The 72,089-nt window shown below is 38.9% G+C and overlaps 1 protein-coding gene and 1 pseudogene across 1 annotated transcript; one reads left to right on the forward strand and one right to left on the reverse strand.

The window, feature by feature from the left end:
• Positions 1–34,293: 34,293 nt before the first annotated feature.
• LOC121459745 (leucine-rich repeat-containing protein 58-like) lies at positions 34,294–35,394 on the reverse strand. Its single transcript, XM_041669728.1, has one exon. The coding sequence runs from the start codon at positions 35,392–35,394 to the stop codon at positions 34,294–34,296; it is 1,101 nt and encodes a 366-aa protein (XP_041525662.1).
• Positions 35,395–44,727: 9,333 nt separating this feature from the next.
• On the forward strand, positions 44,728–45,827 carry LOC121459746 (annotated as a pseudogene).
• The last annotated feature ends 26,262 nt before the right edge of the window (positions 45,828–72,089 follow it).

The raw sequence follows: 72,089 nt of genomic DNA on the forward strand, positions 1-72,089 counted from the left end.
AGGAAAGGGAATTAAATTAATTAATTAAATTTAATTGATGACAAAATTTAGCTTTATTATTTTTTATCACATTCCAATTCATCAGCCCTAGCAGTAAATTCAAATCACCCATCACTAACTGTATATCTAATAAAAGTCTATTTTCTGTGTTTGAGATGAAATGTAAATTTCTCAAGTATTTATTCACGAGGAAGTCACAGACTAGCTGTTAAAACCAGGGCAGCATTCTGTTGTGTAATATTATTTTAACTTGGCAAAGATGTCTTACATTTGTTTATGCTGCCTTTGTTAACAATGGAAAGATATGTTGCATGAATTTAGGCTGCATTGTTTTAATTATGTAAAGATGTGTTGCATTTGTTTCACCTTGCATGCTGAAAGCACCTGATTGTTCTAATAAAAAGTTGAATGGCCTATAGCTACACAGTAGAAGAATAGGCAGGGCTGGCAGGTAGGGAGAATAAGTAGGAGGAGAAATCTGAACAGAAGAGAGAAGGAAGAGATAATGAGAGAGAAAGAGAGTCACATACCTGGGGCCAAAAGTCAGGCTGTTGCTAGCCGGACGTGGAGAAACAAAGAAATAAGATATACAGAAAAAAGAAAGGCAAAAAGCCCAGAGGCAAAATATAGATGAAGCAAAACAGATTAAAGTAAGAGCTAAGAAAAGGCTGAGCATTCATAACTAATAAGAAGTCTCTATGTCCTGATTTGGGAGCTAGTTGGTAGCCTAAAGAAAAGCCTGCTGCAACATTCCAAAGATGGAGGAGTAGAACAAACTCCATTTTGAGAAAGAATTCCAATTTAGACAGGGTCTAGCCAGTGGATGAACTTAGTCACAAGCAATTCCAAGAAAGGCTGCAAACTGGCAGGGCCGAGTCAGGGTGACCCCACCTGGGCAGGCCAGCCCTAGATGTGCAGGCCCTAGATGTCCTTGTGGCTACTGATAGCCTTTGTTTGGATATTATACCAGACCTTAACCAATGAATTTAAAAGATGCATACCCCTACCCAATCCTAAAACATCAAGACTTGTATCGCCCTGATTGTGATTTTTTTTCCCTTTAAAAAAACCCCATCCCCAGATGCTCAGGGCTGTTCTCCTCCACACATGATAGTCTGGGCTTGAGCTTATAATCAATAAACCCTGTGTGTTTACACTTGACACTGGGTCTGTGGTGATCTTGCTTGTGGGTTTAGCTACACGGGCACAATACCTCATACCAAATAAGCATAATAAAAGTCTTACAGTGCAATAGAAACTTTAAAAGAAGTCAAACTTTAAAAAAAAACTAACACGAGCCTATCTGGGCGCTGGGTCCGAGTACCCGGGGCTCCCGGGCGGGCAGCAGTTCCTTTGTTTCTGTGGCCTGCCTGCACCAAGCGGGGTAGGCGCTTTGTCTGCGAGCTGCCCAACCAGCACGGAGGCCTGATCTTTCGGCGCCAGGAGACCCAGCATTGGGGTGAGTTTCTGGCCCACGGCGCCAGCCTGGGACGGGGAGCTCGGGGGTTTCTTGGCCCCCTGTCCTGCTTGGGCTCTCTGCTGCCTCTTTCTTCCTGGCCCACCAGCTTCCGTCCAGAGCCCTCCCCACTTCGCCCCCACTGCCCTCTTTTGGCGCGTGGCATCGCCCAGCCCAGCCTATCTGGGCGCTGGGTCCGAGTACCCGGGGCTCCCGGGCGGGCAGCAGTTCTTTTGTTTCTGTGGCCTGCCTGCACCAAGCGGGGTAGGCGCTTTGTCTGCGAGCTGCCCAACCAGCACGGAGGCCTGATCTTTCGGCGCCAGGAGACCCAGCATTGGGGTGAGTTTCTGGCCCACGGCGCCAGCCTGGGACGGGGAGCTCGGGGGTTTCTTGGCCCCCTGTCCTGCTTGGGCTCTCTGCTGCCTCCTTCTTCCTGGCCCACCCAGCTTCCGTCCAGAGCCCTCCCCACTTCGCCCCCACTGCCCTCTTTTGGCGCGTGGCATCGCCCAGCGCAGCCTATCTGGGCGCTGGGTCCGAGTACCCGGGGCTCCCGGGCGGGCAGCAGTTCCTTTGTTTCTGTGGCCTGCCTGCACCAAGCGGGGTAGGCGCTTTGTCTGCGAGCTGCCCAACCAGCACGGAGGCCTGATCTTTCGGCGCCAGTAGACCCAGCATAGGGAGAGCCAACATTGGGGAGAGACAGCGTTTGGTAGGCAAGGAGACCTAATCCGGTAAAAGAAGATCCATAGGGAGCATTTGGAAGAAGAGATGGGCCGACGTCAAGGCAAGAATTCGCCCAACAAGCTGAAAAGCAACATGAAGCTACCAGAAACAAGCGACCTCACAACGGGAGGACAAGAACCCCTTAATCAAGAGGAAGGAGAAAAGATTGACTTCATGAAAGTGATTGACACCCTTAAACAGCATGTAAAAAACGCCCTTATAGAAATGGATGAGAAATATAACAGAAAGTTTGAAGAATTGAATAAATCAGTGAATGATACCCTAGAAAACCAAGGAAAAACAATCAAACAGATAATGGAAACAGTTCAAGACCTGAAAACTGAAATGGAGGCAAAGAAGAAAACACAAACAGAGGGCCGTCTGGACATGGAAAATCTAGGTAAACGAATAGAGACTACAGAAACAAGCATAACCAGCAGAATACAAGAGATAGAAGAAAGACTCTCGGATTCTGAAGATACCATAGAGAAAATAAACACACTGATCAAAGAAAACAGCAAGTCCAACAAACTCTCATCACAAAACATTCAGGAAATATGGGACACAATAAAAAGACCAAACCTAAGAATAATAGGAGTAGAAGAAGGAGAAGAAGGGCAGCTCAATGGTCCAGAAAATCTATTTAATAAAATTATAGAAGAAAACTTTCCCAACCTAAGGAAAGATTTTCCTATGAAGGTGCAAGAAGCATACAGAACACCGAATAGGCTGGATCAAAAAAAACATCCCCTCGCCATATAATTATCAAAACACAAAGCATACAGAATAAGGAAAGAATATTAAGAGCTGCAAAGGAAAAAGGCCAAATTACTTATAAAGGTAAACCTATCAGACTTACACCTGACTTCTCCATGGAAACCATGAAAGCCAGAAGGTCCTGGATAGATGTACTGCAGAAACTGAGAGACCATGGGTGCAAGCCCAGATTACTATACCCAGCCAAGCTTTCATTCACTATAAATGGAGAAAATAAAATTTTCCAGGATAAAAACAAATTTAAACAATACGCAGCCACAAATCCAGCCTTACAGAAAGTAATTGAAGGAAAATCACTAACCAAGGAGTCCAACAATGACCACAATAACTCAGACATCTAGAGACCCTTCACCAACACAAAACAAAGAAGGGAAACACACAAACTCTACGACTAAAAAAAAATGACCGGAGTTAACAACCACTGGTCATTAATATCACTTAATGTCAATGGACTCAACTCACCTATAAAAAGGCACAGGCTAAGAGATTGGATAAGAAAACAGGATCCAACATTCTGCTGTCTACAAGAAACACACCTCAACCACAAAGACAGGCACCTACTCAGAGTAAAGGGCTGGGAAAAGGCCTATCAAGCAAATGGACCTAAGAAACAGGCAGGTGTGGCCATACTAATCTCTAACAAAGTTGACTTTAAACTTAAATCAATCAGAAGAGATGGAGAGGGGCATTTTATACTCATAACAGGAACAGTTCATCAGGATGAAGTCTCAATCCTGAACATCTATGCCCCTAATATAAAAGCACCCACGTACATAAAAGAAACATTGCTAAAATTCAAGGCAGCCATCAAACCGCACACACTAATAGTAGGAGACTTCAACACTCCTCTCTCACCAATGGACAGGTCAATCAGACAGGAACCTAACAGAGAAATAAGAGAATTAGTGGAGGTAATGAATCAAATGGACTTAACAGACATCTATAGAACATTCCATCCAAATAGGAAAGAATATACCTTCTTCTCTGCAGCTCATGGAACCTTCTCGAAAATCGACCACATAGTCGGTAACAAAGCAAACATCCACAGTTACAAAAAAATATTAGTAACCACCTGTGTCTTATCAGATCACCATGGATTAAAGTTAGAATTCAACAATAATGCTACCCCCAGAAAGCATACAAAGTCATGGAAACTGAACAGTCAACTATTGAACCATAGCTGGATTAAGGAAGAAATAAAGAAAGAAATTAAAGTCTTCCTGGAATTCAATGAAAATAAAGAAACAACATACTCAAACTTATGGGACACTATGAAAGCAGTCCTAAGAGGAAAGTTCATAGCACTAAGTGCCCACTTAAAGAAAACAGAGAAAGCTCACATTGGAGACTTAACAGCCCACCTGAAAGCTCTAGAAAAAAAAGAAGCAGACTCACCTAGGAGGAGTAGAAGACTGGAAATAATCAAAATGAGGGCTGAAATCAACAAAATAGAAACACAGAAAACAATACAAAAAATCAATGAAACAAAAAGCTGGTTCCTGGAGAAAATCAACAAGATTGACAAACCACTATCCAAGCTAATCAAACGGCAGAGAGAGAATTTGCAAATTAATAAGATCAGAAATGAAAAGGGGGACATAACCACAGACACAGAGGAAATTCAGAGAATCATTAGATCTTACTACAAAAGCCTATATGCCACAAAATTGGAAAATGTAAAGGAAATGGATACTTTTTTAGATAAATATCATATACCAAAGTTAAATCAGGACCTGGTGAACAATCTAAATAGACCTGTTAGTCGCGAAGAATTAGAAGAGGTTATCAAAAACCTCCCTACCAAAAAAAGCCCAGGACCAGATGGTTTCAATGCGGAATTCTACCAGATCTTCCAAGAAGATCTAATACCTATACTCCTTAATGTATTCCACAAGATAGAAACAGAAGGGTCATTACCAAACTCCTTTTATGAAGCCACAATTACTCTGATACCAAAACCACTCAAAGACTCAACCAGGAAAGAGAACTACAGGCCAATCTCACTCATGAATATCGACGCAAAAATCCTCAACAAAATACTGGCAAATCGAATCCAAGAACACATCCGAAAAATTATCCATTATGATCAAGTAGGCTTCATTCCTGAGATGCAGGGCTGGTTCAACATACGAAAATCTATCAATGTAATCCAGCATATAAATAAACTGAAAGAAAAAACCCATATGATCATTTCATTAGATGCTGAAAAAGCATTTGACAAAATTCAACATCCATTTATGTTAAAAGTCTTGGAGAGATTAGGGATACAAGGGTCATACCTAAATATAATAAAAGCTATATACAGCAAGCCGACAGCTAACATCAAATTAAACGGAGAGAAACTCAAAGCCATCCCACTTAACTCAGGAACACGACAAGGCTGTCCACTCTCCCCATACCTCTTCAATATAGTGCTTGAAGTTCTAGCAATAGCAATAAGACAACATAATGGAATCAAGGGGATTCGAATTGGAAAGGAAGAAGTTAAACTTTCGTTATTTGCAGATGATATGATAGTGTACATAAGCGACCCCAAAAACTCCACCAAAGAACTCCTACAGCTGATAAACAGCTTTAGTAATGTGGCAGGATACAAGATCAACTCCAAAAAATCAGTCGCCCTCTTATACACAAAGGATATGGAAGCAGAGAGGGAAATCAGAGAAGCTTCACCATTCACAATAGCCAAAAACAGCATAAAATATCTTGGGGTACATCTAACCAAGGAAGTGAAAGATCTATTTGACAAGAACTTTAAGGCATTGAAGAAAGAAATTGAAGAGGATACCAAAAAATGGATGGACCTCCCTTGCTCTTGGATAGGGAGGATCAACATAGTAAAAATGGCAATTCTACCAAAGGCTATTTATAGATTCAATGCAATCCCCATCAAGATCCCATCAAAATTCTTCACAGATCTGGAGAGGACAATAATCAACTTTATATGGAAAAACAAAAAACCCAGGATAGCCAAAACAATCCTATACAATAAAGGATCTTCTGGAGGCATTACCATCCCTGACTTCAAACTCTATTACAGAGCTACAGTAATGAAAACAGTGTGGTACTGGCATAAAAACAGAGAAGTCGACCAATGGAATCGTATAGAAGACCCGGATTTTATCCCACAAACCTATGAACACCTGATTTTCGATAAAGGAGCTAAAAGTATAAAATGCAAGAAAGAAAGCATCTTCAACAAATGGTGCTGGCACAACTGGATGTCATCTTGTAGAAGAATGAAAATAGACCCTTATCTATCACCGTGCACAAAACTCAAGTCCAAATGGATTAAAGACCTCAATATCAGCCCGAACACACTGAACCTGATAGAAGAGAAAGTGGGAAGTACCCTACAGGAGCTGGGCACAGGAGATCGCTTCCTATGTATAACCCCAGAAGCACAGACATTAAGGGCAACATTGAATAAATGGGACCTACTTAAACTGAGAAGCTTCTGTAAAGCAAAGGACATAGTCAATAAGACACAAAGGCAACCTACTGATTGGGAGAAGATCTTCACCAACCCCACAACAGACAAAGGTCTGATCTCCAAAATATATAAAGAACTCAAGAAACTAGACTTTAAAATGCTAATTAACCCAATTAAAAAATGGGGCACTGAACTGAACAGAGAATTCTCAGCAGAGGAAGTTCAAATGGCCAAAAGACACTTAAAGTCGTGCTCAACTTCCTTAGCAATCAGGGAAATGCAAATCAAAACAACTTTGAGATATCATCTTACACCTGTCAGAATGGCTAAAGTCAAAAACACCAAGGATAACCTTTGCTGGAGAGGCTGTGGAGGAACGGGTACCCTCATCCATTGCTGGTGGGAATGCCATCTTGTGCAACCACTGTGGAAATCAGTGTTTCGGTTTCTCAGGAAATTCGGGATCAACTTACCCCTGGACCCAGCAATACCACTCCTGGGAATATACCCAAGAGATGCTCTATCATATGACAAAAGCATTTGTTCAACTATGTTCATAGCAGTATTATTTGTAATAGCCAGAACCTGGAAACAACCTAGATGCCCTTCAATGGAAGAATGGATGAAGAAAGTATGGAATATATACACGCTAGAGTACTACGCTGCGGTAAAAAACAATGACTTCTCGAATTTTGCAGGCAAATGGATGGAAATAGAAAACACTATCCTGAGTGAGGTGTCCCAGACCCAAAAAGATGAACATGGGATGTACTCGCTCATAATTGGTTTCTAGCCATAAATTAGGGCCACGGAGTCTACAATAGGTGAACCTAAAGAAGCTAAGTAAGAAGGTGAACCCAAGGAAAAACATATAGTTATCCTCTTGGCTAAGGGAAGTAGACCCAATTGCCGAGGAGAAAATTAGGATCTTGGGGGTGGGGTGGGATGGGGGTAAGGGGAGATGGGGAGAGAAAAGGTAGAAGGGAAGGAGGGGGGATTTGGGGAATCAGGAGAATTGGGATAAAGGAAAGGTGGATAGGGGAGCACGGAACCACAATTCTTAGTTAAGGGAACCACTTTAGGGTGAGCAAGAGATTTGACCCTAGAGGGGCTCCCAAGTGCCCAACATGAGGTTCCCAGTTAGTTCCTTGGGTAGCTGAGGATTGGGAACCTGAAATGACCCTATCCGAGAGCAATACTGACGAATATCTTGCATATCATCATAGAACCTTCATCTGGTGATGGATGGAGACAGAGACAGAGACCCACACTGGAGCACTGGACTGAGCTCCCAAGGTCCCAATGAGGAGCAGAAGGAGGGAGAACATGAGCAAAGAAGTCGGGACCACGAGGCGTGCACCCACCCACTGAGACAGTGGAGCTGATCTACTGGGAGCTCACCAAGGCCAGCTGGACTGTGACTGAAAAAGCATGGGATAAAACCGGACTCTCTGAACATGGCGAACAATGAGGGCTGATGAGACGCCAAGGACAATGGCACGGGGTTTTGATCCTACTTAATGTGCTGGCTTTGTGGAAGCCTAGCCAGTTTGGATGTTCACCTTCCTAGATATGGACGGAGGGGGGAGGACCTAGGACTTACCCAGGGCAGGGAACCTGGACTGCTCTGTGGACTGGAGAGGGAGGGGGAGAGGAGTGGGGGGAGGGGTAGAAGGGTGGGAGGAGAGGGAGAAGGGTGGGAGGAGGGGGAGGGAAATGGGAGGCTGGGAGGAGGTGGAAACTTGTTTTTTGTTTATGTTTTTTTTCTTCTTTTCTTAATAAAAAAAATTATTAAAAAAAAATAAAAAAAATAAAAAAAAAAACTAACACAAAGATGAACCCATGGGAAATAAGTAGAAGTTCACCAGTAATTGGAACCAGGTTGAAAATATTACAGATGAAATAAAATATCTGGAAGGATTTGAGAGAATGTTGGCTTAAATCCATGTAGCTGCTATCCCTTCTCCACTTCAGCAAACCCTTAGCTTAGTTGATAATACCAGTAAATGTGCATTAATACTATATTGTGTTTTTTGTCCAATAGATTCCTATCAATCGGTAACATTAATAATTCTACTATAGTCTGTCTTCAAGACTGATCCAATTGTCAAATGGTTGAACAGACATCATCTTGGCAGTCATCTACTAATTAATCATTCATTTTGCAATTGACCCAAATAATAAACATTTACACAGCTTATACATGTTCTCCATCACTTAAGGTTTTGAAATTTGGAAGGGGTTGACTTGACACAAGTTTAACATAAATTAAGGGAATGAAGCAACTGAATTTAAATTTTACAAATTAACAGCGGGATGTGCAAGGGGAAATTATAATTTTATTCAGATTGTGAGACATTCATCTTATGTAGAACTTTTAGCAGTTGATAAACTCCAAGTACATGCATTCAATTGTGTCTAAAGCCATAAGGAACTTAAAGGCCCTTGGAGGAGACAGAGGAAGTCCAGCACAGCCAGGTAAGTGTACAAGGCAGAGTAACTCTTACTTAACTATCACTTCAGGACATGAGCTGCTGACTCCCACAATAATACAAAAACCAAAAAGTTCCAGCTCATTGAAGTCAATTAATAGTTTTCCTGAATCATATTTCTGCCAAAAACATGTCAACACAACAAAATTTGGAAATATATATAGTAAGACTCATTTTATTAATACATAGACTAATGGGTTCATTGCTTCCTCTCGCTAAATGATCTCTGGGCATGTAAATTGAAATTGTCCTCAATCCCTATCTAGTGTTGTTTTGAGGGACCATGGCTTAAAACATAGCTTCATAATCTTTCTATAATGAGCATCTAGGGCCTTTGTCTCAGAATCAGGTTTTATGAATACTTTGAACATTGCGAGGGGCTTAGGAAACAATATGTGATTCCAAAGAGAATGTTATGAATCTTGTTTATTATCTGAATATCAACTATTTAGTTATGCTTTTCTGTAAAATAATCTAGCTATTCTGATAATCATTTTTTGTTTTGTTTTAGAGACGGCATTTCTCTGTGTAGCTTTGGAGTCTGTTACGGAACTCTCTGTAGCCTCTGCTGGCCTAGAACTCACAGATAGCTGCTTGCCTCTGCCTCCCCAGTGCCAGAATTAAAGGCATAAGCCACTGCCATGTGGCTGCTAATCTGATAAGTTTATTCTATGGAATAGCCCGAGGCTGTGAAGAAGTTCTAAGAAGTGAGTAAATTCTTTCACCCTGAAATATGTAGTCTCATAACAGAACATCAATGATTATTAAATTAGCAAAGGAATCTTATAAGCTATATTTTTGTTATCCTCTCTGTTAGATGGCCTTGCTGGCTGGTCCGAGGTTACAGTCTATCATGGCCTGGCAGCTTTTTCCAAAAGCTCAGTGACATGGAGACTCCCTCCCTCCCCAACAAAATATCCTGCTGACTACCTGGGGCTGGAGGACTGACTTTATCTAAAAACTGTCTCTAAGCCAGGTGCCAAATTTATCTTTAGGTTGACCCTTGGCACTGATTCCTGCTAGAAGGCACTCCTGCTGAACATATGATAACTAAGACTTATACTAGGAGACCATGCCGTTTAATGCAAATTAGGCTTTGTTCCCAGGACCCCCCCCCATTCTGTATATTTCATATACTCTAAAGTTGAGCTGATTCCCTGAAGTCTGCTTCCCACACAGCTGTTTCCATCAAGTTCACAGGCCATGCATAAATCTCTTCATTGCTTCTGCCCCTTTGTCTTCGTGGACAGATGACTAGCAAACCACAAAACCAAGTGATTCCCCACACCTCTCTGGATAGATAAAACTACATTCTGAGTTGAGATTGTGGACATAGGGTAACAAAGCACAGATGATCCTAGTCAGTGAAATGTTTGTACCCTCAGTTGTTGATGTTATCTCACTTCAGCTCAAAAGTTAGCATTATTGAATGTTTAAATAATAGGATAAAATGACTTTCCATTCGATCTATATGGAAAGAATCTTCTTCCATAGTTTTATTAGGCAAAGCTTTTTTGTAGAACAGTTTTGAAGATATAAAATTAACAATAAAGAAAGGAAACAGAAACATGGTTTGATTCCACACTCAATGAATTTAATTTTATTTGTTTCTGGTACCGATATTCATGAAAATTTTAATTTGGAAGAAACACAATAATCATTCATCTATTGCTTTTATTGAAATGGTGGTATTCTAAGTTATGAAGGGCATTGCAAAATACCTTGTGCTATGCAGTGAATAAAAAATGAATTAATTAATACATAATGCTGTAATAATTGGTGTGATACTGTGCTTTTCGAGGCACCTTAACACTATCATCGTGTTCACACACTGCTTTAGTGAAATCCATACTCTACATAACAGTGAGCACTTTCAATACTCTTATTTATTTTAGATTACTTTCTGTTTATTTTTGTGCCTTGTATATGCGTGAGTGCAGAGAATGTGTGTGGTATAGGTGCATGTGGCAGGAGGGATGTATGCACACCTGTGGAGACCAGAACAGAACATGGGATGCTCTATTCTATCACTTCTAACCTTCCTCATCTGAGACTCAGTCTCTTATGAAGCTGGAGCTAGGCTGTGTAGTTGGAAGACCATTTGTTTCCTGGCAGCCCAGTCTCCAGAAATAATCACTCAGAAACTATATTATATAAATCATTGCTTGGCCAATAGCTTAATCATATTTCTGGATAACTCTTACATCTTAAATTAACCAATTTCTAATATTTTGTATTTTACCATGAGGCTCATGGCCTACCAGCAAAGTTCCAGCTAGCATATAGCATCTTTTTCCTCTGGCGGTTACACGGCGTCTTGTGACTCTGCCTTCTTTCTCCCAGCATTCAGCTTAGTTCTCCCCCTCCCCAGCTCTGTTCTGCCCTATTATAGGCCCAAATAATTTCCTTATTCAGTAACCAATAAAAGCAATACATATACAGAAGGACCTCCCACACCAAGGCTGGCACCAAATAGCAGCATCGATTATCCCATTTTGACTCCAAGAATATGATGTTATAAACATATGTAGCCATTCCTAGTTTTTTATGTTACCTAGGGATTCAGATTTAGATTCTCCTGCTTGCATAGCAATTGCTTTTAGCTTCTAAGACATCTCTCCAGCACCTTTTAATTTTATTAGATAATCCAATGTTTCCAAACTAACTGTGAGATACTGGTCTACTGATGTATACTGATGTATACTGGTCTACTGATGTAAACTGGTCTACTGATGTATACTGGTCTACTGATGTAAACTGGTCTACTGATGTATACTGGTCTACTGATGTATACTGATGTATACTGGTCTACTGATGTATACTCTACCAATGCATTTCACTAGTATATATTACTTCTACAAAACAAGCTTTCCTTTCCATTTTTATACCTGTGTATGATGTATTTTGATGTTACTCACTCCTTTTACCATCTCCTTTTTCATCACCCTGATACCCCCATATGCTATTATCATTTTTACTGCCATTTAACTGAATTTGTTTGTATTTCTTCACAGTAGATTGCTTTTCATTATAGTCTTAAAACATAAAAAAGCACGTTAAAAATTACAGACAGAAACGATTCAGTTCTAAGTACTTTTCATCAAGAATGCCCCACTTCATTGCTTTGTCTATGTAGTATCTACTATCATTTTTCAATTGTAAGATGCCAAGACATTTGAAGATTAAATCAGGATAAAGAGGGAAATCATGTGTTATGAAAAACTATTGGGAAAAGTATTGTGTGTACATATATACACAATGAAGACAAAGGGTGGATATGATCATAAAACATTTTACACCTGAATAAAATTATCAGATAATAAACAAACTGAAAAGGAAGAAAATGTCAGAAATATTGGTGGAAATAGAAAGTAAAGGAGACACTGTCTCCTTTGCACATGGTAACAGGATTTTTCTCTGAATATTACCTGACTTCTGAGAAGTACTGAAGGCAATATTCTCACCAATAATGTTTTGTTCCAATTTAATTTTAGAAGAATTAAATGGCTTCTAGGCTTTGGCTGCTAACAAACTCTGAAATATTTCAAGATTCCCAAATCGTCATGATCCATACCTTCCTCAACTTTTCTACCAAGAAAGAATATTTATGAAGATTTAAACCTGTACCACTCTGAACAGCACACCTCTGCATCTGTGTCACAAACAAGGCAACACAGAGGTCTCACCTTATACTCCCTGTTTCAAATACATATTTTATAATTTATTCTCTGCACACATTTTTATTTATTTTTATATATGCATTTATATAACCATCTTTTTGTGATATTGTGGACTAAACACATGGTTTTGAAAATTCTAGGCATGTTCTCTACCATTAAGCTATGCCCAGAATCCCAATATATATGTTTTGATTGTAACATGTGATACATACCATCATATATTAATTGACAGAGTAGGGACAGATTGGGGCAGTCATCAAACAAGGCATTATGACCTCACATGCTCAAAATATATTATAAATAATTTTTTTTCAGGAAATCTTGTCTTTTTCTACTGAGTAATTTTGGAGCATGGGGACCTTGGGAGAGGGTTGAAGGGTAGGGGAGAGGCAGGAAGGGAAACAGAGAAAAATGTAGAGCTCAATAAAAACCAATAAAAAAGAGAGGGAAAAATAAATTTTCTCATGTATCTTATATAATTTTGATGTTTTTCATAAAATATGTATATTTATTTCTTCATTTTTATCCTCATAGTAGGTGTGGATGTATTACATATGTCTGCATGCAAGCTAACTAATGAGCCTATCACATAGAAAGAAAAATTTCTAAGGCATACCACTTCGACGGGGTCATATAAGAAATCTCTTCTATCAGCAGTGGAGTAGAAGAAGGTACGTGCTTATATTGAGATTGAATTCTTTCTTAAGTCCATAGGCCATATTTTATTTACTTTCAGTCTCGATTGTATTTTAGGTATTTCAAGTGACTCCCAAACTCTCTTGTGTCCAGGATTACATTGGAATCTAGAGTGTTAATAGTCAAACTGGGCATCTTTGAAACACCCAGTAATTTGAAAATACGATCCAGTATGAGAAACTTGGTATGTGATGTTTGCAGGTGCACCATACTGATTATTCTTAAGAACCTCTTTGCCAAAGACTTTTGGCAGATAGGAAGGTACTTAAAAGCCCGTATTTACTAAGACTCTGGGCACCAAGAAGTATGCTAGTTTTGCTCAGATTCCAGGAAACTCCTGTTTAGATCCCTGGAGCATAAATGACTTTGGTAATAAAAAAAAATAGCTTGTCCATATTGAAATCCAAGGGCCTTGCTGTACCAGCCCCGACTCTCACTGGCTCTGAGACAGTTGGCCCTGCCCCTCACTGGACATTGTAGTAGGAGAGCTGGAGACACTCTCCCATCATCCCCCATGGAAAAGCTGACCCTGGCACTTGGGTGAGATGGCCACGTCCCTTACCACAAGCATGGGAGAATTAACCTAATGGCATCGGTGTAGGAGGAGAGCTAGCTCTGCTTCTGGGTCTGAGGTAGATAGTCCTAGTGGCCCAACTGACCTGATCAGAGATTTAACACCCAGATCCATATTCTGGATCGTGGGCTGTCCACCCTAGCAGCTGCTCATCTGTGACCTGCTGGAGTGCATGAGAGGACTGGTCCTTTGGACTGAAGACCACAAGATCTCCATGACTCGGAGCAACAAGATACTTGAGAGGAGTTTCAGTGAGGGCCCAGTGATGATGATGTGCCAGAAACCAGAGGCCTTGAGCCAGACAAATAAGTCCTTGCAATGGGCATTTTGTGGGTGGGGTTGATTGGACAAGGGGGGTATATACTACCTGATACACTGCAGCTCCCTATGCTACTAGGATAAATGAAGGGGTGTTCGAAAGATGAACAAGGTCTTCTTTTTGTTGTTTATTTTATTTCTAATTAATTTGGGGGGCATTCTGCGGTGGTGAGAGGTGGATATGGATGGACTGGGAGGTGAGTGGGATTAGAGTGCATGATGTGAAATTTCCAACGAATCAATAAAGAATTAGGGTTTATAAGTTAGCATGCCATTTTCTTGCATTTGTGGAGCTCTCAGGACTGTGACTTTCACCAATGTAAATATGGCCGACACAAAGATAGTGTGAGCTCTATTCAGAAAGGTCAGGATCAACAAAATTACATATTCTGGGGTGGATTAAAACATGGGTCCCCTTAACACAATTTCAGCATTTTCCTGGTCTAGTATATATGTGTTTCATTTATTTGTTTCTGTTTATAGCATTGCTATGGTGACCTCTGGTGATAAAGAAATTTTCTTGGTTTTGCTTCACTGTCTTGCTAAAAGTAATGTTACCATTTTGTGAGTCAATACATTGTGTCCTCACAGTGGGACAGTTGAGGAACTATTTTGAGATAGTTAATAGCTATTTTGAAAAATGAGTGAGACCTTGCTAAGAACTTGATTGAGTATTTGTTGTATCTTTTATTTTTGTGAACGTTTCTTTTGTGTTAAGGTAAAATTCTATGGAGCTAAAATTGCTTGTGGGCTATCTGACAAGACTTCTCCAGACTGAATTCAGGTCCTCTGCAAGAGCAGTGAATGCTTTTAATGGCAGTGACCACTCCCAGGGCTTTTTAGTTCATGCTTTTACTCCATGTTTCTATTGCCCATATTCCCAGGGATCCATACTACTAAATGGTGAATCTTTTTACTCTATTTCCACAACAGCTTTACAAACTTGGCGGTGGCTTTCCTTGTGTTTTTGTGCACAGACCTGAAAAACCTAATATTATAAAAAAACATAGCTATTTTCATCATTTAGTAGCATATGGGAAACATGCCGGTTGGCTTTAATTTAAAGTTCTCTGTTACGGTTTATACCATCTGTGGATGCAAACTCTGAGAGCCACCTTGGTCTCATCTCTGTACACCTTCTACTGATATCAAGAGGTCAGCAACATCTTTAATGGCGAGTATACACAAGTTTTCTTAATCAGCATACCTGGAGTCCAATTGCCATTTTTATACCCTAGCTAAGGTGCCATGACTTGTTACAAGAACAAAGAAATCAGCTCCCATACTTTGTTTCTTCTCACTCCAGTGTGTTTACTTTGTACAAAATGGAAGTGATATTTCCTAGTTTACACTTTTGCACTTGCCGTTCTATTCAAACACTGTTATCTACAAAGCAAATGGCTAGAGATCACAAAAACAACATTCTCCCGGACACAATTGGAACCAATAATAATAACCTTAATCTTTATCTTTAATCAAAGACATTCAGTGCATGGGATTCTAAACACTAAAATTAAATTTAAAAATTAAAACCATACAGGACTTGGTGATCTGCCCCATGCAAATCCATGTACCTTCAAATGCTGTCTAGAGAGTCTAGCACACTCATCATATATGTGTACAAAGCAATCTAGTTGAATGAAGCATATTTTCTTTGTCGAGTAAGAAAATAGACACACGTTAAATTCCATTTCAGGTTAATTCTCTGAAAACGCCATGCCAGGCTAGTCAAGAAGGTAAACTTAGTCACCTTCCTGAGGACAAGACAGACCATGGTGGGAGCCACTCGATCTCTGCTGTCACAGCAGGGGTGCCATAAAAACATCCTCCTGAGAAGGCTAACAACAAGCTCTCACATCAGAGAGAATCATATTAATAACGGCGGAGGATGCAATAATGCAGAGTAAGAAAATATAACTGCATCTGCTTAGGAGAAACACCAGTGGAAGGATCATGGTAGAGCAGACATGCTACCATACAGATGACAGGAACATTGTAGAGTGGGCATGGCTCACAGAACAGGCATGCTACCATACAGGTGACAAGAATATTGTAGAGTGGGCATGAGCTGTGGGGCTGATGGCTCACAGAACAGGCATGCTATAGTAGCCAAGGAGATAAGTACAAAATGAGGAGAAAGCATTTGAATTATTTTACAAATTTTCTCCAGTAAACTTACAAGCCTGTAGTAGTGAAACAAACATGTGACTTTAAAATATGTAAACATATATAACACATGTACACAATGTGTGCACATACAATATGTAAATATATATAACACATGTACACAATGCGTGCACATACAATATGTAAACATATATATAACACAGGTACACAATGTGTGAACATACAATATGTAAACATATATAACACAGGTACACAATGTGTGCACATACAGTATGTAAACATATATAACACAGGTACACAATGTGTGCACATACAGTTTGTAAACATATATAACACAGGTACACAATGTGTGCACATACAGTTTGTAAACATATATAACACAGGTACACAATGTGTGCACATACAGTATGTAAACATATATAACACAGGTACACAATGTGTGCACATACAGCACACACATACTAATGTGCTTGGGTAGAAGTAGAAGGATTAGATCATGAACCTTCTAGGAAGAATAAAATAATATCAAATGTTACCATTTGAACTATTTTTGTCTTTTTTCTCTATGCAGGCTTAAATGGTTGTTTTAGATATGCCTCACAGATTCCATGGAGAGCCCCATAAAACACTGCCGAGGAAGATTTCAAAAGCAGAAAAAAAAAACGGGAAGAAAATCACATCCATAAACGTTTCAAGAGAAAAATAAAATAGCAAGGCATAGATACAGCCAAGAGGGAAGAACTCTGAAATGGGAACCGAGAGCCTGAAGGAAGAATGGAGGAGGGCACTGGAGGACGCAGAGTGCCCCACAGTCCAGGATCAGCAGAACTAACACTGTTTCAATGGCAAGGTTACTGAAACTGAAAGTGACTGATGGGTCGAGGCAACCCTGATGAAAACTTGATGCCAAAACTAGGGGAAATGCTCCCATTAACACACAAGGATGGGTGATTCCAAATAGCTCACACAATGCTGAGCAAAAGAAGAAATACTAAAGATAAACAAGACCTATTCAAACTGTTCTGCAGAACTATATATTAACGAAATCAGCACAGCACTGGCACCAAAACAGGAGAGTGGAACAATGAAAGGGAATTGAAGGCCTGAAAATAAATCCATACAGTGACAAGCAGTTTGTTTCCAATAAAGATATCAAAAAGTACACATTACAGAAGAACCAGCCTTTTCGAACCTTGTGCTGAGAAAAACAGATATTAGCATGAACAAGAACGAGGCTAGGTCCCTTCTCTAGCCCTGTACAAAGTTATCCAAATGGAACAATAAGCTTAATGTAAGACTTAATGCTTCAAACCTGTCATGGGAAAACATTTCAAGACAGATTCTTGACAACTGCATGAAATAGAAGTGTTTCTGTTCAGCAAAGAAAGCAATCAACAGGGAGATAAGATAGCTGACAGAATGAGAGAAAGTCCTGGATAGATATCTATTTAACACGGGATTAAAATCTAGAATATATAAAGAATCCAACAAATTAATCCTCAAAAATAAACAAACAGATGAATCAAACAGAAAAGAAAGAGGTACTCATGTTTCAAATATTTTTAAAGGTATATATAGAGTCCATCTCAGTCAAAACAACTATAATCCAGGACTTAAACAACCAACGCTGGTAAGAATATGAAGAAAGAACATTTATTCCTTGATGGTGGGAATTATGATATTTGCAGTCAATGTGTGAAGATAGTAATGAAAATTTCTCAAGAAGTTGAAGCCGGCATAACTCTTCTGGTATATGCCCCAAGTACTCTGTATCTAAATACCACAGAGATGCATGCATGATGTCCACATACTACAGGGATACATGAGCAACACATTCAATTATGGAACTAATCATCATAGCCAGGACATGAAACCAAATTAAATGCCAATCAACAGATGAACATTAAAAGAATACGTGGTACCTAAACACAATGAGGGTCACTGAGACACAGAAAACAGGATTATATTATCATCAGGAAAATGTGTGAAGTTGTATCTCATTGTGTTAAACAATATAAGCCAGACCCAGCAAGAAAAAATAGCAATTGTCCCCTTAAATATTGTATAGATATTGGATGGAGTATTATGTGATAGATTAGATAGATGATAGATAGATGTCTTATAGATAATAGATTGGTGTTGGCAGACAGATAGATAGGTAATGATACAGATATATAGATTAAAATTATAAATATAGAGATAAATGGGTAAAGGCGATGTGGAGAAGGATGACTACCAGGAGGAGGGAAGGGGAAAGGAAGGTTATAATATGTGATTATTTAACAATGTACAAAGACTTACATGTATGGAAACATGAAAACGAAAGACATCATTTTGTACATTATTTTTCAATGAAAACTGATGCAGCAGAATGGAAAACAGAACCTTATTTTAACTGCTCGTATTGCTATAGCTGTTTCAGACCTTCCAAGAGGACAGGATTCCAAAGTGACAGAGCAGAGTGACTTTAGGCACGTCTTCGTGGGCTACAACAAACTCTCTCTAATAGTTAACCAGTTCAATGTTCTAATTTAAGCCTTTTGTTCGAGGCTTGCCTGAAAAAAAATAAACAACAAACAAACAATGTGTGGATTGAGACTGTAGATCAATGGGAGAATGTTGCCTAGGTTGTTCACGGCCCTGTGTTCAATCTCTGCCTTCATACACAAAGCATGTTATTTTTCTTTTATAGAGGAAGAGTCGTTCGTGACTGATGAGCTTGATTTTCTTATACACACTACACCATGTTATATGATTCAGGACTAAGAACAATATTATCTGCTGGGGCCTGGGTAGAGATTATGACCTGAGCGCCCATAAAACACAATTTCTGCCACTATTAAAAAGACAAAGAACACAGATGAAACATAAACATTAGACAAGCTTTTAATGCTAATCTCTAAAACACAGTACTCCATATTACATTACCCTAGATTTATTGAAACTCATCTTAAACAATTGAATTTTTTATTTTTGGTTTTTGAAAAATAAGCAATATGAATACTGCATGTCTAAATCCTCCTTGCTCTGTTCTGTGATAAACCATGAAAGATAATAAATTTTTATTAATTTCAATGACAGGAAATAAATTTAGTCCTAGAAAAATCAATAAAAGTAACCCTTAGTAATTTCCTTAATATATCTAAGGTCATAAAAACTTAGTTCTAATAATTCATTTAAGCAATATAGTTTGAGTTGGAGACAAAAGTCACATGCTCCCAGACTGGAGGGATACTTGGCTGGAAGCCACCAGTTTTAGATGATATTTGTGTCTGTTACAGACATAATACTAGAGGAAAGAGGCCATGGCTTACTCATCAGTATTAGATTTTGTGGAGAGTGTGTTTTCGGCTATTTTAAGAAATTTGCTGATAAACATAGAACAGTACAGTTTCATGTGCTTGTATTGTTTGGGATATAAATAATTCAATATTTTGAACCTAAAATTTTCACAAGTAGAACAGGAAAAATGTATGGAAAAAAGTTACTTTGAAATTATACGTATTCTTCAGCACACAATAAGAGCAAAGGTGATAAAAAGAAGCATTGTAAATACAATTTCATGAATTTCTTACAGGACAGTATGTTAATATACCATGAGATTACATAAACTAATAGATCTTTTATGCCCACAATCACAAGTAGCAATGCTAGAGTAAGGAGAATAAAAAATAGACAGGAACTGAGCTCATCTGCAGTACAACACAGTGCTCATGCTCTATTCCTGTTGCTCAAGCCATAGACCTTACCTGTACAGCCTTGCATGTCTAAGTCAGGCTGCTGTGCATAGCATACATCCTAACTGCAAACGACAAGGGGAGATGCTCCTTTAAGAGCACAGCTTTTCTCCAAAAGCTTTCAGGCTGCCTGAGTTTATTTACATATAGACCACACCAAGCTGTTTCTGTATAGATCAAAACAAAGTGGGGAGGAAGCCACTGAACCTCTGATGGTAATCGATTGTTGGAAAGTTTGTTAAGACAACTTTCAAATCAGTTGCTCTGAAACATGGAGGCACATTAAAATTCCTTAAGATATAAATAAAAAAGAACGAATGGAAGTCAATACAAAATGATCTAACTGACAAACTATGTGGCGAATTCCTTCGAGTTAGAATTTTTCACATACTGTAAAATGATTCTCATGGACTGAAAGAGATATACTTACTTTTAATGCACGTATTCTGTGAGGATGTAGCTTAAACCTCCAAAGAAGGCTCCTAGCTGTGCTGTTTATGAGAATGTAATGTAAATACTTGTTTTAAATTAATAATGACTCTTTTTTTCTATTTTTGTTGTTGTAATGAAAACAATTAAAATTTCCTGATTATGAACCAAGCTTTTTGATAATAAACTATTGCTTTCTGACAGCCTTCCCTGTGTGGTCATGGGAACTGCAGACTGAGCTACTCTTTACTGAGAGCTGCCTAATAACCATTCAGTGAATTGGTTGTCCTACATGGGCCCAGTGTGTTGAGTATACACAATGAAGTTTTAAAACCATACACTAATAGTCATCACTGCTAACACATGGAAAAAAAAATGTACCTCGCTTTTTGTCCTTGAATCTGGAATCTTGGAAGTAATAGTCCTGGGTGGATGCAATGTCTGTGATGGATTTGATGGGAAGAGACTGAGAGGAGGAGGCTGATCACGGAAAACGGATGTCAAACAGAGTTGTACGGTCTCTTTCATTGCTTTCATCTGTGATTCCTGAGAGCAAAGGGAAATTAATATTTTTACCTATGGCTCTTGTTACCATTTCCCACATTGGTCTTATAATACACTCCCCCCATACAAATAGCGACAGGTTTTCAAATGAAATTTCTTGCTCTGCTTCAATATGATGCCTATAGTAGCTTCTCTACTTGAACACCTTGTGCCCAGCTGGTGGCAGAGTTAAGGCTGTGGAACCTAGGTTAGGGAATGGAACACTGGGTGACAGGCCTTAAGTTAAAATAGCATGAGCATCTTTCTGACCTTGTTTTTGATCTCTGATTTCTCTCTTGCTCTCTCTCCTTCTCCATCCTTTTAGCTCTTCCCACTTTCTTCATCTCCTTCTGCTACCTGATTTAGTGAGATTTGATCAAGCATCCCAAGCTACTGCCACTGCATCTGAGAGCCATTCCCACTACCATAGGATGACCCAGGAGTGTCTCAGGCATTATCATGAACTATGAATGTGGTCCAATACATTGGTATTCATGGTGTCATTTCACATTGTCAACAGTTTGGATACCCATGGAACCCTTCAAACCATGAACTAGACTATGTCCTTCCATCTTTAAGAGGCTTTCACCAGGTATTTGTTTGCATTGTTGAGAAAAATAACTAAGGCAGAAAATTGATTCCAAGATATGGGTCTCTTGCTGCTGTAGATCTGATCATGTTGTCTGTAAGTCTTTGGCTTACAAGAGGATATGGAACAGTTGGAAATGTCAGGTAAGACATTCTAAGAAACTGGAAGCAGTATTTGGTAGGTGATTCTGGTGGGGATACAGAGGATCAGTAGGCCACAGAGGGTGAGAAGGATTGTATCAGACATTGATTAAGAGGTTACATGTCCTACATCCTGGCAAATTCTCTGACAATGAAATGAGCAGAGTGATGAATTAAAAAGCAGTGGACTGACTGGTTTGATGGAGAACATTTCAAGAGAGCATAACAATCAGGCTGCAGGATGTTGTTCATTGTGCTTAGTGAGGTCTATAATAGGTCTTCAAAGCAGAAACTGGAGCAGAAGGATGTGACATGTAAGTAGTTCACAGAGAAGACACATCTGAGTGCAGTTAAAGTGGGTGGTATGGAACAGATACCAATAAACTGTAGTTGATACCAATATTGGTAGAGTTAAGGTGTGATTGCATACTCTACATGAGGACAATAGGAAGGGACATTTAGGCTAAACCCTCACTCACAGAAGATTCTAGGGAGAACAGTGTAAAATCAGTTGAAAAGAGAGTGCCCCACACAGGGGATTTCCATGGCATCTTTTTAAGGCTGGAGAGATGGCTCAGCAGTTAGGAGTATACACTGTTCCTGTCCAGGACTGGAGCTTGGTTCCCAGCATCAGCACATCCAACTCTGTCTTCTGTCACACTGTGCTTATATATAAAATAAACTGACCCACCACACCTACACTCATAATTTAAAAGAAAAATCAATCTTAAAATGAAAGATGGCCATTGGCTTTGGACTTTTGAACAGTGATGGGTATAAATGTAGAGGTGAAAATCTATAATGGAAGGTTTCAATACTGAGAACCCACAGAAAGCAACATTATTTGCATGATTCTTTTTCTTTTGTTCTGTTCACACCATACATCTAACAGATTAGGTACATAAATCTCTAAGTCAGAGCAATAACTCAACTCAGATGCTAAAACTAATGAACAGCCATGAAGTGGTGGTTTTAAATGCTCTGATATATTGTGAAAGACAATGCACATATATTGAATTTTGCTTTAAATTAGGTGTCACATGAGGCCCTGACCTCATCAGGAAATCTCCAGGTTAATTTAATCAACTCTCTTTCTTTAACCATTAAAGGGGTGTACAGAGCCATTTGTATTCTGCTTCAGGCTGTTCTTAACATCTTCCTTCCTGTGTTTCCTTCTTGGGACTGTAACCTGCACCAGGACCTCCTGTCATACGTTTCAGTATGGTTCTTGGTTGACAGTCTAGATAGATACTACCAGGGACCATGGTGTGAGAATTGTCACCAGAATCAGTGTCTTGTTTTCCTACCACCCCAAGAGCATGCTTCCAACTGAACAAGTCTGTTTCTGATGCTGCCAATGCTGTATTCACACAGGCCCAGGGTCAGAATCAGTCACCATTATACTTCTAGGGCTGTCTATACTGGAACTTCAGCCGACTATTTCCTTTGAAGCTCACTACAACCAGACATTCTTTACTGATGTATGAGACAACATGTATAGCATGCTTTCCTCTGGATCTGAAGAACTAATCTTTTCTCAGTTAACTCTTGATTTACCCTTTCCCTCCTAGCCCCAAACTATATCTCCCATTTGATTTTCCCTCCACACTTGAAGTGGTAAATTCTGTAGCTAATATGCCCCCAGTTTTCAGTATACCCCAGTTGTAGCTCAATTAATAATAGCTTTCTGGAAGCTCAGAATTGATTCATAGATCTTGAGATTCTTTTGATTATTTTGGTATAATAAACTCACACTTCATTCATTAGAAATAACATTGAGAACAAAGTTGGGGTGTGAAGACGTTCTCATAGCATTTACATGATAGTTAAGATTATTTGAACATGAGACAAAATATATCTAAAAGGAGAACATGCACGAAGCATAAAAAAGTCTCATATAGAAACAATAGAGAGAGGTGAAGGACATTTACTTTAAATGGTAGTTCTTTCCCTTATAGATTGAGATAACCTTTCCACCTGAATTTAGAGCTAGTTTGTAAATTTCATATGCATCTTGCTTGATATTTGTTAAAATCAATGTCTAATAATGTAAAAAGAGTTTTTATAGTTCTATGTACCAAAAAAGAGGTGACAGAATTATGAAGTTTAAAGACAAACTGCTCGTCATAGAAAAGCAATCTTATCTCACTTAATAATAATACTAACAGATAAACTTTCTGGCTATTTTCTACATGGCAGGCAGGATTCCTGTCAGACTAGTTATGTATATAAAAATTCAGTCATCCCTCAGCTCTCAGTGGTATGGCTATGAATTGTAGCACCAGGGAGATTTCAACATGGCCTGCCAACAAAAGTCATCAACTAAATACAGGAGGAGAGTTCCTAGAGACTCTCTGGCCACAGCTCTCAGACTAGAGCGTGCTGTGGCAGGCTATGGGCTCACTGCACAGTGGTGCACATGAAAGAGACGGATAGTGAAAGAAGCACATGGCACTGCAGGAGAAGAAACAACTCTGTGTTAGCCCGAGTTCTGTCCCTGGGCCATTTCCAACCAGTAGAGTGCGCTGTGGCTCTGGAATTTGGTGTTATCCACAAATACTTGCAATGCAAGATTAATTCTCTATTATTCTATTGTCTTGGGGCCAGAAAGTATTATTTTCTGATTGGTCCATTATATTTGATATCAGAACAAAGACCATGTCTCATACTTTTTTTTTATTCCTGTAATGTCCAACATAATAACATCTCACAATAGCTATTTTAAAATCCAATAACCATTATCAGTTAAGTAATTATATCATGTCAGATCAGGAAGACTATTTTAGAAAGAACAATTCAATGGCCAGAAATGATAGTCTTAGAAGTTGGGAGATTGCCTCAGGACCTTGAAGACTCAATGTCTTCTTAGGATTTAATACATTTTTCAAAGACAGTGGCAGCAAAGACAGAATAATTTTTTTTTAATGTGAGCTAGGAAAACTTAAGATTATATGTTCCTCTTGGTTTTCTAATTCCATTAAATCTACAAAAATCCCATGTCCTTTGTAAAAAGTGACAGAGCAGTAGTTGGAAGAGATGAGTTGAATATCCCTGGAAAAACCTTGAAGTTAATTTTTTTTATAAAACTAATTTTTGGTAAAATAAATTATGCCTGCTCTACCCCAAAGAATAGAAGTCAGGCTGCCCTTAACTATTAAATGTTAATAACTTGGATAAATTAATAAATGGTAATTCCAAAGGACTAAGATTAGTGAGATATCTACTTACTTCTCTGAATATTTAATTTGTCTCAGGCCTCCAAATCTTACAAAGGAACATCATTAACATTCAGGATACGTTCTTCCTAATTTCTCTGTTATGACACAGTCTACATACTCTGTCCGTCAGCTGTGAAGATGTTTGGATCATAACAGACCAAAGATATATGCCTATGAGAGACATAGTCACACTCCTAAGCAGCAAAATTTTAGCCTGGTCTTAAACTTACCATACAGTGCAAAGTGTACGGCACAGTATCAAAGCATCCACACAGTGTAGGGTTTCCTAAAATGTGAAACCTGAAGATCTTCAAAGGGAATCAATCCCACATGGGCTCTCTCCTACCTGATCCACAGTGAAATGCCCACAGTTCAATTCTGGTAATTAAGGGGCAGCCTTCTTTTTCTTTTTTCTTTTTTTTTTTTACAGATTCTCTGAGTGCATATTAGAAATCATTGAATAAAAAGTTCACAAATGCACTGGTGTCCCTGTTCAATATTATCCATAAAATTATTACTAATTGTAGAAAGTTCTTTTCAGAAGGCACAACACTTTAGGTTTAGCCAAGATGACTTTGAGAATTACAAGGATATATAGAAAAAATATTATGAACAAGGTTAGCAGCAGTCTGAATTGAATATGGAAAGATGTCTTCATAACTACTTAACACATCTTTATGGTGCATAAATTACAGAGAGATAGACAAATATTTGTAATACAAATAAATACGGAGGCAGCATGTACCCAATGTCTACATATATATTGCATGCTTAACATACATGCGATATTTATGTACTAGCACAGACTATTACATTGCATCCATTCAATGAGTGGAGGGTGAAACACATACATGCAAGTGTTCTTCACGATCATCTACACTATATTTCTCAGAAAAACAATTAAATTCTTAATTTTAATATTTGTTCTTTCACTTATTCTACCTCCATAAATACTTTAAATAGTTTTTTATTTGTTTGAACAATTATTATTTATAGACAAAATGTATTTTATTTGTGATTTTAATGTTTGGAATGGTATTCCAAAGTATGACTATACAATATATATGAAGTCCTATATTTTCGATTATTGACACATGTAATATCCTTGTGCCAATTTCCAAGCTCTCGAACATGAGGACGAGTGCCAAGGCACAGGTATTTAAGACACACTTTTAACAACTCATGGTTACTTCCATTTTCTTTGTTTCTTCCAGAGTTATCAGAGAACAGCATGGTTTCTACATTAAGTATGTCTATCCACGGTGTTATGGAATAAATGTGCCAGTAAGATAAACAAATAACGGAATAACAAACCCACAGAGTTCACTCAATTGATTCTAGCAGAAAAAAATGAGAACAAGGAAGCCATCACACTAGGATTGCTCTGGACGACCGCAGGCAGCAGCAAGCACACACTGTGTGGCTGAAAGCCGAGTCGTAATGGCTCCTGGATGGCAACTTACCCTGTCAAGAGATGCTTTCTCAAGCTCATTTTTGGCGACAGCTAACTTCTTTTCCAGTTGGGTGAGCTGTTGGGCCTGTAACAGAGAGGGAAGGCAGCACATTTGAGAAAACACTATACTCGACATATTTGTTCTTCCCGGATAAAGAATGTATGCCTGTTAGTTGATTTAAATTTCAGATGAAAGGCACGAAGTTACAGAGCCATTTGATATGTGTGCAGAGAACGGTATGAGTCTCATGGGTCGAAACACCTTGTAAAGCCTAACTCAATCTTTGTTATATTTGTTAGTTCTCTTATCAGAGATGCTTCTAGTCCTCGGGGACTGAATTCTATCTGCACAACTTCCTGTCTTGATGTCAGACTGTCCATTTGAGTTTTAACTTTATTTGGTGATAGAACAATTGAGACTATAATAAGGCTTGAAGTGCTCTTTTTTCCCCTCTCTCTCTTTATAATTATAAATACCAGTGTGAAGGCACCATCACAAAATAACCAGGACAGGAAATATATTCCCCAAACACTGAATCAAGGAGAACCTGAAAACGGTAGTCTAGCCTTGAGGGCTATGTGGACATGGTTTACATGAGCTGCCTAGTCTGCAAAATTTTGTTGTGCCATTCCAATGAGATTAAAGTAGCAACACTTGATCTTTTACCTCATGTCTCTGTAACCTAGCAAGCCTCTTCATTTCTTCAAATGTCACAACAGGGCTCTTCAGGGAAAGTAACAGTGACTTCATATTTGAAAGATGTATTTTCACAAAAACACCAAGCTAACAGTCATAACATATATGCAGAGGACTGGGGAGTGGGAGTGGAAGTGTGTGTGTTTCTGACTCTTTTGCCTGATCTGGGAGCTGTTTCCTTCTTTTTGGGTTGCCTTGTCCAGCCTGGATATGAGGGCTTTTGCCTTTGCTTATTGTATCTTGTTTTGTTGTGTTTGGTTGTTTTCTCTTGGAAGCCTGATCTTTTCTGAGGGCAAAATGAAGAGAAGGGAGAATGGATCTGGAAGAGAGAAGAGGTAGTGATGTGGAGCAGAGAAGACAGGAGGGGGGAGAAACTGTGGTCATTATGTATTGTAGGAGTGAAGAGTCTATTTTCAATAAAAAGAAAAAATGCACATTCTAATCTTGCCTTAGCTATGTGATCTTGAACAAAATAGTTGACGCTTCAAGCAAAAGGCAACAACAGGTTTCTGTCATAAACCATCACTTAATGAGGAACATGATGCTTGGAGAAGTTCATTACTAATAAACACATAATAGTTACACGACTTCAGTTTATAATTCTCTGAGTGTATTCCTTCAGTTTATGTTGATTTATATTAATAGCAAGAAAAATTAAATGTATTTATTTCAGTTGGTGTTAGTAATGCTGCCCTCTTATTCCTTATCAGGAATAATTCAATCATGTCTTAATATAAACAACAGTGACCTTGCAACGTATTTGAAAATGGATTGTGTGTACTGATTACATATTGAAGAAAAAATAAAGTCAAAGACAAAATGCTTCCCTATCTGTACATGTATATTAAGATTTAGTGACAGATGTTACTAAGAAAATAAGGTTAAAAGAGAAATATGGAATACAGAAATATGCATTAATCTCTTCTTTTCATGGCTTAAGTATCTGGACTGGAGAAACAGCTTGGTGGTGAAGACTTAGTATTCTTTCATAGGACTGAAGTTATGTTGTGAGGTTGTTCACAACATCCCGTATTTCTAGGTCCAGGGGAACACAATACTTGCTTCTTGCCTACATGGGAACCCACATTTGCTTGCATATACTCATGTACTGATACATACACATTCAGAGAATTTAAGAAAACAATTAAAATCTTTAAAAAAAATTGAGAAAGCCATTCATACTTTTGTCTCTGTGTCTTATGTTTCTTCCTATCAAGAGAGTGTTTATATTTTTTTTTATTTTTGGAGTTGTGTATTCAAATAAATTCAATAAACAGATAAGCAGTTATATACCAAATACAGGCCTTATAAATTTTCTTTTTAAAATAAATGTTTGTTTAGAATAAAATGCTGTTACAAAGACCAGAATTGGAATCTAATAAAACAATTTAATAAAACAAGGCACAATGTTTAAGGCAAAATTCATGAAGAAAGTATATAAAGTTAATATAAGATCATATTTTTTCATGTCCTTTGGGGGAAGGAGGCACAAGAATTTAAATAGTTTAAGCATTCTTTTTAGAATATTAGCCATTATAAGGCAACATAAATTTGACACAACAGGACTACATCTTTTCCAGAAAACAAACTCCATTATTAATTCACATTTCTGAGTTACATTTTAGTTATATATATACTTATACAGATATTTCTAATACATAAGACTTTAGGTACTGAAAACTAAAGAAGTCAGAGCATACATAATAATTTGACCAAAGTAGAAGTAACACTTTTCAGCATCTTGTTGGCATTTGAATCCCCCGACTTTACAGAGAGCGAAGGTTGGTTATGCAGACAGTCTTTCCCATTGTGTTCTGTTCTAACAACACCAAATGGACTCAGAATACAACAAACCTCAGCACAAGTCTGCACATGACTGTTAGAAAGTGACCACTGGGGTCAGCACTGTTTCTCAGGAACACCGGTGCTGATCACGTTAACTGTGAGAACAGGGATTCTCAACCATCCCTGTACACAAAACCAATCAACTTACTTATGGTTGTAGTAACAGCATTACCAAACTCATCCTTTCTTCCTCCAGCTAGAGTTTTGAATAAACAATTTTATTCAATTTAGTTATGGCCAAAAGAATAGAGTATATTCTAGTAAATGCAGACAGTTTTCTGCATGTAAATAACCTTCACTAAGCTACTAGATTTAATACACACATAACACACACACACGAGACTGAATATTCTATCAATTATTGAGGCTGACTAATGCTAAGAGAAAGCCTAGCAGCACTCATCAAGACCACCTTCTAAGTGTTCAGCTGTGAGTTAGTGGAATGCTTAATTTAATCCTTAGTAAATAGAGATCAAGAAAAATGTAAAAAGAACAGTGGCACTTAAACATATTAAACTATCCCCTTCAGCCTATAGGAAAACGGTGATACAACATGCTATATACCTCAGTGACAATATTTTCCTAAGATGCTATAACTTCTCTTGTCCTTTGTGGTAGCATATACATTTAAATAAAACACCATATAAAAGATACACTTCTTTTCTGGGGGCAGGGTAGCGGTGGTGCTTGATCCTTGGTTCCAGAGGGCTCTTATCTCCTGGTACAGTATGATTAAGATTCCCTCCCCAGAACCGCCCCCCCCCCCGAGAAACCAGCAGGCCTGTGGTGGCAAAGGAATCTCTCAGGATCAGACTTTCTCCTTCAAGTCAATGCAGAAGACCACATGGCCATTACTGACAATTTACCATATAATATACTTTATGTACTGTATTTTGAGTTAAATGGAAGAGTTAAGGCACTTACTCTCAGACCACAAAGGATACTGCTACCAACTATACTATCAAAAAGATTACACGATGATGAAAATATAAAACTACATGCTACTGAATCAATGTTACATAATATTAAATGCTTAGCATGCAGAAGATGAAGCTAACTAAACACTTCTTTTCTAAGCAAAGAAACAGAGTTACATGCTATAAGTCCCACACCTGAAGCCTACACAGCACCCTTCACCAGGGTCACACAGTACCCTTCACCAGGGTCACACTGCCTAGCCTAACTTAAAAAAGCAGTACGTTGATTTAAATGGAGAGCAATACTTAAAATGTACTTTTAGATGAAAGGCAAATCAATTAGGTAAAAATTAGGCACTTGGAACTAAATGCAGCTAAATAATTTTACATATACACTTTTGCTGATAGTCATATCTATAAGCACTCACATGGGAACTTAGAGAATAAACATGTTTTTTATGCAAAGAGCTACTTACTAAATGCTTAATTTGCAGTTTAAAAGAAAAAAGCGCGATTCACCAACGCTACCTGCTGTACTAGTAACGAGGCCAATGAGAAACTATTTTCCAGCTCTGGTAAGAGCAAGGGTAAGAGAAAGCCTACAGCTTGCTGGCTCTACTTTACCAGAGCAATAGAGCAGCCTCCAGCACAGGGACCAATAGAATAATAACAGTATTAAACTCAGTGACCAGGCTATCAGATGCCAGCAACAGACCACTTGGCAAGTCAATTTTAAAACAATTCCTTATTACTCAAAAGAGCTTCACTGACTTAATTTTCCCTATCCTTTGCTGCTTCTAAAGATTTGTTTTTCTTAACATTCAAGCAAGGAGCCTCTTCTTGAGCCTTCATAAACCCAGTATTTGCAGTGTCTGTCAGAACTGGTCTGCACTGACATACTGCACTATTGAGGGTTGCCTTTAATTTTTACTTATATCACCCCCAACTTTCTCATATTTGAAGTCAATTTACAATGTATGTTTTTTGTTGTTTTTTTTTTTTGTTTTGGTTTTTCGAGACAGGGTTTCTCTGTGGTTTTGGAGCCTGTCCTGGAACAAGCTCTTGTAGACCAGGCTGGTCTCGAACTCACAGAGATCCGCCTGCCTCTGCCTCCCGAGTATATTAGTGACAAAAATTTAAACATCAAGACATTCAGACCAGGAGGCCCCTCTGGCATACTTCTACTGAGCTGGGTCCGTGGTTTACACCTGTGACTCGAGCAGCTGGGAAGCTGAGGCAAGACTGGGCTACACACAGTAAGTTCAAGGCTAGCCTGAGCTACACAGCCAAGCCCTGTCTCAGAAAATAAAATAGCTGTATTATGAAAATTAGCCCTTGCCAATTCTGAAACTCTAAGAGTTCATTAGCTGTATAAATAATGGAATTCATAACCAGCGAGACAGACTACCACTGCTACGGCATTCAGCTGACTTCAGAAGGTGATCAGAATTCTAAATGGCCAATTCCTATCTCACTAAGCTAATGTCTATTATCAGTTTTCTAAAAAAGGAAAAGGATGAAAAAGGAAGAAAAAAAGATTTTAGCAATCATTGGCAGCTCTTGTAAACGATAAGGCCAAAGATAGATTAAAAACAAAAAAAAAAGTAAAACAGCAGTTGTGAAACGCTGCTATAGTGAGTCCCCTTACCTTTTCCTCAAAATAGTGTAGTAGGATAATTTTTTTATTTAGGAATTTTCTTCCTGTGTTTATCGAAGTGATGTTTGTACTGCTAGCATAGTTAATTGTACAATAGAAGTTATAGTCTTTGTACTTCCCAAGTATGCAGCTGTAAGCTGCAGACTGCTGGATTAGGACAGGCAGTGACACTTGGGCAGTATCCAAGTGTCAAACTTGTAAATGCTTTGTAATTAGATGACTTTACTTAAACAACATAGAATATTTTCATGGAAAATGCTCAGATGATGGGACCCTATTCTTCTGGTTTAAATACTTCTAGTTTTTTGATTGACAATCCTCTAGTACTAAGTGATAGCTTGAGTAGCCTTTTAGGAATTACTTGTAAATAGCCTTGTAAATAGAGCATCTAATGCTACTCTTTCCGCTTCCTAGAGAGAAGCTGTACTGTTTCATCTGTCATAAATGTAAATATTCCCGCCAGTGGCATGTAGATGTATCTATCCTATGGAGTTCTTTCAATGAAGTGTTTTTTAAATGTGTAATTAAACTCTGTGAACAGTGAGCCAGGTCAGCGTGTAGCTGTCTTTTGGGCAGGGGTTGGGTTTATAGGGATAGATGCAGGGCCTTGTACATGCTAAGCAAGCTACAGTCAACGCCTAGCATAGATAGCTTTTATAAAGTCTGCAGCCACGAAACTCTCGTGTTTCATGACATAACACAAACACACACAAACCTTGAATTACCCTATAATCTACTAATATAATCTACTAAAATAAAAGCAATATATACAAGAAACCTACCATGCAAATATTGTCGGCATACAGCTGGCTTCTAACAAAGCACTCTTCAAGATCACCGGCGCCCTAATGTGATCTGAACCTACTGTTAGCGCTTACCAACCAGTCTTCATGCTACTACATACAGGCTGCTTATTCGATCATCAGTATTGAGAGTCAGTGTTTCCTAATTCCAACTTAAAGTTTTAACATTAGTTTTTATTGCGTAATCAACTAGCTAGCAAATCTGTTAATTTCCAATGACAATAATTTGTGTTGCTACTTTTCTCCTACACTTTAAGGATACAACATTTAGCATTTTCTGTTCTGTTTTATTGATATTTCTTTCTCAGTGCTCAACGGTTCTATGAGATGAACATAATGAGCTCCACTTCTGACTATCTTCGAATAGTCATGTTATGTTATCTAGTTGCAGTTTTTCTTTCAAATGCAGAGGAAGTTTTGGTTTAGTATATAGTAAAAGCAAAGGAGACAGATTTTGGTGTGGGAGAATTGTCTGTATTCTGTCAATCATGTTTTAAATAAACGCTGATTGGCCAGGCAGAAAGTATATATAGGTGGGAAAACCAGACAGGAAGTAGAAATGATATAATGAGAACAGGAGAATTCTGGGAAGGAGGAAGTTGATTCCTCCCACTCCTGCCCAGATCACCGAAGCAGCAGGATGTGATCTGTCTCACTGAAAAAGGTACTGAGCCACATGGCTAATATAGATCAAAAAAATGGGTTAATCAAGGTGAGAGAGTTAGCCAGTGAGAGGCTAGAGCTAATGGGCCAATCAGCTTTATAACTTAGAGATCTATGTGTGATTTTTCTCTGGGACTAAACAGCTGGGGATACCGGGCAGGACAGAAAACCCCAACAAACGAGCCAGCCCCCTTGATGGTTAAAATCCACCCCCACCCTAACCCACCCCCACTTTGAGACAAGTTTTCATGTATCTATCCCAGGCTGGCCTCAACCTTACAATGGCGCCCAGGCTAACTCTGAACTCATCTTCTGCCTCTACCTCCTAGTGCTGGTTTGGAGGTATGCACAACCATGGCCAACTTTTCTTGATTTAGTCCACGATTATAAAGCAGTTTTTCTTAGATCACTTGCCATCTAGATTTTCCTGTTGGGAAATATTATTATAGATTATTCTATCTTTTGGCAAATAGATTGATCACTCCCATAAGTGTAAAAGCCATGCTTACAAGAGATCATTGCAATTAGCAAAATGAAGTTAAGATGGTCATGGAGGCAGGTGGTGGCACGCACCTTTAATGCCGGCAACAGGAGGTGGAGGCAGGTGGATCTCTGAGTTCCTGGCCAGCCCATTCTACATAGAGTTCCAGGCCTGTATGGCTCGGGTATTATCTACATAGTTCTTTACCTAGCCTGTTAAAGCACATTTCCAAGTGTTCTGCAGAGTTTCAGGTTGCAGGCTTCTCTGAAATCATTTCTAGAATAAGGTTCCATACCCTCGCTATGATTAAGGCACTGTAACACATCACAACTAGACTTCATATAGTTAGTAACAATCACACAAAACAAGAGCTGAAGTTTAAATTCCATTTAAAAGGGATAGTCCTCACAGTACCAGTTGGTTGGTCAGAAAGGCTCAAGAAGGGATGACGCTCATCCTATTTACAGCCTAGTGTTCAGCACAGATCAGGACAACTCTGGAAGCACAATTGTGATGACTGACATCTTAGTCAACCCAATGGCCCCAGGTAACACCACTCCAGGCTGATTGTGACTGCTCCTCAGAGTGTACCATTCTTCTAGTGTTTGAGCAAAGACTTAGTAAAAATTGTGACCAACCAGCTGATGAATTCTGAACTGCCATGCAGAATAAATTACACTCAAAGGACCTAAGCACGGAACTGGACTCTTTCTAAACAGATAGATCACTGCAACTCTTACATGGACAGTCAAGATGAAAACACTAAGGCTTCCAATCAACTTCAAGCTTCATTTTCCTTTTGAATCATCTTTGCTTAGTGTTTTAGCATTGTCAACACCCACTGCTGGTCAACCAAGAAGGACCTTCTGCATCCTGTGCGCGGCAACACTGGCCTCATCTTCTGAGTCAGACTCACTCTGGGACGTGGAGCTGTGCGAGGCAGAGCTGCAGGGGGAAGAGCATTCTGGAGAACACAAATAGTGCATCAGGGGGAGGCGGTACTTCCCACAGAAGTCCACAAACTTAATTTGTCTGACACAGCAGTCAAAATAGACTCCGCCACATTTTGGGTTTGGGCAATTGCTGGCTGAACCCAAGTATCTAAGGAGATTCCCAGGAAGATCATAGGGAGTGTAAGAAACACTTCGGATCTTAATGGTCCTTGCAGCTAATTCCAGAAGAGTTGGAGGGTCATATGTTAAATCCCTAACAAAACGGACAACCAATGGATTTCCTCGCAAACTCAACTCTTCCAGATGAATAAGGTTGAGGATCTCACGAGGCAGATATGTCAGTAAGTTATTGTGAAGACTCAGGGAACGAAGGGAATGCAACTGTGAGAGCTGAGGAGGCACACTCTGGATTTTGTTGTCACATAACACCAAGTAATTCAGAGAAGGAAGATTTGCTAATTCTGGTGGGATTTCTTTAATGAAGTTTCCTCCAAGGTATAAGCATTCTAAACTCTGCAAGTTCTCGATCTCGGCAGGGATGCTCTGCAGCTGGTTGCCGCCCAGGCTGAGGGTCTGCAGCGCCCGCAGCTCCAGCAGCGAGGGGGGCACCTCCTGGAAGCAGTTGCCGCTGAGGTTGAGAACCTGGAGGCTGCGGCAGAGCGGCGAGCGGGCCAGGCCCTTGGGCAGCGAGCCTGGGCCGCCGAGCCGGTTGTTCCTGGCCAGCAGCGTGCGCAGGCCGCTCAACGTCAGCAACTCGGGCCCCAGCGCCCTGAGCGCGCTGCCGCTCACGTCCAGGAGCTGGAGGTGCAGGAAGCCGCCGCCCAGCGCCCGCGGCAGCGACGTCAGCCGGGTGTAAGGCAGCAGCAGCCGCAGCAGCGCCTCCCGCGAGCCGCGCCGCTCCTCCGCGCGCGCCTCCAGCTCCGACTCCAGGGCCTTGGCCGACGCCTTAAGGCGGGACCAGTTGAGTTCGGCATCCCCGATCGCGGCCTCCTCCATCCCGCCCAAAGCCCAGGCCGCCGCCGCCGCCGCGGCCCAGCGGCGCGCCCTGGAACCTCATGCCGAGCGCGGCGTCAGAAGTGGCCTAGAGTGTTTATATTCTTGATTCTGATGAGATCTTGCAGTTCTAACTCCTTCCGTGGTCATTGAAATACAGAAAAGCACTTGAGAGAGACAGGGTAAAATAAGCATTGGGGTGGAGCGCCTCTCGTTATGCCCTCATGGAGAATCCAAACTGAGATAAAAACTGAGCAAAAACAGGCCAGTGGAAATATAGCTACACATGTACCCAACCAACATCGCTGGCCTCCTTCCAAACTACAGGTCCTTGTAATCTATCCATGAATGGCTGGTACTTTCTACCTTAGGGTGTAGGTGGTGTCTCGGTACAGCCTATTGTTATAAACGAGAATCATCAAGACGAATCTTCTGATGGGCAGAAACCTGGCTATAAAAGAGGCAAATCATGAACTGGAAGCATAAGACTTCCAATGCAAAAATTAAAAACTAAACCTGTTTACATAAAACACAATCAGTCAAGAGACGAGTAGGAGGGACAGACGTAGTAGTGCTTTATCTGTATCTGTCACACAGTTATGTACTTTTAGAGCAGTAGGAAACAGGAATGCGCCACTTGCAGGTTTGCAGGACTGCACTTGAATGCAATGCCCTCCAGTCATCTGAATGGGTGTTATTATGTCCACTCTATGCAGACCTCCCTTTTTCTCCACCTGAGAGGAAATGCCAGCATTTGTAGATCATTGTCCAGCCTTGTCATCCTCATGACACAGGGACAACAATCTGAGATGGAGGAAGGCAAATGCTTGATCAGTGGACATGGGGAAAAGAATCTGATGATTAGTTTTAGTTCACTGAGCAATGTATTTAATCCCTATAAGCTCAAGTTTTTTTCTATATACAATAAAAGTATCTGTAAAATAATGGAAAAAATAAAAGCAACACAAAGTAACATACTGATACTTAATGAGAAAGGTACTTTGTTGACCTCCATTTATACATCGTGAAGGAGGAGTCAATATATTCTAGTATGCTTATTTCTGGACAAGGAAAATGAATTCCAATAAAATAGAGCATATGGTTCAGAAACTATTACTATTAGCCACCTTAAAGTTTTCTTTCTTTTTTTCTTTTTTCTTTTTTTTTCTTTTTTTTTTTAACCATTCCTGAGATCTTTCTGAGTATGAGCAAGCTTCATAAGTGGGAAGCTCACAAAGAGAATACTGATATGTTGTCCTGGTTTTTAAAAGAGCAGTTGTTAAGTCAATTCACACACTGTGTCTATACTATATACAAGAAAGTTCCGACAATAGCTACCACACAAGAAGACATGATAGTTAGGGTGCTGATCCAGAGAATACACTAGTTAATAAAGTTAACTTTATAAAGTTTACTTGAGAAAATATAATGCACTATAAATTAAAATATGACACCATTTCAGAAAACCCAGTGTTGAACTGAGGAATTTTCATTGTCATACTGTCATTTGCTAATACTTAGGACATGATTAATTCTTTCCAAGTCTGAAACAAAGAAGAGAGAAGAAAAACAGAAGAAAAAAATCATGCACAATCAAAGATGCCTTATGAAATTTAAATAGCTAAACCAGAGTTGAGTGTTAGCAACAACTGATAGAGAGAAGACATCTCAGTGTGCCTGAGAGAGTCACGTAGACAGCACCATAACCAAACCATCCATTTTCTCAAGGGCACACTTCTCTAGGAACTGCAAAACTGATGGTTGGAGAAAGATCTCATTTCCTGGATGAGGCTCTAATCCTATGTGGTCAGCTCTAAATACTTGCAAATAAGGGCAAAACTAACTGGAGTGTGTGTGTGTGTGTGTGAGAGAGAGAGAGAGAGAGAGAGAGAGAGAGAGAGAGAGAATAGAAGTAGTTGTGAAGATGAGATGGGGGCAAGGGAGGAGCTGGAGAAGTGAGAAAAAAGAAGTACACAGAATGTGAAGACACTTTTTTTTCCCTGTATGAGCTCAAATAAAGAAAGAGAAGGAAGCAACAGTTTGGGAGCTGAAGTTGGTATCATTTCTTAATTCACTTTCTAAAACCATCCCTTCCAATCCCCCCAGAACGCTGAAGTTCCAGCTGACAGTATCCCTGAGAACAAGACCTTTACCCTAGAATTCTCATTGCTGTACTTTTTTCTTCTTCCTTTTTGTTCCTCCTCCTCCTCCTCCTCCTTCTTCCTCTTCCTCTTCCATGTGGATTTCCACTTTCATCTTTATGTTGTTATACATAGTCTAGATGTGCATTGCCCTTTCTCTTTGTGCTATTTTTAGACTTTAAAGGTGACTTTGGAGCTCTTGTCATTTCTAGTAGACACATTTAAAGTCTCTGTCTCTAAACACCACTTTAGTCAAGTCTCTCACATTAGATGGAGTCCCAGCTTGCAGTCCCAAATAGTTTCTTGATTTTCTTGGAATTTCTTCTTTGATGTGTAGGTTACATAGAACTGTGTAAACCTGTGTAAATGTTGGTTTTAGATGTTTTATTTTTTATTTAATTAATTTTTTGGTCAGCGAACACATCTTAAAAGGTCCCAATTCTGAATTCACATATCTCACTTATTTTTCCTATTGGTGTAATCACCTCAAATAAAGCACTTTAAGGGACAAACAGGTTGCTTTGGATCAGTTCAGAGCTACTTTTTTTCATCTGTGAATGAAGGAGATACAGAAACCAACCAGTCATGGATGAATGCAAGGTGTTTCGCATGATTTGACACAGGACAGATTCACATGCCCTTTTTGATGTACCCTCAGGTACATAAATGTTTGCCTCATTCAATGAACTATAAGGTGGGCTAAAAGATTAAGAATGCACCTAAGTTCAAACATTCTTTTCTTTCTAGCATAGCAAAGCACTGCAATTACACTAGTAAAGACTCAGTTCTGGTGCTCCAATTGATCACGAGCCTAATTATATTGTCTCAATATGTAAATGATAAACTGATAGCTCCGTGGATGAGTGCAGAACTATTGAGGAAGTGCTTAAACGTTGTTACATAAATATGAGCCTTTGCATCACAGCGCTTGAGACTCTGCTCAGAAAATGGTCCCCAGGTAGAAGACAGGTGCACTTCGAGGGTGTTCCATGTTTCTAGTATCAATAGCTGGTCACACACAGCTGATTCACAGCTCTTTGTGGGAGAACGACTATTCTAGTACTGCTTACTCTGCAAAAGAATAAGATCTGAACAGTTTTTCAGTAACATAAATGAACAATGTATACTTTGAGTATAAGGTTTTTAATTTAAGGAAACTGTTTTATTCCTGTTAAATTATAAGAGCCAATTAAAGGCTTTGTTTGAATACAATGGTTTCTAAGTCTCTGGTGAACCCACGCTTAATTAGGTATTAGTTTCTGTTTTGCTTTCTTCCATGAGAATAATAGTCTCATTCTGTTACCTTTTGTTCAAGAAATAGTGAATATTTAAGCTTTTTAAACTTAAACATAAATACTGCACTACAGAGAGGAAAAATATACGTTATCTTTATTTTGTAGAGGGAAGAAGAGAGAGAGAAAAAAAGAAAGAAAGAGCGAAGGAGAGAGCGAGAGAGTAGACCTTTATTGTAGTAATGCCCAGCACCTACATATGAGTACTTATCTACCAACAGTTCTTCAGCAGTACATACCCACCAGCACATGCTCATCAGGACCTACGCACTCACAAGATAGTATCTGCAAATACTTATCCACTATTTCCTGTTCACCAGCATCTATTCTTCAGTGTGCAACACCTCTGCCATGTCATCTGTAACTATCTACTATTACTTATGCATGAGCACCTGTCCACCAACGCCTATCTATTCATGCCTGTCTAGCTGGAACTATGCCGGAGTATTTATCTACGCATATCTGTTCACCAGTATTAATTGTTGAAACAAGGGCGGCGGGCTGCGTCCCCAGCACCCGGCCGCCCCCACTGCTAGCTTTACCCGAAATAATTACACGGAAACTGTATTCTTTTAAATACCGCTTGGCCCATTATATCTAGCCTTTTCTTGGCTAACTCTCGCACCTGGACTAGCCCATTTTTAATAATGTATGTAGCCCACGAGCTGGCTTACCAGGAATGATCTTAACCTGCATCTGCCTGGAGTGGGAGAACCATGGCGACTCCCTACTCAGCTTCTTTCTGCCAGCATTCTGTTCTGTTTACTCAACCCACCTAAGGGTGGGCCTATCAAATGGGCCTAGCAGTTTCTTTATTGCTTAATCAATGAAATCAACAGATTGATATATGACACTCCCACATCAATTAATCCATCAGCACCTATTATCATCATCTGCCTACTGATTACGTATATCCTTCAACATCTACTTGTCCATACCTATTTACCACTCTCCATGTGTCTACCCAACAGATCTATTGACTTCTACTCACACACCAGGACATATCCTACCTCTTAACTAAATATTTTAGCACAATCACAATAGTTGGTCAGAGGGCTGAGGTTGAGTGATTCTTTTATTTAAGAAATCACATCCCAAAGTAATTATGATGACTCTATACTGTAATACCAACATTTAGGAAGCAGAGACAAGAAGGTTGTCATAGATTTGAGGCTCTCCTGGACTACATAATGAGTTTTGAGGCAGTCTGAATATAGACTGAGATCTTCTCTGTTAGAACAAAATAGGTAATTTATTATATCCTCATAATTAGAATTGAGCTTTTATATCTCATAAGAAATAAATCACTATAAAGCAGACTTTGTTCCTGAGGTCTGGGAGTTCATAAGTTTCAGGACCTTAAAGATATTTTACTCAAGTAAAGTAGCTGATCACATGCTAGTCACTTTTGCATGAGAAAAAGAGATTAAACTTACAAAAATGTGAAGTCAAAAATTGGACATGTAAACATAGTTCTTGAAGGAGAGTCTTCTAGGATTTTATAAACTGATCTGTTAAATTTCCTTTAATAGCTCTTAAACCCAGTGCAATGCTGAGGTATCTCTGTGTGATTTGAGAACTCATTTTGGTTTCATACATGTAGTGGCTAAATCTCTCAGACATGTTCCTAAGTTATTAATGTTGAAAAGTGCAGACAGTGCATCGAATAATCCAATCACCTCAGTTAAGAGTGACAATAAAATGTCCTTCTGTTAGAGCAGGGTTAAACAGAAGAATGGCATTTGTGATTTTGTCCGCTGTATAACTGTCGGGTAAATGTGACTTAGAGATACAGGTAATGAAGCAATGCAATGTGGTGCTGTGTGTCCATAGAATGATCAACAAATGCTAGTTTAAGACTAATGAGCAAGGGATGTGTTCTTATATGCTAATGGATGAAGATAATTTGCATGAAACACAATAGTGTGTTTTCATCAATCCATTCGGTTTCTAGTTAGCAATTAATAGTATCTCTTGGGGCTGGAGCAATAGTTCAGCAACTAAAAGCTCTTGTTCCTTTTCCAAAGGCACAGACTCAGTGTCTGAATCTGGTCCCGTCTAGATTTGTTGGCTCAAAGCTGCCTGCAGTTTCAGTTCCAGGGTATCTGCTACCCTCTTCTGGTTTCTCTGGGCATCTACTCACTCATGCTGAACAAACCCAAGCTGGCACATGCACATACACATAAATGAACAGCCAAAAATTTATTTAAAATGTCTTAAAACTATATCTCTCATGGGCTTATAATTCTCCCTCTGGGAAAAGAAAAGCATAATCATACAATATTCTCCCAGTCATCTATTCTTTCTTGAAACATTTTAAATTACGTAGCATATCAGTAAATTTTGAGCATGTACCATTGAATATATGCACTCTATTTAGTCAGGAATTCTAAGCGTGAAAAATCTCCAGTGATTATGAGTATAGCTGTATGTCCAGGATGTACATAATTCAAATTCTAAATCTGCTTGTATTCAAACTCTACAACAGTGTGATGTTAAGCAAGATATTCATTAATCTCTCAGCTTTCCTCATTTTTAAGAGAGAACTAAGATTATATTGTGTTCTTCTGTGAGTTAATTTATGTGATACTATCAAATATGAAGGACTAAGGTTCAGAGAAAAGTGGTGTTAGCTTATAAATCAGATTATAAAATTAATGCCATTAGCTTCATTTTAGAGAAACCACACACACACACAACAAAATACATACACACGTGCACAAACACACCCAAAACATATACACATATACAGACACACACACACAAAACACATGCACATTTACAGAGACACACACACAAAACACAAACACATACATGCATATGTACACACTCATGATTTTCAAACTCACAATATATATTCTAGATTTTATCTTTAGTTTAAGATTAAATACAGACTTAGATTTCATTTTCTTGGCTTCAAAAAAAAAAAACCAACAAAAAGATTTCCTGTGTAGAATTATAACATTTATTAAAAGTTTACCCTAGGATCTATGACTTGGTTACCTCTCAATGTTTTGTGTCTCTTTCATTAATGAGGATCTTGGAACCAGAAACTGGCTACCAGAATTACTGAAACAAATTTCACAGCGCAGACCAGACGAAAGGATGGAAGTGATACCCCCTTTATCAGTGGTGCCTCTTTCTGATTTGCCCCCCCCCAATCTGACCTTTATGTACTACACACGCTAGACATAACACCACACAGGTTACTCTAAACCTAACATGCCTAATGTATGTTTAGGACTTTAAAGTCTTCAATGTTAAAATTATATTCTCTGCAAAGAGAGTAAATCACAAAATACATAAATCATTTTGTATTGTGCACACTTCAGAGCAGCCTTTTAGAGAAGACAGAACCAAGACTACTGTTACCTGGAGGACAGAATAGAAGTAATCCTACCAACAAGATTTTCAGAAATGTAGATTTATGTATTAAGGTGTGATGGATTAATCCCTCTCAGACTTAGTCATGTGCAAATGCTTTATAGAACAGTTCCATGAACGTTCAGATAAGATGTGTCCATTTGTGCACAGCTGAACCTTAATAATCTCAGCAGGAAAAAATCACAGCTTATGCATGGGACACCAAATTGCTGTTCTCCTTTATTGTGTAGTGATGTGAAGGTGAATTCTTAAAACAAAACTAACTGAAAAGAAGAAGAAGAAGAAGAAGAAGAAGAAGAAGAAGAAGAAGAAGAAGAAGAAACAAAAAGGAAGAAGAAAAGAAGTACAACAATGAGAATTCTAGGGTAAAGGTCTTGTTCTCAGGGATACTGTCAGCTGGAAATTCAGCGTTCTTGGGGGATTGGAAGGGATGGTTTTAGAAAGTGAATTAAGAAATGATACCAACTTCAGCTCCCAAACTGTTGCTTCCTTCTCTTTCTTTATTTGAGCTCATACAGGGAAAAAAAAGTGTCTTCACATTCTGTGTAATTCTTTTTTCTCACTTCTCCAGCTCCCCCCTTGCCCCCATCTCATCTTCACAATTACTTCTATTCTCTCTCTCTCTCTCTCTCTCTCTCTCTCTCTCTCTCTCTCTCACACACACACACACACACACACACACACACTCCAGTTAGTTTTGCCCTTATTTGCAAGTATTTAGAGCTGACCACATAGGATTAGAGCCTCATCCAGGAAATGAGATCTTTCTCCAACCATCAATTTTGCAGTTCCTAGAGAAGTGTGCCCTTGAGAAAATAGATGGTTTGGTTATGCTGCTGTCTAAGTGACTCTCTCAGGCACACTGAGATGTCTTCTCTCTATCAGTTGTTGCTAACACTCAACTCTGGTTTAGCTATTTAAATTTTATAAGGCATCTTTGATTGTGCATGATTTTTTTCTTCTGTTTTTCTTCTCTCTTCTTTGTTTCAGACTTGGAAAGAATTAATCGTGTCCTAAGTATTAGCAAATGACTGTATGACAATAAAAATTCCTCAGTTCAACACTGGGTTTTCTGAAATGGTGTCATATTTTAATTTATAGTGCATTATATTTTCTCAAGTAAACTTTATAAAGTTAACTTTATTAACTAGTGTATTCTCTGGATCAGCGCCCTAACTATCATGTCTTCTTGTGTGGTAGCTATTGTCGGAACTTTCTTGTATATAGTATAGACACAGTGTGTGAATTGACTTAACAACTGCTCTTTTAAAAACCAGGACAACATATCAGTATTCTCTTTGTGAGCTTCCCACTTATGAAGCTTGCTCATACTCAGAAAGATCTCAGGAATGGTTAAAAAAAGAAAAAGAAAAAAGAAAAGAAAAAAAGAAAGAAAACTTTAAGGTGGCTAATAGTAATAGTTTCTGAACCATATGCTCTATTTTATTGGAATTCATTTTCCTTGTCCAGAAATAAGCATACTAGAATATATTGACTCCTCCTTCACGATGTATAAATGGAGGTCAACAAAGTACCTTTCTCATTAAGTATCAGTAAGTTACTTTGTGTTGCTTTTATTTCTTCCATTATTTTACAGATACTTTTATTGTATATAGAAAAAAACTTGAACTTATAGGGATTAAATACATTGCTCAATGAACTAAAACTAATCATCAGATTCTTTTCCCCATCTCCACTGATCAAGCATTTGCCTTCCTCCATCTCAGATTGTTGTCCCTGTGTCGTGAGGATGACAAGGCTGGACAATGATCTACAAATGCTGGCATTTCCTCTCAGGTGGAGAAAAAGGGAGGTCTGCATAGAGTGGACATAATAACACCCATTCAGACGACTGGAGGGCATTGCATTCAAGTACAGTCCTGCAAACCTGCAAGTGGCGCATTTCTGTTTCCTACTGCTCTAAAAGTACATAACTGTGTGACAGATACAGATAAAGCACTACTACGTCTGTCCCTCCTACTCGTCTCTTGACTGATTGTGTTTTATGTAAACAGGTTTAGTTTTTAATTTTTGCATTGGAAGTCTTATGCTTCCAGTTCATGATTTGCCTCTTTTATAGCCAGGTTTCTGCCCATCAGAAGATTCGTCTTGATGATTCTCGTTTATAACAATAGGCTGTACCGAGACACCACCTACACCCTAAGGTAGAAAGTACCAGCCATTCATGGATAGAATACAAGCACCTGTAGTTTGGAAGGAGGCCAGCGATGTTGGTTGGGTACATGTGTAGCTATATTTCCACTGGCCTGTTTTTGCTCAGTTTTTATCTCAGTTTGGATTCTCCATGAGGGCATAACGAGAGGCGCTCCACCCCAATGCTTATTTTACCCTGTCTCTCTCAAGTGCTTTTCTGTATTTCAATGACCACGGAAGGAGTTAGAACTGCAAGATCTCATCAGAATCAAGAATATAAACACTCTCGGCCACTTCCGACGCCGCGCTCGGCGTGAGGTTCCGGGGCGCGCCGCTGGGCCGCGGCGGCATGGGCTTTGGGCGGGATGGAGGAGGCCGCGATCGGGGATGCCGAACTCAACTGGTCCCGCCTTAAGGCGTCGGCCAAGGCCCTGGAGTCGGAGCTGGAGGCGCGCGCGGAGGAGCGGCGCGGCTTGCGGGAGGCGCTGCTGCGGCTGCTGTTGCCTACACCCGGCTGACGTCGCTGCCGAGGGCGCTGGGCGGCGGCTTCCCGCACCTCCAGCTCCTGGACGTGAGCGGCAACGCGCTCAGGGCGCTGGGGCCCGAGTTGCTGACGTTGAGCGGCCTGCGCACGCTGCTGGCCAGGAACAACCGGCTCGGCGGCCCAGGCTCGCTGCCCAAGGGCCTGGCCCGCTCGCTGCTCTGCTGCAGCCTCCAGGTTCTCAACCTCAGCGGCAACTGCTTCCAGGAGGTGCCCCCCTCGCTGCTGGAGCTGCGGGCGCTGCAGACCCTCAGCCTGGGCGGCAACCAGCTGCAGAGCATCCCTGCCGAGATCGAGAACTTGCAGAGTTTAGAATGCTTATACCTTGGAGGAAACTTCATTAAAGAAATCCCACCAGAATTAGCAAATCTTCCTTCTCTGAATTACTTGGTGTTATGTGACAACAAAATCCAGAGTGTGCCTCCTCAGCTCTCACAGTTGCATTCCCTTCGTTCCCTGAGTCTTCACAATAACTTACTGACATATCTGCCTCGTGAGATCCTCAACCTTATTCATCTGGAAGAGTTGAGTTTGCGAGGAAATCCATTGGTTGTCCGTTTTGTTAGGGATTTAACATATGACCCTCCAACTCTTCTGGAATTAGCTGCAAGGACCATTAAGATCCGAAGTGTTTCTTACACTCCCTATGATCTTCCTGGGAATCTCCTTAGATACTTGGGTTCAGCCAGCAATTGCCCAAACCCAAAATGTGGCGGAGTCTATTTTGACTGCTGTGTCAGACAAATTAAGTTTGTGGACTTCTGTGGGAAGTACCGCCTCCCCCTGATGCACTATTTGTGTTCTCCAGAATGCTCTTCCCCCTGCAGCTCTGCCTCGCACAGCTCCACGTCCCAGAGTGAGTCTGACTCAGAAGATGAGGCCAGTGTTGCCGCGCACAGGATGCAGAAGGTCCTTCTTGGTTGACCAGCAGTGGGTGTTGACAATGCTAAAACACTAAGCAAAGATGATTCAAAAGGAAAATGAAGCTTGAAGTTGATTGGAAGCCTTAGTGTTTTCATCTTGACTGTCCATGTAAGAGTTGCAGTGATCTATCTGTTTAGAAAGAGTCCAGTTCCGTGCTTAGGTCCTTTGAGTGTAATTTATTCTGCATGGCAGTTCAGAATTCATCAGCTGGTTGGTCACAATTTTTACTAAGTCTTTGCTCAAACACTAGAAGAATGGTACACTCTGAGGAGCAGTCACAATCAGCCTGGAGTGGTGTTACCTGGGGCCATTGGGTTGACTAAGATGTCAGTCATCACAATTGTGCTTCCAGAGTTGTCCTGATCTGTGCTGAACACTAGGCTGTAAATAGGATGAGCGTCATCCCTTCTTGAGCCTTTCTGACCAACCAACTGGTACTGTGAGGACTATCCCTTTTAAATGGAATTTAAACTTCAGCTCTTGTTTTGTGTGATTGTTACTAACTATATGCAGTCTAGTTGTGATGTGTTACAGTGCCTTAATCATAGCGAGGAACCTTATTCTAGAAATGATTTCAGAGAAGCCTGCAACCTGAAACTCTGCAGAACACTTGGAAATGTGCTTTAACAGGCTAGGTAAAGAACTATGTAGATAATACCCGAGCCATACAGGCCTGGAACTCTATGTAGAATGGGCTGGCCAGGAACTCAGAGATCCACCTGCCTCCACCTCCTGTTGCCGGCATTAAAGGTGCGTGCCACCACCTGCCTCCATGACCATCTTAACTTCATTTTGCTAATTGCAATGATCTCTTGTAAGCATGGCTTTTACACTTATGGGAGTGATCAATCTATTTGCCAAAAGATAGAATAATCTATAATAATATTTCCCAACAGGAAAATCTAGATGGCAAGTGATCTAAGAAAAACTGCTTTATAATCATGGACTAAATCAAGAAAAGTTGGCCATGGTTGTGCATACCTCCAAACCAGCACTAGGAGGTAGAGGCAGAAGATGAGTTCAGAGTTAGCCTGGGCGCCATTGTAAGGTTGAGGCCAGCCTGGGATAGATACATGAAAACTTGTCTCAAAGTGGGGGTGGGTTAGGGTGGGGGTGGATTTTAACCATCAAGGGGGCTGGCTCGTTTGTTGGGGTTTTCTGTCCTGCCCGGTATCCCCAGCTGTTTAGTCCCAGAGAAAAATCACACATAGATCTCTAAGTTATAAAGCTGATTGGCCCATTAGCTCTAGCCTCTCACTGGCTAACTCTCTCACCTTGATTAACCCATTTTTTTGATCTATGTTAGCCATGTGGCTCAGTACCTTTTTCAGTGAGACAGATCACATCCTGCTGCTTCGGTGATCTGGGCAGGAGTGGGAGGAATCAACTTCCTCCTTCCCAGAATTCTCCTGTTCTCATTATATCATTTCTACTTCCTGTCTGGTTTTCCCACCTATATATACTTTCTGCCTGGCCAATCAGTGTTTATTTAAAACATGATTGACAGAATACAGACAATTCTCCCACACCAAAATGTGTCTCCTTTGCTTTTACTATATACTAAACCAAAACTTCCTCTGCATTTGAAAGAAAAACTACAACTAGATAACATAACATGACTATTCGAAGATAGTCAGAAGTGGAGCTCATTATGTTCATCTCATAGAACCGTTGAGCACTGAGAAAGAAATATCAATAAAACAGAACAGAAAACGCTAAATGTTGTATCCTTAAAGTGTAGGAGAAAAGTAGCAACACAAATTATTGTCATTGGAAATTAACAAATTTGCTAGCTAGTTGATTACGCAATAAAAACTAATGTTAAAACTTTAAGTTGGAATTAGGAAACACTGACTCTCAATACTGATGATCGAATAAGCAGCCTGTATGTAGTAGCATGAAGACTGGTTGGTAAGCGCTAACAGTAGGTTCAGATCACATTAGGGCGCCGGTGATCTTGAAGAGTGCTTTGTTAGAAGCCAGCTGTATGCCGACAATATTTGCATGGTAGGTTTCTTGTATATATTGCTTTTATTTTAGTAGATTATATTAGTAGATTATAGGGTAATTCAAGGTTTGTGTGTGTTTGTGTTATGTCATGAAACACGAGAGTTTCGTGGCGGCAGACTTTATAAAAGCTATCTATGCTAGGCGTTGACTGTAGCTTGCTTAGCATGTACAAGGCCCTGCATCTATCCCTATAAACCCAACCCCTGCCCAAAAGACAGCTACACGCTGACCTGGCTCACTGTTCACAGAGTTTAACTACACATTTAAAAAACACTTCATTGAAAGAACTCCATAGGATAGATACATCTACATGCCACTGGCGGGAATATTTACATTTATGACAGATGAAACAGTACAGCTTCTCTCTAGGAAGCGGAAAGAGTAGCATTAGATGCTCTATTTACAAGGCTATTTACAAGTAATTCCTAAAAGGCTACTCAAGCTATCACTTAGTACTAGAGGATTGTCAATCAAAAAACTAGAAGTATTTAAACCAGAAGAATAGGGTCCCATCATCTGAGCATTTTCCATGAAAATATTCTATGTTGTTTAAGTAAAGTCATCTAATTACAAAGCATTTACAAGTTTGACACTTGGATACTGCCCAAGTGTCACTGCCTGTCCTAATCCAGCAGTCTGCAGCTTACAGCTGCATACTTGGGAAGTACAAAGACTATAACTTCTATTGTACAATTAACTATGCTAGCAGTACAAACATCACTTCGATAAACACAGGAAGAAAATTCCTAAATAAAAAAATTATCCTACTACACTATTTTGAGGAAAAGGTAAGGGGACTCACTATAGCAGCGTTTCACAACTGCTGTTTTACTTTTTTTTTTGTTTTTAATCCATCATTGGCCTTATCGTTTACAAGAGCTGCCAATGATTGCTAAAATCTTTTTTTCTTCCTTTTTCATCCTTTTCCTTTTTTAGAAAACTGATAATAGACATTAGCTTAGTGAGATAGGAATTGGCCATTTAGAATTCTGATCACCTTCTGAAGTCAGCTGAATGCCGTAGCAGTGGTAGTCTGTCTCGCTGGTTATGAATTCCATTATTTATACAGCTAATGAACTCTTAGAGTTTCAGAATTGGCAAGGGCTAATTTTCATAATACAGCTATTTTATTTTCTGAGACAGGGCTTGGCTGTGTAGCTCAGGCTAGCCTTGAACTTACTGTGTGTAGCCCAGTCTTGCCTCAGCTTCCCAGCTGCTCGAGTCACAGGTGTAAACCACGGACCCAGCTCAGTAGAAGTATGCCAGAGGGGCCTCCTGGTCTGAAAGTCTTGATGTTTAAATTTTTGTCACTAATATACTCGGGAGGCAGAGGCAGGCGGATCTCTGTGAGTTCGAGACCAGCCTGGTCTACAAGAGCTTGTTCCAGGACAGGCTCCAAAACCACAGAGAAACCCTGTCTCGAAAAACCAAAACAAAAAAAAACAACAAAAAACATACATTGTAAATTGACTTCAAATATGAGAAAGTTGGGGGTGATATAAGTAAAAATTAAAGGCAACCCTCAATAGTGCAGTATGTCAGTGCAGACCAGTTCTGACAGACACTGCAAATACTGGGTTTATGAAGGCTCAAGAAGAGGCTCCTTGCTTGAATGTTAAGAAAAGCAAATCTGTCCGGTGCTCCCGTGTGGGTCTCTGTCTCTGTCTCCTTTCATCGCCTGATGAAGGTTAATATTCCTGAGGATGCCTATGTGATTGTCTTTGGATTCACCTTATTTAGCTTCTCTAGGAACATGAATTATAGGCTCAATGGACAGAAATCTCAAGGTCCAAATCAGGAGCAGAAGGAGTCGGAGCACGAGCAAGGAACTCAGGACCACGAGGGGTGCACCCACACACTAAGACAATGGGGATGTTCTATTGGGATCTCACCAAGGCCAGCTGGCCTAGGTCTGAAAAAGCATGGGATAAATCCGGACTAGCTGAACATAGCGGACAATGAGGAATACTGAGAATTCAAGAACAATTGCAGTGGGTTTTTGATCCTACTGCACGTACTGGCTTTGTGGGAGCCTAGGCAGTTTGAATGCTCACCTTACGAGACCTGGATAGAGGTGGGCAGTCCTTGGGCTTCCCACAGGTCAGGGAACCCTGATTGCTCTTCAAGCAGATGAGGGGGGGAGACTTGATCGGGGGAGGGGGAGGGAAATGGGAAGCGGTTGTGGGGATGAGGCAGAAATCCTTAATAAATAAATAAATTAAAAAAAAATACAAAAAAAACCCCAAATCTTTAGAAGCAGCAAAGGATAGGGAAAATTAAGTCAGTGAAGCTCTTTTGAGTAATAAGGAATTGTTTTAAAATTGACTTGCCAAGTGGTCTGTTGCTGGCATCTGATAGCCTGGTCACTGAGTTTAATACTGTTATTATTCTATTGGTCCCTGTGCTGGAGGCTGCTCTATTGCTCTGGTAAAGTAGAGCCAGCAAGCTGTAGGCTTTCTCTTACCCTTGCTCTTACCAGAGCTGGAAAATAGTTTCTCATTGGCCTCGTTACTAGTACAGCAGGTAGCGTTGGTGAATCGCGCTTTTTTCTTTTAAACTGCAAATTAAGCATTTAGTAAGTAGCTCTTTGCATAAAAAACATGTTTATTCTCTAAGTTCCCATGTGAGTGCTTATAGATATGACTATCAGCAAAAGTGTATATGTAAAATTATTTAGCTGCATTTAGTTCCAAGTGCCTAATTTTTACCTAATTGATTTGCCTTTCATCTAAAAGTACATTTTAAGTATTGCTCTCCATTTAAATCAACGTACTGCTTTTTTAAGTTAGGCTAGGCAGTGTGACCCTGGTGAAGGGTACTGTGTGACCCTGGTGAAGGGTGCTGTGTAGGCTTCAGGTGTGGGACTTATAGCATGTAACTCTGTTTCTTTGCTTAGAAAAGAAGTGTTTAGTTAGCTTCATCTTCTGCATGCTAAGCATTTAATATTATGTAACATTGATTCAGTAGCATGTAGTTTTATATTTTCATCATCGTGTAATCTTTTTGATAGTATAGTTGGTAGCAGTATCCTTTGTGGTCTGAGAGTAAGTGCCTTAACTCTTCCATTTAACTCAAAATACAGTACATAAAGTATATTATATGGTAAATTGTCAGTAATGGCCATGTGGTCTTCTGCATTGACTTGAAGGAGAAAGTCTGATCCTGAGAGATTCCTTTGCCACCACAGGCCTGCTGGTTTCTCGGGGGGGGGGGGGGCGGTTCTGGGGAGGGAATCTTAATCATACTGTACCAGGAGATAAGAGCCCTCTGGAACCAAGGATCAAGCACCACCGCTACCCTGCCCCCAGAAAAGAAGTGTATCTTTTATATGGTGTTTTATTTAAATGTATATGCTACCACAAAGGACAAGAGAAGTTATAGCATCTTAGGAAAATATTGTCACTGAGGTATATAGCATGTTGTATCACCGTTTTCCTATAGGCTGAAGGGGATAGTTTAATATGTTTAAGTGCCACTGTTCTTTTTACATTTTTCTTGATCTCTATTTACTAAGGATTAAATTAAGCATTCCACTAACTCACAGCTGAACACTTAGAAGGTGGTCTTGATGAGTGCTGCTAGGCTTTCTCTTAGCATTAGTCAGCCTCAATAATTGATAGAATATTCAGTCTCGTGTGTGTGTGTTATGTGTGTATTAAATCTAGTAGCTTAGTGAAGGTTATTTACATGCAGAAAACTGTCTGCATTTACTAGAATATACTCTATTCTTTTGGCCATAACTAAATTGAATAAAATTGTTTATTCAAAACTCTAGCTGGAGGAAGAAAGGATGAGTTTGGTAATGCTGTTACTACAACCATAAGTAAGTTGATTGGTTTTGTGTACAGGGATGGTTGAGAATCCCTGTTCTCACAGTTAACGTGATCAGCACCGGTGTTCCTGAGAAACAGTGCTGACCCCAGTGGTCACTTTCTAACAGTCATGTGCAGACTTGTGCTGAGGTTTGTTGTATTCTGAGTCCATTTGGTGTTGTTAGAACAGAACACAATGGGAAAGACTGTCTGCATAACCAACCTTCGCTCTCTGTAAAGTCGGGGGATTCAAATGCCAACAAGATGCTGAAAAGTGTTACTTCTACTTTGGTCAAATTATTATGTATGCTCTGACTTCTTTAGTTTTCAGTACCTAAAGTCTTATGTATTAGAAATATCTGTATAAGTATATATATAACTAAAATGTAACTCAGAAATGTGAATTAATAATGGAGTTTGTTTTCTGGAAAAGATGTAGTCCTGTTGTGTCAAATTTATGTTGCCTTATAATGGCTAATATTCTAAAAAGAATGCTTAAACTATTTAAATTCTTGTGCCTCCTTCCCCCAAAGGACATGAAAAAATATGATCTTATATTAACTTTATATACTTTCTTCATGAATTTTGCCTTAAACATTGTGCCTTGTTTTATTAAATTGTTTTATTAGATTCCAATTCTGGTCTTTGTAACAGCATTTTATTCTAAACAAACATTTATTTTAAAAAGAAAATTTATAAGGCCTGTATTTGGTATATAACTGCTTATCTGTTTATTGAATTTATTTGAATACACAACTCCAAAAATAAAAAAAAAATATAAACACTCTCTTGATAGGAAGAAACATAAGACACAGAGACAAAAGCATGAATGGCTTTCTCAATTTTTTTTTAAAGATTTTAATTGTTTTCTTAAATTCTCTGAATGTGTATGTATCTGTACATGAGTATATGCAAGCAAATGTGGGTTCCCATGTAGGCAAGAAGCAAGTATTGTGTTCCCCTGGACCTAGAAATACGGGATGTTGTGAACAACCTCACAACATAACTTCAGTCCTATGAAAGAATACTAAGTCTTCACCACCAAGCTGTTTCTCCAGTCCAGATACTTAAGCCATGAAAAGAAGAGATTAATGCATATTTCTGTATTCCATATTTCTCTTTTAACCTTATTTTCTTAGTAACATCTGTCACTAAATCTTAATATACATGTACAGATAGGGAAGCATTTTGTCTTTGACTTTATTTTTTCTTCAATATGTAATCAGTACACACAATCCATTTTCAAATACGTTGCAAGGTCACTGTTGTTTATATTAAGACATGATTGAATTATTCCTGATAAGGAATAAGAGGGCAGCATTACTAACACCAACTGAAATAAATACATTTAATTTTTCTTGCTATTAATATAAATCAACATAAACTGAAGGAATACACTCAGAGAATTATAAACTGAAGTCGTGTAACTATTATGTGTTTATTAGTAATGAACTTCTCCAAGCATCATGTTCCTCATTAAGTGATGGTTTATGACAGAAACCTGTTGTTGCCTTTTGCTTGAAGTGTCAACTATTTTGTTCAAGATCACATAGCTAAGGCAAGATTAGAATGTGCATTTTTTTCTTTTTATTGAAAATAGACTCTTCACTCCTACAATACATAATGACCACAGTTTCTCCCCCCTCCTGTCTTCTCTGCTCCACATCACTACCTCTTCTCTCTTCCAGATCCATTCTCCCTTCTCTTCATTTTGCCCTCAGAAAAGATCAGGCTTCCAAGAGAAAACAACCAAACACAACAAAACAAGATACAATAAGCAAAGGCAAAAGCCCTCATATCCAGGCTGGACAAGGCAACCCAAAAAGAAGGAAACAGCTCCCAGATCAGGCAAAAGAGTCAGAAACACACACACTTCCACTCCCACTCCCCAGTCCTCTGCATATATGTTATGACTGTTAGTTTGGTGTTTTTGTGAAAATACATCTTTCAAATATGAAGTCACTGTTACTTTCCCTGAAGAGCCCTGTTGTGACATTTGAAGAAATGAAGAGGCTTGCTAGGTTACAGAGACATGAGGTAAAAGATCAAGTGTTGCTACTTTAATCTCATTGGAATGGCACAACAAAATTTTGCAGACTAGGCAGCTCATGTAAACCATGTCCACATAGCCCTCAAGGCTAGACTACCGTTTTCAGGTTCTCCTTGATTCAGTGTTTGGGGAATATATTTCCTGTCCTGGTTATTTTGTGATGGTGCCTTCACACTGGTATTTATAATTATAAAGAGAGAGAGGGGAAAAAAGAGCACTTCAAGCCTTATTATAGTCTCAATTGTTCTATCACCAAATAAAGTTAAAACTCAAATGAACAGTCTGACATCAAGACAGGAAGTTGTGCAGATAGAATTCAGTCCCCGAGGACTAGAAGCATCTCTGATAAGAGAACTAACAAATATAACAAAGATTGAGTTAGGCTTTACAAGGTGTTTCGACCCATGAGACTCATACCGTTCTCTGCACACATATCAAATGGCTCTGTAACTTCGTGCCTTTCATCTGAAATTTAAATCAACTAACAGGCATACATTCTTTATCCGGGAAGAACAAATATGTCGAGTATAGTGTTTTCTCAAATGTGCTGCCTTCCCTCTCTGTTACAGGCCCAACAGCTCACCCAACTGGAAAAGAAGTTAGCTGTCGCCAAAAATGAGCTTGAGAAAGCATCTCTTGACAGGGTAAGTTGCCATCCAGGAGCCATTATGACTCGGCTTTCAGCCACACAGTGTGTGCTTGCTGCTGCCTGCGGTCGTCCAGAGCAATCCTAGTGTGATGGCTTCCTTGTTCTCATTTTTTTCTGCTAGAATCAATTAAGTGAACTCTGTGGGTTTGTTATTCCGTTATTTGTTTATCTTACTGGCACATTTATTCCATAACACCGTGGATAGACATACTTAATGTAGAAACCATGCTGTTCTCTGATAACTCTGGAAGAAACAAAGAAAATGGAAGTAACCATGAGTTGTTAAAAGTGTGTCTTAAATGCCTGTGCCTTGGCACTCGTCCTCATGTTCGAGAGCTTGGAAATTGGCACAAGGATATTACATGTGTCAATAATCGAAAATATAGGACTTCATATATATTGTATAGTCATACTTTGGAATACCATTCCAAACATTAAAATCACAAATAAAATACATTTTGTCTATAAATAATAATTGTTCAAACAAATAAAAAACTATTTAAAGTATTTATGGAGGTAGAATAAGTGAAAGAACAAATATTAAAATTAAGAATTTAATTGTTTTCTGAGAAATATAGTGTAGATGATCGTGAAGAACACTTGCATGTATGTGTTTCACCCTCCACTCATTGAATGGATGCAATGTAATAGTCTGTGCTAGTACATAAATATCGCATGTATGTTAAGCATGCAATATATATGTAGACATTGGGTACATGCTGCCTCCGTATTTATTTGTATTACAAATATTTGTCTATCTCTCTGTAATTTATGCACCATAAAGATGTGTTAAGTAGTTATGAAGACATCTTTCCATATTCAATTCAGACTGCTGCTAACCTTGTTCATAATATTTTTTCTATATATCCTTGTAATTCTCAAAGTCATCTTGGCTAAACCTAAAGTGTTGTGCCTTCTGAAAAGAACTTTCTACAATTAGTAATAATTTTATGGATAATATTGAACAGGGACACCAGTGCATTTGTGAACTTTTTATTCAATGATTTCTAATATGCACTCAGAGAATCTGTAAAAAAAAAAAAAAGAAAAAAGAAAAAGGAGGCTGCCCCTTAATTACCAGAATTGAACTGTGGGCATTTCACTGTGGATCAGGTAGGAGAGAGCCCATGTGGGATTGGTTCCCTTTGAAGATCTTCAGGTTTCACATTTTAGGAAACCCTACACTGTGTGGATGCTTTGATACTGTGCCGTACACTTTGCACTGTATGGTAAGTTTAAGACCAGGCTAAAATTTTGCTGCTTAGGAGTGTGACTATGTCTCTCATAGGCATATATCTTTGGTCTGTTATGATCCAAACATCTTCACAGCTGACGGACAGAGTATGTAGACTGTGTCATAACAGAGAAATTAGGAAGAACGTATCCTGAATGTTAATGATGTTCCTTTGTAAGATTTGGAGGCCTGAGACAAATTAAATATTCAGAGAAGTAAGTAGATATCTCACTAATCTTAGTCCTTTGGAATTACCATTTATTAATTTATCCAAGTTATTAACATTTAATAGTTAAGGGCAGCCTGACTTCTATTCTTTGGGGTAGAGCAGGCATAATTTATTTTACCAAAAATTAGTTTTATAAAAAAAATTAACTTCAAGGTTTTTCCAGGGATATTCAACTCATCTCTTCCAACTACTGCTCTGTCACTTTTTACAAAGGACATGGGATTTTTGTAGATTTAATGGAATTAGAAAACCAAGAGGAACATATAATCTTAAGTTTTCCTAGCTCACATTAAAAAAAAATTATTCTGTCTTTGCTGCCACTGTCTTTGAAAAATGTATTAAATCCTAAGAAGACATTGAGTCTTCAAGGTCCTGAGGCAATCTCCCAACTTCTAAGACTATCATTTCTGGCCATTGAATTGTTCTTTCTAAAATAGTCTTCCTGATCTGACATAATTACTTAACTGATAATGGTTATTGGATTTTAAAATAGCTATTGTGAGATGTTATTATGTTGGACATTACAGGAATAAAAAAAAGTATGAGACATGGTCTTTGTTCTGATATCAAATATAATGGACCAATCAGAAAATAATACTTTCTGGCCCCAAGACAATAGAATAATAGAGAATTAATCTTGCATTGCAAGTATTTGTGGATAACACCAAATTCCAGAGCCACAGCGCACTCTACTGGTTGGAAATGGCCCAGGGACAGAACTCGGGTTAACACAGAGTTGTTTCTTCTCCTGTAGTGCCATGTGCTTCTTTCACTATCCGTCTCTTTCATGTGCACCACTGTGCAGTGAGCCCATAGCCTGCCACAGCACGCTCTAGTCTGAGAGCTGTGGCCAGAGAGTCTCTAGGAACTCTCCTCCTGTATTTAGTTGATGACTTTTGTTGGCAGGCCATGTTGAAATCTCCCTGGTGCTACAATTCATAGCCATACCACTGAGAGCTGAGGGATGACTGAATTTTTATATACATAACTAGTCTGACAGGAATCCTGCCTGCCATGTAGAAAATAGCCAGAAAGTTTATCTGTTAGTATTATTATTAAGTGAGATAAGATTGCTTTTCTATGACGAGCAGTTTGTCTTTAAACTTCATAATTCTGTCACCTCTTTTTTGGTACATAGAACTATAAAAACTCTTTTTACATTATTAGACATTGATTTTAACAAATATCAAGCAAGATGCATATGAAATTTACAAACTAGCTCTAAATTCAGGTGGAAAGGTTATCTCAATCTATAAGGGAAAGAACTACCATTTAAAGTAAATGTCCTTCACCTCTCTCTATTGTTTCTATATGAGACTTTTTTATGCTTCATGCATGTTCTCCTTTCAGATATATTTTGTCTCATGTTCAAATAATCTTAACTATCATGTAAATGCTATGAGAACGTCTTCACACCCCAACTTTGTTCTCAATGTTATTTCTAATGAATGAAGTGTGAGTTTATTATACCAAAATAATCAAAAGAATCTCAAGATCTATGAATCAATTCTGAGCTTCCAGAAAGCTATTATTAATTGAGCTACAACTGGGGTATACTGAAAAATGGGGGCATATTAGCTACAGAATTTACCACTTCAAGGGTGGAGGGAAAAACAAATGGGAGATATAGTTTGGGGCTAGGAGGGAAAGGGTAAATCAAGAGTTAACTGAGAAAAGATTAGTTCTTCAGATCCAGAGGAAAGCATGCTATACATGTTGTCTCATACATCAGTAAAGAATGTCTGGTTGTAGTGAGCTTCAAAGGAAATAGTCGGCTGAAGTTCCAGTATAGACAGCCCTAGAAGTATAATGGTGACTGATTCTGACCCTGGGCCTGTGTGAATACAGCATTGGCAGCATCAGAAACAGACTTGTTCAGTTGGAAGCATGCTCTTGGGGTGGTAGGAAAACAAGACACTGATTCTGGTGACATTTCTCACACCATGGTCCCTGGTAGTATCCATCTAGACTGTCAACCAAGAACCATACTGAAACGTATGACAGGAAGTCCTGGTGCAGGTTACAGTCCCAAGAAGGAAACACAGGAAGGAAGATGTTAAGAACAGCCTGAAGCAGAATACAAATGGCTCTGTACACCCCTTTAATGGTTAAAGAAAGGGAGTTGATTAAATTAACCTGGAGATTTCCTGATGAGATCAGGGCCTCATGTGACACCTAATTTAAAGCAAAATTCAATATATGTGCATTGTCTTTCACAATATATCAGAGCATTTAAAACCACCACTTCATGGCTGTTCATTAGTTTTAGCATCTGAGTTGAGTTATTGCTCTGAATTAGAGATTTATGTACCTAATCTGTTAGATGTATGGTGTGAACAGAACAAAAGAAAAAGAATCATGCAAATAATGTTGCTTTCTGTGGGTTCTCAGTATTGAAACCTTCCATTATAGATTTTCACCTCTACATTTATACCCATCACTGTTCAAAAGTCCAAAGCCAATGGCCATCTTTCATTTTAAGATTGATTTTTCTTTTAAATTATGAGTGTAGATGTGGTGGGTCAGTTTATTTTATATATAAGCACAGTGTGACAGAAGACAGAGTTGGATGTGCTGATGCTGGGAACCAAGCTCCAGTCCTGGACAGGAACAGTGTATACTCCTAACTGCTGAGCCATCTCTCCAGCCTTAAAAAGATGCCATGGAAATCCCCTGTGTGGGACACTCTCTTTTCAACTGATTTTACACTGTTCTCCCTAGAATCTTCTGTGAGTGAGGGTTTAGCCTAAATGTCCCTTCCTATTGTCCTCATGTAGAGTATGCAATCACACCTTAACTCTACCAATATTGGTATCAACTACAGTTTATTGGTATCTGTTCCATACCACCCACTTTAACTGCACTCAGATGTGTCTTCTCTGTGAACTACTTACATGTCACATCCTTCTGCTCCAGTTTCTGCTTTGAAGACCTATTATAAACCTCACTAAGCACAATGAACAACATCCTGCAGCCTGATTGTTATGCTCTCTTGAAATGTTCTCCATCAAACCAGTCAGTCCACTGCTTTTTAATTCATCACTCTGCTCATTTCATTGTCAGAGAATTTGCCAGGATGTAGGATATGTAACCAACTAATCAATGTCTGATACAATCCCTCTCACCCTCTGTGGCCTACTGATCCTCTGTATCCCCACCAGAATCACCTACCAAATACTGTTTCCAGTTTCTTAGAATGTCTTACCTGACATTTCCAACTGTTCCATATCTTCTTGTAAGCCAAAGACTTACAGACAACATGATCAGGTCTACAGCAGCAAGAGACCCATATCTTGGAATCAATTCTCTGCCTTAGTTATTTTTCTCAACAATGCAAACAAATACCTGGTGAAAGCCTCTTAAAGATGGAAGGACATAGTTTAGTTCATGGTTTGAAGGGTTCCATGGGTATCCAAACTGTTGACAATGTGTAATGACACCATGAATACCAATGTATTGGACCACATTCATATTTCATGACAATGCCTGAGACACTCCTGGGTCATCCTATGGTAGTGGGAATGGCTCTCAGATGCAGTGGCCGTAGCTTGGGATGCTTGATCAAATCTCACTAAATCAGGTAGCAGAAGGAGATGAAGAAAGTAGGAAGAGCTAAAAGGATGGAGAAGGAGAGAGAGCAAGAGAGAAATCAGAGATCAAAAACAAGGTCAGAAAGATGCTCATGCTATTTTAACTTAAGGCCTGTCACCCAGTGTTCCATTCCCTCACCTAGGTTCCACAGCCTTAACTCTGCCACCAGCTGGGCACAAGGTGTTCAAGTAGAGAAGCTACTGTAGGCATCATATTGAAGCAGAGCAAGAAATTTCATTTGAAAACCTGTCGCTATTTGTATGGGGGGAGTGTATTATAAGACCAATGTGGGAAATTGTAACAAGAGCCATAGGTAAAAATATTAATTTCCCTTTGCTCTCAGGAATCACAGATGAAAGCAATGAAAGAGACCGTACAACTCTGTTTGACATCCGTTTTCCGTGATCAGCCTCCTCCTCTCAGTCTCTTCCCATCAAATCCATCACAGACATTGCATCCACCCAGGACTATTACTTCCAAGATTCCAGATTCGAGGACAAAAAGCGAGGTACATTTTTTTCCATGTGTTAGCAGTGATGACTATTAGTGTATGGTTTTAAAACTTCATTGTGTATACTCAACACACTGGGCCCATGTAGGACAACCAATTCACTGAATGGTTATTAGGCAGCTCTCAGTAAAGAGTAGCTCAGTCTGCAGTTCCCATGACCACACAGGGAAGGCTGTCAGAAAGCAATAGTTTATTATCAAAAAGCTTGGTTCATAATCAGGAAATTTTAATTGTTTTCATTACAACAACAAAAATAGAAAAAAAGAGTCATTATTAATTTAAAACAAGTATTTACATTACATTCTCATAAACAGCACAGCTAGGAGCCTTCTTTGGAGGCTTAAGCTACATCATCACAGAATACGTGCATTAAAAGTAAGTATATCTCTTTCAGTCCATGAGAATCATTTTACAGTATGTGAAAAATTCTAACTTGAAGGAATTCGCCACATAGTTTGTCAGTTAGATCATTTTGTATTGGCTTCCATTCGTTCTTTTTTATTTATATCTTAAGGAATTTTAATGTGCCTCCATGTTTCAGAGCAACTGATTTGAAAGTTGTCTTAACAAACTTTCCAACAATCGATTACCATCAGAGGTTCAGTGGCTTCCTCCCCACTTTGTTTTGATCTATACAGAAACAGCTTGGTGTGGTCTATATGTAAATAAACTCAGGCAGCCTGAAAGCTTTTGGAGAAAAGCTGTGCTCTTAAAGGAGCATCTCCCCTTGTCGTTTGCAGTTAGGATGTATGCTATGCACAGCAGCCTGACTTAGACATGCAAGGCTGTACAGGTAAGGTCTAAGGCTTGAGCAACAGGAATAGAGCATGAGCACTGTGTTGTACTGCAGATGAGCTCAGTTCCTGTCTATTTTTTATTCTCCTTACTCTAGCATTGCTACTTGTGATTGTGGGCATAAAAGATCTATTAGTTTATGTAATCTCATGGTATATTAACATACTGTCCTGTAAGAAATTCATGAAATTGTATTTACAATGCTTCTTTTTATCACCTTTGCTCTTATTGTGTGTTGAAGAATACGTATAATTTCAAAGTACCTTTTTTCCATACATTTTTCCTGTTCTACTTGTGAAAATTTTAGGTTCAAAATATTGGATTATTTATATCCCAAACAATACAAGCACATGAAACTGTACTGTTCTATGTTTATCAGCAAATTTCTTAAAATAGCCAAAAACACACTCCCCACAAAATCTAATACTGATGAGTAAGCCATGGCCTCTTTCCTCTAGTATTATGTCTGTAACAGACACAAATATCATCTAAAACTGGTGGCTTCCAGCCAAGTATCCCTCCAGTCTGGGAGCATGTGACTTTTGTCTCCAACTCAAACTATATTGCTTAAATGAATTATTAGAACTAAGTTTTTATGACCTTAGATATATTAAGGAAATTACTAAGGGTTACTTTTATTGATTTTTCTAGGACTAAATTTATTTCCTGTCATTGAAATTAATAAATATTTATTATCTTTCATGGTTTATCACAGAACAGAGCAAGGAGGATTTAGACATGCAGTATTCATATTGCTTATTTTTCAAAAACCAAAAATAAAAAATTCAATTGTTTAAGATGAGTTTCAATAAATCTAGGGTAATGTAATATGGAGTACTGTGTTTTAGAGATTAGCATTAAAAGCTTGTCTAATGTTTATGTTTCATCTGTGTTCTTTGTCTTTTTAATAGTGGCAGAAATTGTGTTTTATGGGTGCTCAGGGCATAATCTCTACCCAGGCCCCAGCAGATAATATTGTTCTTAGTCCTGAATCATATAACATGGTGTAGTGTGTATAAGAAAATCAAGCTCATCAGTCACGAACGACTCTTCCTCTATAAAAGAAAAATAACATGCTTTGTGTATGAAGGCAGAGATTGAACACAGGGCCGTGAACAACCTAGGCAACATTCTCCCATTGATCTACAGTCTCAATCCACACATTGTTTGTTTGTTGTTTATTTTTTTTCAGGCAAGCCTCGAACAAAAGGCTTAAATTAGAACATTGAACTGGTTAACTATTAGAGAGAGTTTGTTGTAGCCCACGAAGACGTGCCTAAAGTCACTCTGCTCTGTCACTTTGGAATCCTGTCCTCTTGGAAGGTCTGAAACAGCTATAGCAATACGAGCAGTTAAAATAAGGTTCTGTTTTCCATTCTGCTGCATCAGTTTTCATTGAAAAATAATGTACAAAATGATGTCTTTCGTTTTCATGTTTCCATACATGTAAGTCTTTGTACATTGTTAAATAATCACATATTATAACCTTCCTTTCCCCTTCCCTCCTCCTGGTAGTCATCCTTCTCCATATCGCCTTTACCCATTTATCTCTATATTTATAATTTTAATCTATATATCTGTATCATTATCTATCTATCTGTCTGCCAACACCAATCTATTATCTATAAGACATCTATCTATCATCTATCTAATCTATCACATAATACTCCATCCAATATCTATACAATATTTAAGGGGACAATTGCTATTTTTTTCTTGCTGGGTCTGGCTTATATTGTTTAACACAATGAGATACAACTTCACACATTTTCCTGATGATAATATAATCCTGTTTTCTGTGTCTCAGTGACCCTCATTGTGTTTAGGTACCACGTATTCTTTTAATGTTCATCTGTTGATTGGCATTTAATTTGGTTTCATGTCCTGGCTATGATGATTAGTTCCATAATTGAATGTGTTGCTCATGTATCCCTGTAGTATGTGGACATCATGCATGCATCTCTGTGGTATTTAGATACAGAGTACTTGGGGCATATACCAGAAGAGTTATGCCGGCTTCAACTTCTTGAGAAATTTTCATTACTATCTTCACACATTGACTGCAAATATCATAATTCCCACCATCAAGGAATAAATGTTCTTTCTTCATATTCTTACCAGCGTTGGTTGTTTAAGTCCTGGATTATAGTTGTTTTGACTGAGATGGACTCTATATCTACCTTTAAAAATATTTGAAACATGAGTACCTCTTTCTTTTCTGTTTGATTCATCTGTTTGTTTATTTTTGAGGATTAATTTGTTGGATTCTTTATATATTCTAGATTTTAATCCCGTGTTAAATAGATATCTATCCAGGACTTTCTCTCATTCTGTCAGCTATCTTATCTCCCTGTTGATTGCTTTCTTTGCTGAACAGAAACACTTCTATTTCATGCAGTTGTCAAGAATCTGTCTTGAAATGTTTTCCCATGACAGGTTTGAAGCATTAAGTCTTACATTAAACTTATTGTTCCATTTGGATAACTTTGTACAGGGCTAGAGAAGGGACCTAGCCTCGTTCTTGTTCATGCTAATATCTGTTTTTCTCAGCACAAGGTTCGAAAAGGCTGATTTTTCTGTAATGTGTACTTTTTGATATCTTTATTGGAAACAAACTTCTTGTCACTGTATGGATTTATTTTCAGGCCTTCAATTCCCTTTCATTGTTCCACTCTCCTGTTTTGGTGCCAGTGCTGTGCTGATTTCGTTAATATATAGTTCTGCAGAACAGTTTGAATAGGTCTTGTTTATCTTTAGTATTTCTTCTTTTGCTCAGCATTGTGTGAGCTATTTGGAATCACCCATCCTTGTGTGTTAATGGGAGCATTTCCCCTAGTTTTGGCATCAAGTTTTCATCAGGGTTGCCTCGACCCATCAGTCACTTTCAGTTTCAGTAACCTTGCCATTGAAACAGTGTTAGTTCTGCTGATCCTGGACTGTGGGGCACTCTGCGTCCTCCAGTGCCCTCCTCCATTCTTCCTTCAGGCTCTCGGTTCCCATTTCAGAGTTCTTCCCTCTTGGCTGTATCTATGCCTTGCTATTTTATTTTTCTCTTGAAACGTTTATGGATGTGATTTTCTTCCCAATTTTTTTTTCTGCTTTTGAAATCTTCCTCGGCAGTGTTTTGTGGGGCTCTCCATGGAATCTGTGAGGCATATCTAAAATAACCATTTAAGCCTGCATAGAGAAAAAAGACAAAAATAGTTCAAATGGTAACATTTGATATTATTTTATTCTTCCTAGAAGGTTCATGATCTAATCCTTCTACTTCTACCCAAGCACATTAGTATGTGTGTGCTGTATGTGCACACATTGTGTACCTGTGTTATATATGTTTACATACTGTATGTGCACACATTGTGTACCTGTGTTATATATGTTTACATACTGTATGTGCACACATTGTGTACCTGTGTTATATATGTTTGCATACTGTAGGTGCACACATTGTGTACCTGTGTTATATATGTTTACATATTGTATGTGCACACATTGTGTACCTGTGTTATATATGTTTACATACTGTATGTGCACACATTGTGTACCTGTGTTATATATGTTTACATACTGTATGTGCACACATTGTGTACCTGTGTTATATATGTTTACATACTGTATGTGCACACATTGTGTACCTGTGTTATATATGTTTACATACTGTATGTGCACACATTGTGTACCTGTGTTATATATGTTTACATACTGTATGTGCACACATTGTGTACCTGTGTTATATATTTTTACATATTGTATGTGCACAAATTGTGTACATGTGTTATATATGTTTACATATTGTTTGTGCACACATTATGTACCTGTGTTATATATGTTTACATATTGTATGTTCACACATTGTGTACCTGTGTTATATATGTTTACATATTGTATGTGCACGCATTGTGTACATGTGTTATATATATTTACATATTGTATGTGCACACATTGTGTACATGTGTTATATATGTTTACATATTTTAAAGTCACATATTTGTTTCACTACTACAGGCTTGTAAGTTTACTGGAGAAAATTTGTAAAATAATTCAAATGCTTTCTCCTCATTTTGTACTTATCTCCTTGGCTACTATAGCATGCCTGTTCTGTGAGCCATCAGCCCCACAGCTCATGCCCACTCTACAATATTCTTGTCACCTGTATGGTAGCATGCCTGTTCTGTGAGCCATGCCCACTCTACAATGTTCCTGTCATCTGTATGGTAGCATGTCTGCTCTACCATGATCCTTCCTCTGGTGTTTCTCCTAAGCAGATGCAGTTATATTTTCTTACTCTGCATTATTGCATCCTCCGCCGTTGTTAATATGATTCTCTCTGATGTGAGAGCTTGTTGTTAGCCTTCTCAGGAGGATGTTTTTATGGCACCCCTGCTGTGACAGCAGAGATCGAGTGGCTCCCACCATGGTCTGTCTTGTCCTCAGGAAGGTAACTAAGTTTACCTTCTTGACTAGCCTGGCATGGCGTTTTCAGAGAATTAACCTGAAATGGAATTTAACGTGTGTCTATTTTCTTACTCGACAAAGAAAATATGCTTCATTCAACTAGATTGCTTTGTACACATATATGATGAGTGTGCTAGACTCTCTAGACAGCATTTGAAGGTACATGGATTTGCATGGGGCAGATCACCAAGTCCTGTATGGTTTTAATTTTTAAATTTAATTTTAGTGTTTAGAATCCCATGATCTGAATGTCTTTGATTAAAGATAAAGATTAAGGTTATTATTATTGGTTCCAAATGTGTCTGGGAGAATGATGTTTTTGTGATCTCTAGCCATTTGCTTTGTAGATAACAGTGTTTGAATAGAACGGCAAGTGCAAAAGTGTAAACTAGGAAATATCGCTTCCATTTTGTACAAAGTAAACACACTGGAGTGAGAAGAAACAAAGCATGGGAGCTGATTTCTTTGTTCTTGTAACAAGTCATGGCACCTTAGCTAGGGCATAAAAATGGCAATTGGACTCCAGGTACGCTGATTAAGAAAACTTGTGTATACTCGCAATTAAAGATGTTGCTGACCTCTTGATATCAGTAGAAGGTGTACAGAGATGAGACCAAGGTGGCTCTCAGAGTTTGCATCCACAGATGGTATAAACCGTAACAGAGAACTTTAAATTAAAGCCAACCGGCATGTTTCCCATATGCTACTAAATGATGAAAATAGCTATGTTTTTTTTATAATATTAGGTTTTTCAGGTCTGTGCACAAAAACACAAGGAAAGCCACCACCAAGTTTGTAAAGCTGTTGTGGAAATAGAGTAAAAAGATTCACCATTTAGTAGTATGGATCCCTGGGAATATGGGCAATAGAAACATGGAGTAAAAGCATGAACTAAAAAGCCCTGGGAGTGGTCACTGCCATTAAAAGCATTCACTGCTCTTGCAGAGGACCTGAATTCAGTCTGGAGAAGTCATGTCAGATAGCCCACAAGCAATTTTAGCTCCATAGAATTTTACCTTAACACAAAAGGAACGTTCACAAAAATAAAAGATACAACAAATACTCAATCAAGTTCTTAGCAAGGTCTCACTCATTTTTCAAAATAGCTATTAACTATCTCAAAATAGTTCCTCAACTGTCCCACTGTGAGGACACAATGTATTGACTCACAAAATGGTAACATTACTTTTAGCAAGACAGTGAAGCAAAACCAAGAAAATTTCTTTATCACCAGAGGTCACCATAGCAATGCTATAAACAGAAACAAATAAATGAAACACATATATACTAGACCAGGAAAATGCTGAAATTGTGTAAAGGGGACCCATGTTTTAATCCACCCCAGAATATGTAATTTTGTTGATCCTGACCTTTCTGAATAGAGCTCACACTATCTTTGTGTCGGCCATATTTACATTGGTGAAAGTCACAGTCCTGAGAGCTCCACAAATGCAAGAAAATGGCATGCTAACTTATAAACCCTAATTCTTTATTGATTCGTTGGAAATTTCACATCATGCACTCTAATCCCACTCACCTCCCAGTCCATCCATATCCACCTCTCACCACCGCAGAATGCCCCCCAAATTAATTAGAAATAAAATAAACAACAAAAAGAAGACCTTGTTCATCTTTCGAACACCCCTTCATTTATCCTAGTAGCATAGGGAGCTGCAGTGTATCAGGTAGTATATACCCCCCTTGTCCAATCAACCCCACCCACAAAATGCCCATTGCAAGGACTTATTTGTCTGGCTCAAGGCCTCTGGTTTCTGGCACATCATCATCGCTGGGCCCTCACTGAAACTCCTCTCAAGTATCTTGTTGCTCCGAGTCATGGAGATCTTGTGGTCTTCAGTCCAAAGGACCAGTCCTCTCATGCACTCCGGCAGGTCACAGATGAGCAGCTGCTAGGGTGGACAGCCCACGATCCAGAATATGGATCTGGGTGTTAAGTCTCTGATCAGGTCAGTTGGGCCACTAGGACTATCTACCTCAGACCCAGAAGCAGAGCTAGCTCTCCTCCTACACCGATGCCATTAGGTTAATTCTCCCATGCTTGTGGTAAGGGACGTGGCCATCTCACCCAAGTGCCAGGGTCAGCTTTTCCATGGGGGATGATGGGAGAGTGTCTCCAGCTCTCCTACTACAATGTCCAGTGAGGGGCAGGGCCAACTGTCTCAGAGCCAGTGAGAGTCGGGGCTGGTACAGCAAGGCCCTTGGATTTCAATATGGACAAGCTATTTTTTTTTATTACCAAAGTCATTTATGCTCCAGGGATCTAAACAGGAGTTTCCTGGAATCTGAGCAAAACTAGCATACTTCTTGGTGCCCAGAGTCTTAGTAAATACGGGCTTTTAAGTACCTTCCTATCTGCCAAAAGTCTTTGGCAAAGAGGTTCTTAAGAATAATCAGTATGGTGCACCTGCAAACATCACATACCAAGTTTCTCATACTGGATCGTATTTTCAAATTACTGGGTGTTTCAAAGATGCCCAGTTTGACTATTAACACTCTAGATTCCAATGTAATCCTGGACACAAGAGAGTTTGGGAGTCACTTGAAATACCTAAAATACAATCGAGACTGAAAGTAAATAAAATATGGCCTATGGACTTAAGAAAGAATTCAATCTCAATATAAGCACGTACCTTCTTCTATTCCACTGCTGATAGAAGAGATTTCTTATATGACCCCGTCGAAGTGGTATGCCTTAGACATTTTTCTTTCTATGTGATAGGCTCATTAGTTAGCTTGCATGCAGACATATGTAATACATCCACACCTACTATGAGGATAAAAATGAAGAAATAAATATACATATTTTATGAAAAACATCAAAATTATATAAGATACATGAGAAAATTTATTTTTCCCTCTCTTTTTTATTGGTTTTTATTGAGCTCTACATTTTTCTCTGTTTCCCTTCCTGCCTCTCCCCTACCCTTCAACCCTCTCCCAAGGTCCCCATGCTCCAAAATTACTCAGTAGAAAAAGACAAGATTTCCTGAAAAAAATTATTTATAATATATTTTGAGCATGTGAGGTCATAATGCCTTGTTTGATGACTGCCCCAATCTGTCCCTACTCTGTCAATTAATATATGATGGTATGTATCACATGTTACAATCAAAACATATATATTGGGATTCTGGGCATAGCTTAATGGTAGAGAACATGCCTAGAATTTTCAAAACCATGTGTTTAGTCCACAATATCACAAAAAGATGGTTATATAAATGCATATATAAAAATAAATAAAAATGTGTGCAGAGAATAAATTATAAAATATGTATTTGAAACAGGGAGTATAAGGTGAGACCTCTGTGTTGCCTTGTTTGTGACACAGATGCAGAGGTGTGCTGTTCAGAGTGGTACAGGTTTAAATCTTCATAAATATTCTTTCTTGGTAGAAAAGTTGAGGAAGGTATGGATCATGACGATTTGGGAATCTTGAAATATTTCAGAGTTTGTTAGCAGCCAAATCCTAGAAGCCATTTAATTCTTTTAAAATTAAATTGGAACAAAACATTATTGGTGAGAATATTGCCTTCAGTACTTCTCAGAAGTCAGGTAATATTCAGAGAAAAATCCTGTTACCATGTGCAAAGGAGACAGTGTCTCATTTACTTTCTATTTCCACCAATATTTCTGACATTTTCTTCCTTTTCAGTTTGTTTATTATCTGATAATTTTATTCAGGTGTAAAATGTTTTATGATCATATCCACCCTTTGTCTTCATTGTGTATATATGTACACACAATACTTTTCCCAATAGTTTTTCATAACACATGATTTCCCTCTTTATCCTGATTTAATCTTCAAATGTCTTGGCATCTTACAATTGAAAAATGATAGTAGATACTACATAGACAAAGCAATGAAGTGGGGCATTCTTGATGAAAAGTACTTAGAACTGAATCATTTCTGTCTGTAATTTTTAACGTGCTTTTTTATGTTTTAAGACTATAATGAAAAGCAATCTACTGTGAAGAAATACAAACAAATTCAGTTAAATGGCAGTAAAAATGATAATAGCATATGGGGGTATCAGGGTGATGAAAAAGGAGATGGTAAAAGGAGTGAGTAACATCAAAATACATCATACTCAGGTATAAAAATGGAAAGGAAAGCTTGTTTTGTAGAAGTAATATATACTAGTGAAATGCATTGGTAGAGTATACATCAGTAGACCAGTATACATCAGTAGACCAGTTTACATCAGTAGACCAGTATACATCAGTATACATCAGTAGACCAGTATCTCACAGTTAGTTTGGAAACATTGGATTATCTAATAAAATTAAAAGGTGCTGGAGAGATGTCTTAGAAGCTAAAAGCAATTGCTTTGCAAGCAGGAGAATCTAAATCTGAATCCCTAGGTAACATAAAAAACTAGGAATGGCTACATATGTTTATAACATCATATTCTTGGAGTCAAAATGGGATAATCGATGCTGCTATTTGGTGCCAGCCTTGGTGTGGGAGGTCCTTCTGTATATGTATTGCTTTTATTGGTTACTGAATAAGGAAATTATTTGGGCCTATAATAGGGCAGAATAGAGCTGGGGAGGGGGAGAACTAAGCTGAATGCTGGGAGAAAGAAGGCAGAGTCACAAGATGCCGTGTAACCGCCAGAGGAAAAAGATGCTATATGCTAGCTGGAATTTTGCTGGTAGGCCATGAGCCTCATGGTAAAATACAAAATATTAGAAATTGGTTAATTTAAGATGTAAGAGTTATCCAGAAATATGATTAAGCTATTGGCCAAGCAATGATTTAAATAATATAGTTTCTGAGTGATTATTTCTGGAGACTGGGCTGCCAGGAAACAAATGGTCTTCCAACTACACAGCCTAGCTCCAGCTTCATAAGAGACTGAGTCTCAGATGAGGAAGGTTAGAAGTGATAGAATAGAGCATCCCATGTTCTGTTCTGGTCTCCACAGGTGTGCATACATCCCTCCTGCCACATGCACCTATACCACACACATTCTCTGCACTCACGCATATACAAGGCATAAAAATAAACAGAAAGTAATCTAAAATAAATAAGAGTATTGAAAGTGCTCACTGTTATGTAGAGTATGGATTTCACTAAAGCAGTGTGTGAACACGATGATAGTGTTAAGGTGCCTCGAAAAGCACAGTATCACACCAATTGTTACAGCATTATGTATTAATTAATTCATTTTTTATTCACTGCATAGCACAAGGTATTTTGCAATGCCCTTCATAACTTAGAATACCACCATTTCAATAAAAGCAATAGATGAATGATTATTGTGTTTCTTCCAAATTAAAATTTTCATGAATATCGGTACCAGAAACAAATAAAATTAAATTCATTGAGTGTGGAATCAAACCATGTTTCTGTTTCCTTTCTTTATTGTTAATTTTATATCTTCAAAACTGTTCTACAAAAAAGCTTTGCCTAATAAAACTATGGAAGAAGATTCTTTCCATATAGATCGAATGGAAAGTCATTTTATCCTATTATTTATACATTCAATAATGCTAACTTTTAAGCTGAAGTGAGATGACATCAAAAACTGAGGGTACAAACATTTCACTGACTAGGATCATCTGTGCTTTGTTACCCTATGTCCACAATCTAAACTCAGAATGTAGTTTTATCTATCCAGAGAGGTGTGGGGAATCACTTGGTTTTGTGGTTTGCTGGTCATCTGTCCACGAAGACAAAGGGGCAGAAGCAATGAAGAGATTTATGCATGGCCTGTGAACTTGATGGAAACAGCTGTCTGGGAAGCAGACTTAAGGGAATCAGCTCAACTTTAGAGTATATGAAATACACAGAATGGGGGGGGGGTCCTGGGAACAAAGCCTAATTTGCATTAAACGGCATGGTCTCCTAGTATAAGTCTTAGTTATCATATGTTCAGCAGGAGTGCCTTCTAGCAGGAATCAGTGCCAAGGGTCAACCTAAAGATAAATTTGGCACCTGGCTTAGAGACAGTTTTTAGATAAAGTCAGTCCTCCAGCCCCAGGTAGTCAGCAGGATATTTTGTTGGGGAGGGAGGGAGTCTCCATGTCACTGAGCTTTTGGAAAAAGCTGCCAGGCCATGATAGACTGTAACCTCGGACCAGCCAGCAAGGCCATCTAACAGAGAGGATAACAAAAATATAGCTTATAAGATTCCTTTGCTAATTTAATAATCATTGATGTTCTGTTATGAGACTACATATTTCAGGGTGAAAGAATTTACTCACTTCTTAGAACTTCTTCACAGCCTCGGGCTATTCCATAGAATAAACTTATCAGATTAGCAGCCACATGGCAGTGGCTTATGCCTTTAATTCTGGCACTGGGGAGGCAGAGGCAAGCAGCTATCTGTGAGTTCTAGGCCAGCAGAGGCTACAGAGAGTTCCGTAACAGACTCCAAAGCTACACAGAGAAATGCCGTCTCTAAAACAAAACAAAAAATGATTATCAGAATAGCTAGATTATTTTACAGAAAAGCATAACTAAATAGTTGATATTCAGATAATAAACAAGATTCATAACATTCTCTTTGGAATCACCTACTGTTTCCTAAGCCCCTGGCAATGTTCAAAGTATTCATAAAACCTGATTCTGAGACAAAGGCCCTAGATGCTCATTATAGAAAGATTATGAAGCTATGTTTTAAGCCATGGTCCCTCAAAACAACACTAGATAGGGATTGAGGACAATTTCAATTTACATGCCCAGAGATCATTTAGCGAGAGGAAGCAATGAACCCATTAGTCTATGTATTAATAAAATGAGTCTTACTATATATATTTCCAAATTTTGTTGTGTTGACATGTTTTTGGCAGAAATATGATTCGGGAAAACTATTAATTGACTTCAATGAGCTGGAACTTTTTGGTTTTTGTATTATTGTGGGAGTCAGCAGCTCATGTCCTGAAGTGATAGTTAAGTA

The sequence above is a fragment of the Microtus oregoni genome, unplaced genomic scaffold (assembly GCF_018167655.1).
Source record: "Microtus oregoni isolate MIOR12 unplaced genomic scaffold, Mior012 000019F_ref0000042, whole genome shotgun sequence".
NCBI lineage: Eukaryota > Metazoa > Chordata > Mammalia > Rodentia > Cricetidae > Microtus > Microtus oregoni.

What these genes read in the sequence shown, in the direction of transcription:
- LOC121459745 (XM_041669728.1), bottom strand. Translation starts at nt 35,394, where the DNA reads ATGGAGGAGGCCGCGATCGGGGATGCCGAACTCAACTGGTCCCGCCTT.